At 47.1% G+C, this 70,162-nt stretch overlaps 3 protein-coding genes across 5 annotated transcripts; 1 reads left to right on the plus strand and 2 right to left on the minus strand.

The window, feature by feature from the left end:
- Nucleotides 1–5,843: 5,843 nt before the first annotated feature.
- Nucleotides 5,844–16,444, plus strand: Ilvbl (ilvB acetolactate synthase like). Of its 3 annotated transcripts, none has more exons than XM_059251880.1 (16): nt 5,844–5,947; nt 6,470–6,614; nt 8,015–8,216; nt 8,346–8,473; nt 8,557–8,695; nt 8,791–8,902; nt 10,855–10,954; nt 11,287–11,384; nt 11,493–11,629; nt 12,863–12,997; nt 14,979–15,093; nt 15,178–15,347; nt 15,422–15,492; nt 15,570–15,641; nt 15,801–15,906; nt 15,995–16,444. In XM_059251880.1, exons 2-16 carry the CDS (start codon nt 6,480–6,482, stop codon nt 16,171–16,173), a joined length of 1,899 nt encoding a protein of 632 aa, XP_059107863.1. In that variant the 5' UTR covers nt 5,844–5,947; nt 6,470–6,479; the 3' UTR covers nt 16,174–16,444. The 3 variants fall into 3 exon arrangements, with proteins under 3 accessions (XP_059107863.1, XP_059107864.1, XP_059107862.1); XM_059251881.1 differs by lacking the exon at nt 5,844–5,947 and adding an exon at nt 5,994–6,068; XM_059251879.1 differs by lacking the exon at nt 5,844–5,947 and having other exon boundaries at nt 6,371–6,614.
- On the minus strand, nt 16,444–23,504 carry Syde1 (synapse defective Rho GTPase homolog 1). The gene is made up of 8 exons (XM_059251878.1): nt 23,375–23,504; nt 21,495–21,836; nt 20,725–21,369; nt 20,333–20,547; nt 19,288–19,414; nt 18,920–19,080; nt 18,016–18,241; nt 16,444–17,817 (listed from the first exon to the last, which is right to left on the minus strand). Exons 1-8 carry the CDS (start codon nt 23,460–23,462, stop codon nt 17,414–17,416), a joined length of 2,208 nt encoding a protein of 735 aa, XP_059107861.1. The 5' UTR covers nt 23,463–23,504; the 3' UTR covers nt 16,444–17,413.
- Nucleotides 23,505–49,121: 25,617 nt separating this feature from the next.
- On the minus strand, nt 49,122–53,621 carry LOC131900641 (olfactory receptor 1I1). The gene is made up of 2 exons (XM_059251943.1): nt 52,712–53,621; nt 49,122–49,150 (listed from the first exon to the last, which is right to left on the minus strand). Exons 1-2 carry the CDS (start codon nt 53,619–53,621, stop codon nt 49,122–49,124), a joined length of 939 nt encoding a protein of 312 aa, XP_059107926.1.
- Between the last annotated feature and the right edge of the window lie 16,541 nt (nt 53,622–70,162).

Below are 70,162 nucleotides of genomic sequence, written 5' to 3' on the forward strand. Positions count from 1 at the left end.
CTGCTGCATTCTGGGTTCCCTGCCATGTCTGTAGCCAAGCTGGAGGTCTTAGCTTGATGTACCCATGCGTCTTGGCATCTGGGGCAGTCAGCTGACTCTTTGTCTTTCTAGGTGGCACTTTTTTTTTTTTTTTTTTTTTAAAGGTTTATTTATTTATTATGTATACAGTGTTCTGCCTGCATGTGTCCTTGCAGGCCAGAAGAGGGCACCAGATCTAATTGCAAGTGGTTGTGAGCCACCATGTGGTTGCTGGGAATTGAACTCAGGACCTCTGGAAGAGCAGTCAGTGCTCTTAACTACTGAGCCATCTCTCCAGCCCCAAGAGATTGTTTTCTTTTTTTTTTTTTTTTTTTTTTTTTTTTTGGTTTTTCGAGACAGAGTTTCTCTGTGTAGCTTTGCGCCTTTCCTGGAACTCACTTGGTAGCCCAGGCTGGCCTCGAACTCACAGAGATCCGCCTGGCTCTGCCTCCCGAGTGCTGGGATTAAAGGCGTGCGCCACCACCGCCCGGCCTAGGTGGCACTTTTAACAAGGCTGTTGATGGCCTGTCAGGGCATTGGCTAGCCCTTGGCCTTTTCCTCATTTAAAACAGGGACCCAACAGCTTTTGGGAGTCAGCAAGTGCTAGCACTTGGCAATTTTGTTTTCGGGTTTTTATCTCTTCCCTGGCACACATTAAATGCCACAGATGACTCTTTTCCTGTGGGGTCAGGAGCCTTGCTCTCCAGATGCTTAAGTTTTAGTCGGGGAGGTCTGGGGAACAAGAGACGGATTTTACTCCGTTGCAGGCTGATGACATAATTAAGGACCGAATCCTTACACCAGGGCCACCTGTTTAAGGATAGATAGCACTGTCCACAGTGGGCTGGGCCCTCTACATTAATCAGCAGTGGAGAACATACCCGCCCCATCCCCCAGGCATGCCCACAGTCCAATCAGATGACAGTAATTCTTCAACTGAGTTTTTCTCTTCCCAAGTACGTCTAGATTTATGATTGAAACTAACCAGCACATAAAGTTTATGAGAAACAAAAAGAAAGGAAAAACAAGATTATTTTTTAATGACTAAGATTGTGTGTGAAATTCCAACAAGTGACATTTGGCAAATGGTGTGGTGCATGAGCTTGTGGCCCCAGCTACTCTGGAGGCTGAAGTAGGAGGATCACTTGAACCCAGGAATTTGAGGCTAGCCCTGGCAACATAGTGAGACCTTGATATACCCACACAGACAGACAGGAACAGAGAGAGACTCAGAGAGATAGAAATAGAGAGCCAGCCGGTCAGACACACACACACACACACACACACACACACACACACACACACACACAGAACAGAGAGAGAGAGAGAGAGAGAGAGAGAGAGAGAGAGAGAGAGAAGACAGAGACAGAGAGAAACTAGTCTAGCATGTAAAATGCCCACTTGGGCAAAAAACTTTTGGTGTGTGTGTGTGTGTGTGTGTGTGTGTGTGGGTGTTATGCCTGTGTTAAGGCCAACCTGACTGGCTTGTAATCTTGCTCCAGTGAGGCCGAAATGAAATGAGTTCAGGTAAGTGTGAATTGAAGGCTTATGACGAGAAGGAGCAAAGTTAGCAGCCTTGTCTTAGATCAAAGAATTTTGCTGGAGAAACATCAGACATTGTTTGAAAAACCAGTTCTCTGGTTAACAGGCAATGTTTCTGTGCAAGACGGAGCGGGAAGGGTCAGGAGTTTCCATCCACATCTTTCTCTTGCCACATGCTGGCTGATCCTTGTTGCTGTTTGTGTGGGAGGGCAGGGCAGTTACTCATCTATTCATAGAACTCTATGAATGTTCCTTTGTATTGAGCTCTGTTTCTTAGATGGAGTCTCCCAGATGTTGACTGGAAGAGTAGCTTGTTTGAAATTCTTGTCCCAAATTTGGGGAGCCTTGCCTGGGTTGCCATAGGTTACCCGAGACACTTAGGTCCTCACTTTGTGTTCTTGGTCTCATTAGTGAAATAATTTCAGAAGGAAGCTCAAAGACAGTTTATTAGAATCTAAAAGAAAAGCAACAGGGCAGGCAAGCTGCCAGGAAGGAGGGAGCAGAGGAAGAGAGGCAGCCACACCTTTTGAATTAGGCTGGCATGTGTGGAAATGGAGGTCCACAAACAGCCATAGGCAGATAAGCAGCTGCATCACAGCAGATGAGGAACTCCAGAGGAAGAGTAGAGAAGCCCAAAGTGTCAGAGAGAGCGTGTTCAAGCTCTGGCCAGTGTCTGAAGGAAAGAAAAAGAGATTAAAAAGAAGGAAAAAGAAAGGCTCTCTTTTCCTGAGCAAGTTGGAAAATCAGGAAGGCTTAGCAGAGCCATATGGAACCTAAAACATCAAGATTAACGTTAGAGGAGCCAGTGAGATGGCTGCCTCAATGGTTAAGGTGTCTGCAGTTAAGCCTTGAAGACCCGAGTTCAGTCGCCAGGTCTTACATTCTGGGGAGTGAGGACCAACTTGTCCTCTGACTTCCACATGTGTACCTTGTACAAAATAAATACAGTGCAATAAAAAAAAAAAATCAAGCCGGGCAGTGGTGGCGCACGCCTTTAATCCCAGCACTCGGGAGGCAGAGCCAGGCGGATCTCTGTGAGTTCAAGGCCAGCCTGGTCTACAGAGTGAGTTCCAGGAAAGGCGCAAAGCTACACAGAGAAACCCTGTCTCGGGGAAAAAAAAAAAAAGTCAAATGCTTAACATACGAAAGAAGTCAGTTTGCAGAGGAAGACATGGTGGGCTCTTTATAATTCCAGCCTCAGAGGACCAAGACGGGATCCCCAGAGCAAGCTCACTAAGGAGACCAGCGTATTGACAAGATCTGGGTTTGACCGAGAGAACCTACCTCACTGAATGAATAAAGTAGAGGGACAAGGGAAGACGATTCTGGACCTCAACCTTGAACTTCTGTATGCATGTGCACCTCCACATGCACCACACACACATGGAAAAAGCAAAGAAGATAGGACAAAAAGAGAGATTGGAGGCCTTTATTTATCCAGGTTTATTTTAACAGAGTGTTCTTGAGAAAAGCCTATGAAATACAAACTGGCAAGGCGGGGACTGGAAAAGGCCATGTTTCTCAAGCCTTTGGGGCTCTTTCCTCAGCTCTCGGTCCCACTACTCTTGGGAGTGCTTTTCCTTTCTTAATAATCTGTCTCTGTTTTGCCCGAGGGCCTAAAAGCTTGGGATTAGATGTTCTCTGAGCTGAAATCCACAACTCAGCGCTCCTGAGCATGGGTTGCCTGACACTCTGGGCTTCCTGTCTGTTTCTCTGACCTCCATGGCTAACTTAAAAGACATGACTTTCTGTGCCTCTCCTGTTTTTTTTTTTTTTTTTCCTCCTCTCTCTCTCTCCAGCGCTTAATGAGATTGTTCTTGGGCTTCCTTCTGAGTCAATTTTTAACTCATTTTTATTAATGAGACTAAGAACCCCCAAAGAGAAACTAAGTCATAAGTCTACCTGACTGCACCTTGGTGAGGGTTAGATGAATTAAGAGATGTGCCTGGAAAGGCTGTATGCATAGTAAGTCAACACAATAACTACCAGTCCTAACTACCCTCCCTCTGTGTGTGTGTGTGTGTGTGTGTGTGTGTGTGTGTGTGTGTGTGTTACTGGGGATGGAACCCAGGGTCTCGTGCATGAGAAGCCAGGGCTTTGCCACTGAACTATACCACCAGCCCAAATGCTGTTTTTTTATTGGCTCCAGGAATGTAAGTGAACCTAGAAACCCCTCTCAGGAAGTATGCGGTTGGTCCTTTTAGTTAAGGGCTCTCACTAAACAAACAGGAGCTGCACTGCTCCTGGAAGGAGAGTGGAGTTAAGAGACAGAGGGAGAAGGACCAATGTGGAGACAGATGGAATAATCCCCGACAACTCTAACAGAGTGCCAGGAAAGAACCTGCTTTGTTTGATTCAAGAAGACATTGGAGGCGTGCTATCGTAGTTTAAATGTCATTGGCCCCTATAGGGAGTGGCACTATTAAGGGGGTGTAGCTTTGTTGGAGTAGGTATGGTCTTGTTGGAGGAAGCATGTCACTGTGGGAGCTGGCTTTGAGGTTTCTTTTGCTTAAGCTTTGCTCAGTCGACTTCCTATTGCCGGCAAGATGTAGGACTCTCAGCTACTACTCCAGCATCATGTCTGCCTGCACTCCATCATGCTCTTAGTAATGATGATAATGGACTGAACCTCTGAAACGGTAAGCAAGCCACCCCAATTAAATGTTTTCTTTATAAGAGTTTCCATGGCCGTGGTGTTTTTTCACAGCAATAAAATCCCTAACTAAGACACACACTCACAGTCAGTAAGCATAACTAATTCATAGGGCAATTTGGCTAAAAATAGTTTTGTATTTTATGTGTGTGTGTGTGTGTGTGTGGTGGGTGGATAAATTGTACCCATGGCTTTTGTGCTAGGCAAATGTATCTCTGAACTATACTCCCCACTCTAAAAACTAAGTTTAAAAAATGGTGGAAAATAAAAAAAAAAAAGAAGAAGAAGAAGAAGAAGAAATAGAAAGGAAAGGAAAGGAAATGACTGCTCCTAGGTTTGGTGGAGGAGAAAGTTTGTTGTAGGTATGTGGGAGAGCATAGGTAGAGGCAGGGACATTTGGGAGAGTCCAGAGTGGACATGATCAGACTGAGCTGGGCCATGAGGGAGAGGGAGCGGGGAAAAGAGAGGGGAACAATTCGGTCCAGCAGCCAGGAGGCCAAAGGTCCAAAAAGGGGTGGGTAGCCAAAATGTCTGGATTATATAAGGAAGAGCCTCGGGGGAAGGGCAGCCCAGCCTTACCCTGTAACAGGTAGGGACTGAGGGATGATGGCAGCCAGGTCCACTTTGATATGTTAAATCGGCACTTCAACCATTTGTCCCCGGTTTGGAACTTAACAGATAATATTCAAATACAGGAGCGATTCAGTAGAAGGTAAGATAACCTCTCCATAAGGGAGAATTCTCAGAGGGAAATCTCAGAAGTTGACACAGCTGTTTAGACAAACGCTACTCTCAGTTCTAATCAGTGAAGTTTTTCTTTGCAATAAACTGAGGTGAAAACAGAGACCATGGTTGCCGATAAGGTATGGCTGAACGCTAAGCTCTAAACAGGGCGTTTATAACATGGCTTGCAAAGGCCAAGGGACACTGAAACGTGTGGAAAGAGTATAAGAGCCAAAAGACAGGGAGAAGGACTACGGAATGCTATCTTGTGGACATGACACAGCCAATGCAATTATAATTTTTGCTTGGTCCCTATGCAATCCTGCTTGTCCTGGAATTCACTGTGTAGACCAGGCTGGTCGGTGCGTGCATGTTTGTATACATAAACACATATGCAGGAACTCACAGAGGTCTGACTGCCTCTGCCTTCGGATTGGTGGAATTAAAGGCATGCCCCAACACGCTCGGTTTACATTGTCTCTTGTTAAATCTCCATTGATAAGCCCAGGCTCCAGAAGATAAGCTTGAAACCCTTGGTCACACAGATGCCTTGATTAAACTCAGTAAGTCACAGAAGAAAAAGACGAAAATTGCAGAAAGGGACTTGTGGAGCAGATTGGAGTGTGTAAAAGGTGATGGGGTCCCCAGATGCTGGACATCTGGAAGGTGGTTGAACACAAAGCCCTAGAAATTCCTCTAAACACCATGCAAAGCCACAGTGGTCCAGGAAGGGGCGGGTCTACGGACGGGGGCGGGGCTTGCGTGGTCTAGGGAGCCGAGGCAGTGTCAGCCAATTGGAGGCAAGGGGAGAGAAGCCACCAATGATAAACAGCTCTTATGGGTGAGTCTTCCAGCCGGACTCCAGTTGGGCGCACGCGCGTCGCTCTGGACTACGGGGTGCTGCTGAGCCAAGTGGGCGAAAGGGGCATCACCGCGCGCTGCGCGCCCGAGTCACGTGACCCAGAGGTGTCTGAGTTCCTCTGGAGTCAGGGGCGTTTCCTGTAGGCAAAGGTCATAGGGCCTTGGGGGATGTGTGTGTGTGTGTGTGTGTGTGTGTGTGTGTGTGTGTGTGTCTGTGTAGTGGAGTTGGAAGAGCATCCTACTACAATGTAACCTCGGCCGAAGGCCAAAGGTCAAGAGTCCGGTTGGGGAGGCGTGTCCTGGGCTGCGCTATCCGGTGGGGGTGTGGCCTTACGACTCCATGAAGCAAGCGTGGGGCGGGCCCTCCGCTGAGTCTTGCGATGAGGAGGGCGGGTATCCCTATGGATTTACTAACAAATAAGTAAGTAGGGACCACAACTCCGTTTCGACGCCGCTGCGATCGCCTTGATCTGCGCAGGCCTACTTTTAGATTGGAGGTGATGACGTCAGGGGGCGGAATTAGCCTCGCTAGGGGCGTGGCCTCAGCCCAGTTTAGATGCGTCTGTGGGCGTGGTGCGGCAGGTCGGGGGCGTGGCTCAGGATCGGGCGGACTATCCTGCTTCCGGATTAGATTATAGTGCTCAGGTTCTGGCTCTGCGCTTTCCTGCTTAGGTTCCGCCTCATGGAGACTCCTGCGGCCGCCGCACCTGCTGGGGGTTTCTTCCCCTCGTTCCTGCTCCTGGCGTTTGGGACACTGGTGGCTGCTGTACTGGGCACCGCTCACAGACTGGGGCTCTTCTATCAGCTGATGCACAAGGTGCTTAGGGCAGGAGGAGGGCTAAGGGTTAGGAGGAGGGGGCTGAAGGCGCGCCTCACAGATCATCCACTGTGCATGTGGGGAAAGCGAGTCCCGGCTAGTCCAGAGTGGTTGGGAGATTCTTTGCAGAGCTTTTTCCCTTTGCCAAACTGCGTATGGGCCCTGGACTTTGTATCTAGTACGAGATAATGGGCAAAGTGTCGCTCTTTGGACAGCACGCACTCCGCCTACCTTCATACCCAGCGGTCTGAGTCATTTTAACAGAGAAGGCTTTTTAAACAGTGGAATTGGTGGGCTGAAGGTAGGCAGGGGGGGGGGACTGGACTGTGAAACTAGGCTACACAAAAGGGTTCAGAGCTCTTCCGAGGGAGGGGCTTTCTTAACATGTCTCTTACTTAACCACCTTCACCGAGGTAGGTGCTATTATTTCTGTCCTTGTGTCCACAAGGGGAAACTGATCCACACAAAAGTTTAGTATTTGCTTTAGATGACAGGTTTGAGAAAAGCTGGCCCTAAAAGTCACACTCTAAACCATTTGTTCCATTGTGAGAAATTCTCGCTCCCTCCCCCCCCCTCCCCCCAGTCATTTTTCTTCTAGTGGAGCAGTGTCACTGACCTTGAGGTGTTGGAAGCTGTGAGGCTCCTGAGGCTTGGATGCTCAGGGCAGTCTGTGCCAGGAGGCACTTCCGTGCTAGGCATGTGGCTGCTGGCAGCCTCTCAGCTGGACACGAGCCTCATGAGCAGAGTGAGAGGGAGGTAGTAGGCTGGAATTAGCACTCCAGGTGCCAGGCCCTGCAGGGGTACCAGAAAGCAGGCATGAGGCCAAGCCGGGGGCCTTCTGCCTCTTGCCAAACTCCCCTGGGTTCTGTAGACCTGCCCTCCGTTCTTCCCCCTGACTGGCCGAGTACCTCTGGAGCAGGCGGTGTAGTCTGCCGAGCCGCTTAAGAACATAGGCCCTCTCTTAGCCTGCTACTTGGTAGGCTGGAAAAGATGATCACAGGTTCAAGCTCCTGCCTAGCCTGCACCAGGGGTTCAAAGCCATTCTGGGAGGCCTAGTGAGACCTTGTCTCAAAATAAAAAGTAGAAAGAGTAATGATACAGCTCAGTGCTAGAGTGCTTCTCTAACATGGTCTGTGTCTTGGGTTCACTCCCCACTGCTGCTGCAAAAAGAATGTGGGTTCTGTCGGACTCTATTACTTGGGCAAGTCTTGGTGTTCTTAGCTGCAGGAAAAAGAGAATGATAAGATTTGCTAAGACAGTGTACCCTTCCCTGAATATTGCGTGGTATGTCTCTGATCAGCATCTAAGTACCTCTGTCCTCCGACTCTGCTCCTGCCTGTTCTTGTACCTGCTCCTGGGCTAGCCTATGACTGTCTTGTTCCTCATCTCCCCCGGCCCAGGTGGACAAGACGAGCATCCGGCATGGTGGGGAGAGTGTGGCAGCTGTGCTCAGGGCCCACGGGGTACGGTTTGTCTTCACACTGGTCGGTGGGCACATTTCCCCACTGCTGGTGGCCTGTGAGAAGCTGGGCATCCGCGTGGTAGACACACGCCACGAGGTCACTGCTGTTTTTGCTGCCGATGCTGTGGCCCGCCTGACTGGTAAGTGAGGTATTTGGGGAGGGCTGGGGGCTGGCAGGTCAGTGACATGGGACCTGTGGATGAGAGGCGGGGTGGGCATAGGACGATGGCTGGGAGGGTGGCGTGGTTGTCATCAGCTCTGTCTTCCAGGGACAGTGGGTGTGGCAGCAGTGACAGCTGGTCCTGGCCTTACCAACACGGTGACGGCAGTGAAGAATGCTCAGGTGGCGCAGTCCCCGGTCCTGCTTCTGGGTGGGGCTGCCAGCACCCTGCTGCAGGTGCCTAGTCCTTAAGGGTGGGCAGGGTCCCCAGGAAAGCCTCCTGAGCTTACCTGATAACCATCCCACCCCTTCTCTGCCAGAAACGGGGAGCACTCCAGGCCATTGACCAGATGTCTCTGTTCAGGCCGCTCTGCAAGTTTTGCGCTTCTGTGCGAACGGTACGAGACATTGTACCTACCCTGAGGGCTGCAATGGCTGCTGCCCAGTCAGGCACCCCAGGTAGGTGGAGGAGGGAGCTGGACGGTGATAAGGCCCTGCGGGTCAGGGGTGTCTGCAGCGGGCACCGTAGGCTCAGAGTCTCCCTGTCCCTGCAGGTCCGGTGTTTGTGGAGTTGCCTCTTGACGTACTATATCCCTACTTCATGGTTGAGAAGGAGATGATACCAGCCAAGTTGCCCAAGGGTCTCCTGGGTCGAGTGGTCTTCTGGTGAGTACCGCCATCCCCATTACACGCCTCTTCTGTCTTCGCCTCTTTCTCCCCACATGCAACCCCTCCTGCTCTGACTCATTCATTGCCCACACATGACCTCGGAGGAGTGCGCACTATAAGCAGTGCGTGCGTAAAGGTCCTGAGGCGGGAGGGAACTTAGTAGGTTTGGGAAAGCAAGGCATGGCCTCTGTGACCAGAGAGAGGAGAGGGGCAGGCAGAGAGGTCGGGAGGTTTTCCTGTCGTCCCTTTTCTCCTCCTCTGACACTTCCTCATTCCTCAGCTTCTCTGTCTTCTCCCTTGGCTTGCTCTTGTCCCTCCCCTCCCAGATATTTAGTGGGCCAGATCTCTGTGCCAGATAGCAGGATAAGGCCTTGGGTGTCATCAGGGGACAAGACATTCAGGTTCCTGTGCTGGTGTGTGAGAATTGCTCTGAGGACCAGATCAAGCAAAAGTGATGTTGTTCTGTGGCCTTGCTGTGTGATTCACTCTGGCCCAGAACTCTGTGTGGTCCAGGCTGTTCAGGAACTTGGAAATCCTCTCTCGGCTTCCCGAATGCTGGGATAACAGATAGGTGCCCCGTGCCTGTCGGAAGTCTTGTTCTTAAGACTCTCTGGTCCCCGAGTCGTCTGGTCCTCTTCTCTTCATGCCCTCTCTCTCCCAGTGTCACTTGGAAGCCTGCCTCTTTTTCTGCCTCCCCTTTATGTATTTTTATTTTTATTGGCTTTCATGAGAATGGAGGTAGCTTTGTAGCCCAGGCTGGCTCACGGCTGGTGTCGGTCCTCTTGCCTCGGTATCTCTGGCGCTGGATTGTCTTTCCTTTGTAAGTCATGTCCCCGTGGCTTCCCACATTCATGGCCTCACCCTAACTCCCTGCAGCCTTGACTCTAACAGACGACACAGGCTTTGGCTCTGCTTCCCGCTGACACTCATGTGTCTGTCTTAAGTGAGATGGAGTGTTCCTTGAGGGCAAGGCCTGGGCAAGATTTCTTTTTGTGTCACGGGGCCTTAGAAACTCCAGGCCTGGGGCCCAGTGAGTAGGGAGACAGAGCGGCTGGCACTACAAGAAGTGACAGGCTAACATGAATACCTCCCACGGACAGAGCGTTTTGCAAAATCCTTCCCTTCCGGTGGTGCTGGAGATGGAAACTATGGCTTCACATACACTAGGCAAGGGCTTTACCACTGAGCCACACTCCCAAACCACAACATGCCTTATAACCTAAGAGGATAGCGACGGAAACTTTCCCGTGTTACAGAGGAGGAAGCTCAAAAACGGCAAAGGAACTGGCCCAGAGTTCCACAGCTGGGATGCCGTAGAGGCAGAGTCTAACCTGTAGCTAGAGTTTTCCTGCCTGGCCCACAGTCAGGACAAATCTCTCTCACCTACCAGTCCCACAGCCACTCAGACCCGACCAAGTAAACACAGAGACTTATATTGCTTACAAACTGTATGGCCATGGCAGGCTTCTTGCTAACTGTTCTTACAGCTTAAATTAATCCATTTCTATAAATCTATACCTTGCCACGTGGCTCGTGGCTTACCGGCATCTTCACATGCTGTTTCTCATCGTGGTGGCTGGCAGTGTCTCTCTGACTCAGCCTTCCACTTCCCAGCTTTATTCTCCTCCTTGTCCCGCCTATACTTCCTGCCTAGCCACTGGCCAATCAGTGATTTATTTATTGACCAATCAGAGCAACACATTTGCCATACAGAACTTCCCACAGCACTAACCCACAGCTCCAGTTTCTACACTGGCATTCTCTGCTTGTGTTACATGTCTGGGAGCTGTGTCAAATGAGGGTGGCTACCTGAAGGGACAGATAAGCAGCTGGTGACTCGGCCATTGAGTGTCCCTGGGTCATGGTTTATCCTCCCTGATTCCTTCCCTGGCCTCAGCCTCCAGAATCCTGTATTAACCTTGGTGACTGGTTCCTCCCTGTCCTCACAGGTATTTACAGAACTGCCTGGCCAACCTGTTTGTTGGGGCTTGGGAGCCTCGTCCTGAGGGACCCCTGCCCTTGGACATTCCCCAGGCGTCTCCCCAGCAGGTGAATCAACTCTCTTTCCTGGCCTAGGACTCCCACCTGGCAAGGCCTTGAAGATCTCTCTGGGCCAGTGCTGGGGCCTTAATCTCGTGGGCTGGCAGGGACCCCAAGATGGCCGTTTAAATTTTTGAAAAGTGTATGTGTGTTTGTGTGTTGCGTGTGGACCGCTACTTGCATGTGGAGGTCAGGGTACAACTTTGTGGAGTTGATTCTCTCCTTCTGCCTCTACATGAGTTCTGGGGACTCAACTTAGGCTTTCCAGGCAAGTGTTATGACCTGCTAGCTGTCTTGCCTAGACTGTGGGATGGCCCTTTGATCTCTTCTTGTCACCCCAGGTCCAACGCTGTGTGGAGATCCTGAGCCGGGCCAAGAGACCCCTGCTTGTGCTGGGGAGCCAGGCCCTGCTGCCCCCGACCCCTGCCAACAAGCTTAGGTGAGGAGTTCCTACCCTGTCTTAGAGTCATGGTCTTGGTCCCTGGTGTTCCAGTGGCCTTGGTCATGCTGATCTCTACTTTACTTGGACCCCCCCCCCCCCCCACAGGGCTGCTGTGGAGTCCCTGGGTGTCCCCTGCTTCTTGGGGGGGATGTCTCGGGGGTTGCTGGGCCGCAACCACCCTCTCCACATCCGGCAGAACCGCAGTGCAGCCCTGAAGAAAGCAGATGTTGTTGTCCTGGCAGGTAGGCTCAGCCTCCTATTCTGCCCTGGGTCCCCGACCTTGCCCATCCTCATCTCTTGCATCCTTCCTTAGCGATCCCTCATACTTCTTCCTCTGCAGCCACCCCTTCCCTTCCAAAGGCCATAGAGCAAGCCTGAATACACAGGCCAGCAAACTCACCCCAGACTACAGCTTTGTGGTGTGACCTGGCTTCCCCCAGAGGAAGCATACGCACCCTGTGGACACTTGCTGTGTCTTACACACATTTTTACACAAACAATTTTGTATTCCATCAGTCACATGACAGGCACACCCCGTCAGCTCTTGTTCTGTACAGCTATGTACTGCTTAACCTACAGAGTGCATTCTGGGAAATGTGTCACTAAGTGGTTTTCTTGTGTGGATTTTGAGTGTGAGTGCACAAGCCAGTGGGTAGCTGGGAACCTGCTGAGTCATGTCATTCACAAGACCACAGTCGTGTGTATAAACTGTCACTGACTGGAACGTTGATAGGCTGTACAGGACTGTAATGGCACCCCATATTCAGTGGCTTATGACAAGTTCATGATTGCTTACGTCTCACCAGAAGGTTCGGTAGGAATTCTCTGTTTGGCTGGGCTCATACATGAGCCAAGGGGTGGTGAGGGGTGGGAGGTCTTTTCAGTGGCTAATCTAGGTATGTCTCAGGTTGGGTAACTGAGTCCCCTCTTGTGCCCCTCACACTACTCCTCAAGGTTCCTCCCAGGAGACCAGCCTGCTTGGGTCACGTGCTTCTTTTTTTCTTTTTCTCCCTTTGTGGTGTTGAGGCTAGAATCCAGGGCCTTGCACATGCTAAGTGAGTATTCTGCTACTGAGCCACATAAATGCCAGCCCTCATGACCTCTTGAACCCTTGTCTCAGTGTGGCACATTGTTGCTTTAGCCATGGTTTCTTGATCAAGAGGCCTGCCCAGAATCAAGAACGGCAAAGTCATGCTGCCTAGATGGCTTAGTGGGTAGAAGTGCTTGTTGCTGAGCCTGACAGACTGAGTTTGATCCCTGGAACCCACATAGCGGGAGGAGAAAACAGACCCTGCAAGTCGTCTTTTGTCATGGTGCATGCGACCCCGTCCTCCCAATAAATGTAGACAGCTGTAAGGTCCCTGCCAGCGGCACAGATGTAGGGACAGTAAAGAATAGGGACTGTTGTACACTCAGTGTGCCACAGTGGATCAGGAGTGAGGTCGTGCCCACTGACGCCCTGCCTGTCACCCCAGGAGCTGTGTGTGATTTCCGCCTGTCTTATGGTCGTGTCCTCAACCGCAAGAGCAAAGTCATCATTGTCAATCGGAACCGGGATGATATGTTGCTCAACTCGGACATCTTCTGGAAGCCCCAGGAGGCTGTGCAGGGTGAGCATACCCCAAGAGCCTCCACCATGTGCATGGTCTCTTTCCATCCTGTCTCTGTTGCAGCTAGCTTGAGCTGAGTGTCAGGTCCGGACCCTGCACCAGGGGACATGTGGGCAACCTGAGACATGTTTTGGCTTGCAGACTGATGGGTGCTTCTGAAAGAGCAGAGGGAGGGTGGGTGCAGAGGAGGGTGGGTGCAGAGGGAGGGTGGGTGCAGAGGAGGGTGGGTGCTTCTGAAGGAGCAGAGGGAATGTGGGTGCAGAGGAAGGGTGGATGCAGAGGGAGGGAGGGTGGGTGCAGAGGGAGGTTTGGGATTTTGCATGCGATCAACTCCTGAGTGTGGCCTGTTGCTTTCAGCTGGACCATGGCCCCTGAGCCTCTCTGTTAGTCTAACCCTCCTGATTTTTGCCCCCTTTCCATGCCATACTCTGCCCACTGTTCTAAGGACATAGACACTCTTGTAGCAACAGGATCCTTTGGATTTAGCCAGAGAATCTGTGCCACCCTGTGTGTTGGGGAAGGTCCCTCCCAGAAGTTGGTGGGCAGCAGGCGGAAGTGGGCAGGGAGGGGATGATAAAAGGAGCTGGACAATCTGGGGATGATGCTGTATGCCTGTGATTCCAGCTTTTGGTGGGAGGGAGGTGAGGGAACAGAGACCAGAAGATTACCTATTTGAGGCCTGTGTAACTTATTTAGCAAGATCTATCTCAAAATAGAAGAACCTGAGCGTCACCTGTGGTAGTGCACACTTGGGTTTTGTTTGTTTGGAAACAGGGTCTACTGTGTGGCTCTGGCTATCTTGGAACTCACTATGTACATCAGGCTGGTCTTGAACTCAGAGAGATGTGCCTGCCTCTGTCTGCCCAGTGCAAAGATTAAAAGAGCGTGCCGCCACACCCGGGGATGGTGGTACACACTTGTAATCCCAATATTGAAGCAGGAGAACCATTGAGAGTTTGAGCCAAATCGTTGTTGAACAGTGAGTTTAAGGCTAGCCTAGACTACAGTGTGAGATCCTGCCTACAAAAAAAAAAAAAAAAAAAATCCTGGGTGGGTGGTAAGTTTGGTGACACAGGTCTTTCAATCCTACCACTGAGGAGGCAGAAGCAGGTAGATTTCTGAGTTCAAGGCCAGCCTGTTCTGCATAGAGAGTTCCAGGCTGGCTAGTGCTGCATAGTTAGATCCTGTCTCAAAACACAAAGCAAAACAAAACAAACAAAAAAATAAAAAACTACCACCAAAATAGGGGTGACAAGCGGTTAAGAAGGTAAAGGCACTTACTGCCAACCTAATAACCTGAATTTGAGCCCCAGAACCCACACAGTGGAAGAACTTCCACACTCTCAATGTTGCTCACCCCACCCCCCAATATACATAATAAACAGTAAGTAAGTAAATGTAATACTTTTTTTTTTAAGTGCTGGAGTGTTTACCTGGGATGCTCGAGACCCTGGGTTTGGTGCCTGGTACGGCAAATTTAACAGGCTGGGAGAGAGCAGGGAAAATTAAATGACCATTATATGGGGACAGACTAGGTGAGAAGCCACACCTCTGAATGTGTATCTGCTCATTTTCTCAAGAGGGATGGTGAGAAAGCAAGCCATCACCATGAGTGCCCATGTGCTTGGGCCGGAAAGACTTCCTTGGTGGGTGACCTATTTTGGAGGCAGAATTGACAGGACTTGATACCTCTGGGTTCTGAGGGGCAGGAAGGTACTGAGGCCAGTTTAGGTTTGCAGCTTCCCCACACCTCATTCCCAGTCTTGCCTTCCATCTTGCAAAGACACCCTCACTAGTTCTCCAGGGCTCTTGGAAGGTCTTCCTCGGCCTTGTCCTAAGAGTGCCTCTGGCCCACTTTCCTGTTTTCCTCACAGATGCTGCTGCTGGCCTCTTGTTATATTTGGGCCTCTGGTGCTCAAAGGGCAGGGGGAAGCTGCCACCCTGCAGCTGGCCCTACAGCTGTGCTTTCTTCCTTTCCTAGGAGACGTGGGTTCCTTTATGCTCAAGCTGGCGGAAGGTCTTCAGGGCCAGATGTGGGCCTCAGATTGGGTTGAGGAGCTTCGGAAAGCCGACCAGCAGAAGGAGCAGACCTATCGGTCAGTCTGGGTGGAGTGGATATGTTAAGGAGGGGAGGGGGCCGTTGCCAGACAGCCCTGCTGACCTCCACTGCCCTGTTGCAGGGACAAGGCTGTGATGCCCGTATCTCAGCACCTGAACCCAGTGCAGGTGTTACAGCAGGTGGAGGAAACCCTGCCTGACAATGCGCTTCTCGTGGTTGATGGTGGCGACTTTGTGGCCACTGCCGCCTACTTGGTTCAGCCCCGAGGGCCCCTGCGGTGGCTCGATCCTGGTAAGGAAAGGCCCATACCTGGGGCAGCTTGCACGCCATGGACCCTTCACAGCAGTCTGCTCTTACCTTCCTAGGAGCCTTTGGGACTCTGGGAGTTGGTGCAGGTTTTGCCCTTGGGGCTAAGCTGTGTCAGCCGGATGCCGAGGTGAGGCATTGGATGTGGGAGACTAGCTGCTTTCTGGGCTGTGAACCACCCTAACTGCCCCGGGTCCCCCCTACCAGGTCTGGTGCCTGTTTGGGGATGGAGCCTTTGGCTACAGCCTCATCGAGTTTGACACGTTCGTCAGACACAAGGTGACCGGGATACCCTGCGGGGAGTTTATGCCCAGAGTTCTGGGATATGTCGGGGGGGGGGGGGGGGGGGTGTGCTTCCTCAGTGGGCCATAGGCCCTGTCTTGTGGCTGGACAGACCTTTGGACTGATGACTCTTGCCTGGTCTTTTTTTTTCTACAGATACCAGTGATGGCCTTGATAGGGAATGATGCAGGTTGGACCCAGATTTCTCGGGAACAGGTGCCCAGGTTGGGCAGTGATGTGGCCTGCAGCCTGGCTTACACTGGTGAGGGACCAGGGTATTTTAGGCCTACGTGGGCTTCTGTTATTCTCCTGGCGGGCCCTCTGTTACTGTCTGACTTCCTTCCTTTTAGATTATCACAAGGCAGCCATAGGCCTGGGGGCCCAGGGATTGATGCTCTCACGGGACAACGAGGATCAAGTGGTCAAGGTACTCCGTGAAGGACAGCAGCTTTGCCGGGAGGGCCACCCAGTCGTGGTCAACATCCTGATCGGGAGGACAGATTTCAGAGACGGCTCCATTTCTGTATAGGGCCTATGTATGGGTTAGTGTGCTTGCCTCTCTGTACCTGGACTATGCCCGGCCTATCTAGAGTTTTCATCCTTGCCTGCTCTGAGCTTTTCTCACAAGGTCCAAAAATTCTACAGTCCTCCAAGTGGGTAATGGAGGGATCAAAGCTCCAAGAGGCACCTTGATGGCCCTGAGTAGCAGCTTTTTCCACAGGCCCAGCCATACACCTCTCTCCCTTTTATAGACTGAATAAAGCACTTGGCTACGTGAGCTCAAGGACTCAGTCACATAACATGTGTATACTGGTTTATTTATTGTCCACAAAGATGGAAGTAGTGGAAAGAAGTGGGAGACTGGAAGGGGACCTAATTCTCCCACTTGATCACTGGGGGTTTGGGGTACCTAGGGATGGCAAATACTATCCCCACTCCAGACAGGCCAGTGCACACGAGTCCTCACACAGACACACACATGCATGGAGGCAATAAATATTTTCCGTACCAAAGTGCCCCCAGCCTGGTACCTCAGGTGGGGTCCCTCCGAAGGGGAGGGCTAAGTGCTCAGTTTTTCAGGGGTTTCAGGAAAGGGCTGCTGGGGAAAGGAAGGGTCAGACTGTGTCTCCATCTGCTGGTTGGAGGTTCACCTTGGGGGGTCTTGCCTAGAAGAGCTGGGGGAAATCAGCTGTTTTGCTATAGGTCCAAGCCGTCCCTTCACAGATGGAGGCCAAACCTGGGGCTGTGTCCCTTAAAAAGAACCTCCTGATTGTCCTTAGATACTTCAGGGGAGGGAGAGACAGAGTGTAGTGCTCAATGCTAATACTGGTTTGGTTGGAAGCAGCAAGAGGGTTGACTAGGGATGTCAACACCCCAGGGTGATGCTCACAGTAATTGGTATTCCCCTACAAAGGGGAGGCAAGAGAGGCCAGTCTAGCAAGCAGAACTGTCTCCGGCAGCAAGAGGAGCCCTGGTGCTCAGGAGAGGGCCATGGCATCAGTGCTTAAAATGCCAAGAGCCTGGTCATTGCAACTAGGGCCCAAACAATGGCACTAGAAGCTGGGAATGATTCTTAGCACAGGAGGCTGGTCCCTTGGCAACTCCCTAGCAACCAGGAGCTCAGCCTGAGCTACTCGGGTCAGGTCCTTTTAGGTCATCAAGGCACTGCTTTAGTAACTGGGAATCCAGTCACCAGTAACCAGAACCTGGTCCTTAGCAACCAGGAAGCAATTCCTTATCAACCAGAGTCCAGCACCTGCTTCAAGGGCTCAGAGGCACACATTGATCTGCTTGGAGAGTTCTCTCTCCAGATCCAGGATGAGAGCATCAAAGTCTTTGAGATTCAGGTGTGGGTTGAAGGGTGCATCAAACTCATCTTCGAAGTCAGTAGTGCCCCTCTGCTCTCCGGTCTCCTCCTCATCTTCCTCGCTGTCGCTGCCTGTCACGTGGTCATAGTCAGGCCCGGACAGGAAGTCCCGCCCACGCGGTAGTAAGTCTCTTCCACACACGCTCCAGTCGCCAGCATAGCGGTTGCTTGGGGGACTTTCAGGGCCCCCGCGACCTCGGGGCCGAGTCACCACTTCGGGGCCCACCAGTGGCAAGTGCAGCGGCGGCTGTCGTTTGGGCCGCAAATAAGGTGCGACGTCCGGGGCCTCTGGGGGCCGGCGGGTATCTGCGGGGTTCACAGGGAGGGTTATGAGATGGGATGCACGGAAGTGGCATCTAGGTCCCTGATTGGCCTTCTGAGAGACAAGCTTACAAGTTTAACCCCCCAGGGGAGAGGGGAGTGGCCTTCCATAGATTCCAGCCCATGATTGGCTAGTAGGGAAGCATCATGTCAGGGAGGCGGCTAGGGATGGGCGACGTTCACCTGGCCAAGACTGTAGCAGGTAATGCAGGACTTCGATGTGGCGCTTGAAGTCCACGGCACTGGTGACGCCTGGGCCTGAGCTACGGAGCCGCGGCCGAGCGGGTGTCTGCCTCGCTGGCAGCAGCACAGGTCCAAAGCACACTGCCAAGTTCTGCGGGGTCATGCGGTTGTGGGTGTGGAAGGAGGAAACGAGACGCAGGTGGTCCAGGAGAAGCGTCAGCGTGGCCTGTGGAGAGGGTTGCCAGGGTGGCACAAGGCGGGTAAACCTGAGCCTGTTGCACTTGCGGGACACTTAGGGGTGGCTTAGAGTGGAGAAACTTCGGTTCAAGTTCTCATAGCCATGGGGAGGTGTTAGTATTTAGGAATGTATTTTGCGAAGTTCAGATTAAGGCCAAGGGCAATTTACCTTTGGAATGGAGGGGCTTGAACTCCAACCCACTCCGTGTTAGGCAATATTAGCATGACTTTTATTTTATAGATGCACAGAAGCACCGTTTCAAGGACTTTTTCCAAGATCCCACAGCCAGGAATTTGCCTTGCGTCAGGTTGGCAGACCTGTTTGCTCAGTTTGCCACACAGCCCAGGCTGCCTTGGAACTAGCTATGTAGCTTAGGCTGGTCTCCAACTTGAAATCCTCTTGCCTTTGACTCTTGAGTGCCAGGAGTAGAGAGGCATGTAACACTATGCCTGCCTAGAGTGTGCGTTTTGGACAAATCTTGGCTGTTTGACCTTGGGCAAATCACTAAACTGAGCCTTGATTTCCTAATTCAGGAACTGACAGAGGAGTAACATGTACTTTGTTGAGATGTGATGATCCCATATGATCATTACATCTCAGCATGGTTAAAACACTTCACTGGCATCAACTGCTCTATGTCCCAATGTTCCCAGCCAGGCAACTCACTCTTTCCACGTCTGGCAGGCAGCTGAGGAGCCCTCTGGTGCCCTCAGGACCCAGGGAAGCCCTGCTTGGGTGTCCTTGGGCCATGGCCTCTAGCACCACCCGATAGAGGGGCTGGGTGATGAGTGGAGTAGGCAGTTCCCGAAGATAATCCTTGAGGATGCCTGTGGACAGAGGGTCCCCTCTGGTTAAGGCACCCTGACTTCTGAAGCCAGAGGGGTCACTGGGCTGACAGTAGTAGTGGGAAGAGAGCAGGTGTAAGAAATGACAGCAAGATGAGACAGGAGGGGGGTTTCATTGCGGCCTCCGGGCTGGCCTGGAGGTTAGGAGTTGGAGGGACTGAGCAGGCCGGGGAGAGGGGCTATGCTGACCTGTGATGACATTGATATCAGGGTACACGTCTTCAGAGAGGCACACAGCTGCACTGTCCTGCTCAAAGGCGTCGCGAAGCTCTTTCTTCACTGCTGCCGAGCCACACAGACGGTACAGCCCCACCACCTGCGGATACGGACAGAGAAAGGATGTCTGCCTGCAGCCACAGGCAAGGACTGCTGGGTTGGGGCTGGATGTCTGGACAGGGTGACAGTGGCTGTTTTGGCCTAGGAGGGTGGGGCCATCCACATGCATCTTCATTGGCTGCCTCCCCAGCTGCTACAACAACTGTCACAAGTGCCCCTGAGCCAGGACGACTAGTTCAGCACTCTGAGGCCAAGGCAGGAGGATCACCTGGGCTATAGCTACAGAGTGTGCTCAAGGCCAGCCTGGGCTACTTGGCAAAACCATGTCTCCAAAAGTAAAAAGGTGGCTGGGCATATAGCTCAACGGTAAAGTGCTTGCCGAGCATGATTGAGGTCCTAAGTTCAATCCCCCAGCACCAGGGGAAAAAAAAAAAGACCCAGACACACGCCTAGCTTTGTAAATCCCTGTTTGGACCACTTCCTCTGACCTCACAATTCTCATCTTCCAGGAAGCCTTCTTTGACTAATTCAAGCAAGTCAGGGCCTGCTTTAAGTTGTCCCAGACCCCCTTCCCTTTCAGTTTTTTTTTTTTTTTTTTTAAAGAAAGAGTCTCACTGTGTTGCTCAGCTGCTCAGCTGCCCTTGGATTCTCCACCTTGGCTTAGCATTTCTAGTGCTGGGGCGTGTGCCACACCATGCTAGGCTACCTCCTTTCTTAACTCCCCTCCCAGCTACAGTTGGACATTTGTGAACTGTCAATCATCCCTCTCACTCCTGGAGACTGAGCGCCATCAGGGCTGAGATCTTGTAATAAAATGGACAAATGATCCGTGGGTCCTGGTGCCATGAGGGAGGATTTCTTTTCCCTTAGGCGAGTGTTGGATCCCAGAACAGCTCAGGTTGGTGACGGGGTTCCAGGGAGTATGTCTAAGGTAGCAGGATTGGGTACAAGGGCTCACCCGCAGCCCTCGGCATTCGATCTGCCCCACACACTTTCGGATGATAAGAGGCACTTGGCCTGGGGACTGTTCACGTTCTACCAGTAGCTGCAGGGGGAGCCCGAAGACACGGGGCTCCACTGTGGCAGGGGTTTCTTGCTGTTCCGACAGTGTTAGCTTGGCATAAAGAAGTCCCTGGGGTTCCAGACGAACGGCCAGTTGTTGGGCCTGGCACCCTAAAGATGCAAGAAGGATTGAGCCAGTTCCGTCTCAAAGGTTCTTGTGTCCTGGCTCCTTTATCTAGGACACCCCTCACTGATGGAGCCCAACCCCCATGGGTGCTGTGGGAGAAAAGGACTCCCTGAGCTGGGTCTTGTGTCTTGCTTTTCCTTCCTGGAAGTCCCAAGTCTTACCTCGAAAGACGGTTGGCAGTAACACAGTGCCCTGGGCGCAGGGCCGGTGCCGCCTCACACCAGGGTCCCATGCAAGTACCAGGGCCCGCAGGAGCCGAGCAGCCTCCAGCTCCAAGTGGAAGGTGTGGTCCAGCCTCAGGAAGTCTGGTCCACCTCGAAGTGGTCCTGTGCGGGCCCGAGCTACCCCATCCACTTGAAGAAGACAGCAGAGATCTCGAGGAGTGGCCCCCGGAGTTGGCCGCAGACCCCCTAACCCATACAGGTGCAGGCTGAGACGCCCCCAGAGTGCAGCCGGAGGCGCCCGAGCTGACGGGCCCACCTCATATGGCCGGAAGGCAGTGGGTGATGGTGGTCCCCCAGGCCGCTCCGGCGAATCACCATCACTGAGGTACCCACCCCTTGGGCTCCTAGTGCCTCCGGCCACTGATGCCTGCCCAGGAGTCCCCACGCTGCTGTCCAGGTGGTAGCGGCTGATGACAGAGCCTGCTGGGGCGGTCCTCTCTCGTTCCCGGCCAGTGCGGGTACCTCTCAGGCTCAGGCGACGCCGCAGCTCTGGCAGCTTCTTCATCTTCATAGAGAGGCGCCTGGCAGGACCTGGGGACTTGGTACGGGAGGTTTTGGTAGTGGGGCTGGTAGGGACTGCGCCTGTAGAGAGAGCAAATCTCAGAGGCCAGGGCCTGGGTGGGGGATGCTTGTGGTCCCTAGGGGGCTGGGTATAAGGCTTGTACATGCTTGCAGGTGGGAATGTGAGTACAACACTTTGCACCTACCTTGGATGACTGAGCCTTCTGGATCAGAGGAGGCTGGCTTTGATCCCGAGGGCTCAGGTGCTGGTGGTCTGGGGTCTTCTTCAGGGATGGGATTGTACCAAATCTCACCAGCAGGCTCCCCACTGCTAGGAGTCCCAGGCCCCAAAGATATCTCCTCTGGTGGCTTGGCCCCACCTAGCACCCACCGGCGGCTGCTGGGCTCCAGGCTTTGCAGGTAGGCTCCCCGAGCTGGGTTCCGAGGCGCCTCGGGGCTGGGAGGACCCTCTGATCCAGCCTGGGACTCTTCAAGGATCTGAGGCGCTGGTTCTGGGGGGCTGGGCTCTGAGCGCTGGGCTGGGCGGCCTGGTGGAAAATGAAGGGAGTAAGACCCAACTCTCAAGTCTGGCCCACCGCAGCCGTCCAGCTAGTTGGCTTCGGCCCTCACTTCCACAGCTGACTGACAGCAATCCATTCCGGAGCCTAAGTCACTGCCCACCCTGGGACCTTCTGTTTTGTTTGGTCCTGGCAACTAGTCAGTACCTTCTCAGTCTCTAGTCTGGAGGTCCCCTGTCCCCAGCCCCTAGCATTCCAAGGGGGAAACTATAACCAGCCCCGAGTTAAGATCAGATATTCTTGGGACCTCAGGTCATTTTTGCCGTGTCTCTCTTCTCCAGACCTCCCATGAATCCTGGTGTGGAGTCTGATGCCTGTCATTCTCACTGAGTGGCCTTGAGCAAGTCATTTTCCCGAGGCTCCATGTCCTGTTTATGAGAAGATTGTGTGTCCCCGCGCCCCCCGCCCCCCAAGGCTTGATTAAGGGAGCTCAGTGTGAGCAGCAGTTTTATAAACAATAGGGTTTGCAGCCCAGCTCACTGCCCCAGTAGATGCTGCGGGATTGAAGGCAGGACAGGAAATATAGGAGTGCTGGTTTCTTTTTCATTCAGCCCCCTCTGCCACTTTCCAAATTCTGCCTCAAGGTCCTCCCGGACCTTGCTCCTCAGCCCAGGCCAGATTTCTATACTCAGTGCCCCATACACCCCCCACCCCACCCCCCACCCCCGTCTTGGCTCCTTTCTCTCCCTGACATCATGGTTGATTTCCTGTGTGTGTTTATATGTGGGTACCCGGGTCCTTTCTCTGGCCCTGGGAACCTTGGGACTCATTGGGAAAGGCCAGGGAGGAGGGGTCAGGCCCATGGTGTGGTGGCCTCCCTCTTTTCCCTGGTTCCTTCCCAGGCCCCCTACCCCATACACTCATTTCACTAAGGTCCTGTCTTGCCGTCTGTAGACCCCCAGATTTAAGCTCCTCCTATTTCCACCCTCTAGCACTCTGCTCTAGGTCTCTGTCATCAGTAGTACAGTCCAAAGTATTGTTTACAGGACAAATCACCCAACAGCCATGTGCCTCAGTTTCCCTATCTGGATAAAGAGGACAGTTTCTTGGAGCTGCCCACGGTAGGTGAGGCTGCGATGATGGCACGGAGGTGGGGAAAGCGGCATGAGTAGCTATAACCCCGCAGTACCTTTCTCGGATACAGGAGTGCGTCCCCCATCTCTCATCCTCCAGAGCTCCCGGTGCCCACCGCCTGCCCGGGCAGTGTCCGTGCGGCACTGCGGGTCCTTCGGCCACCCTCCAGGCGCCCCGTCGAGGCCCCATTTCCTGTCAGGGGCGAGGCCCCACTGCAGGGCCTCGCAAGGAACCCGCGGGGCTGGCATCCCAGGCCAGCCGCACATAACGGTCTGCGGCCCCCCGCCTTGCAAAGATCTGGCCCATGTTCCTCTGCAGCAGGGCTCGGTCCCGGCTTACCCTCCAGGTTCTGCTGCGTATTCTACCGGGGATCTGGGGATCCCAGGCCGGGCGGGGCTCCCATCTCCTCCCCCGTCGCGAGCCCCCGCACTCACCGCGCTCCTTCGCATCTGACTTTTTCCGGGGAAGTTTCTCCCGGCCCCGCAGGCGGGAGAAGGTCTTCCTGAGCAGCGGCTCGGCCATGCTGGGGCCGCGGCCCGGCCGAGTGCGCGCCCCGGGGCTGCGGCTGCCCGCCCCGCCCGGCCCGGCCTGCCCGCCCCCCGGCCCGCGCCAGCAGGAAGCGCATTCCGGGAATGCTTGGCCTTAACTTTTTTTTTTTTTTTCTTTTCCCTTCCCGCGGCCCGAGCAGGCGATGCTGGGAGATGTAGTCGCCTGGGGCCGGGAAGGGACAGGACGGGGTGCTGGCCCCTCTTCACCTACAAATGTCATAGCATAGACTGGGCCTTCTTAACCATCCCCCTGTATGATGGCATGCAGCAAATTCTGTCCGGTCTCCAAAAACGCATCCAAAGTACATATAATCCCACGTCTTTCGTCCCGTACATCGAGCCCCCACATCACTCACGACCTCACCCATGAATCTTCTTTGGTCACCCCAATGCCATACCTTGCCCCTCCCACCCGACCCAATTCTCTCACTGCTCAACTCTAATTACTACTGCTGTTTCACAAGCCATCCTCAAATTTAGTGGTGTCAGATAGCCGTGATGCTCATCACCATTGCCCCGGGTCAGGAATATGGACCTGGCAGAGCTGATGTTGTTCGCTTTCTAATGTCTACTTAGTCGAGAACACAGCAAGGGTAGGGATGTCTCAAAAATAAGAGGAAATGGTGTAGGATCATCTGGAGGCGCAGGCAATCAAACGCTGTTTTATTTTTTTAATTAATAACGAAATACCCGAGGCTGGACAACTTTATAAAGTAGATTGAGTTCATGGCTCTGATGTCCAGTGCATAGTGCTAGCATAGTCTTGGCTCTGATGACATCCTCAAAGCTGACGATGTCATAGCAGCGCATTTTGAGATATGAAGAGAGAGAAATTCTGGATTTGGGCTCATTCTTACAACAGCTTAATTTTCAAGAAGATTTTACTTTTTATGTATGCGTATACGTGTGCCTTTGTGTGTATATGTACATGTGTATGTCAGATGGGTCTGGGTGCCCACAGAGGCCCTGGGAATCTGATTCCTCTGGAGTTTGAGTTAAGAGCAATTGTGAACCACCTGACATGTGGGTGCTGGGAACACAACCTGGATCTTCTTGAAGAGCAACAAGCACTTTTAACAGCTTGAGCGATCTCTTTAGCCCCACAAATTAACTTTTGCAAGAACTAATTCAGTCCCAGGACTATCTTCTGAAGGCAAACTCCCTATGACGTAGGCTGTCTTAGCTACGTCCAGCCTATTAACAGTACCACAAGGAGGACCAGACTTCCAGCACATGGACTGTGGCACAAACCGTATCTAAAGCTCAGGTCTTACAGCTGGTGCCCGTCACCAGCTGGATCTCCACTGGGATAGTGGACTAAGTGCCCATTGTGGGCCTCTCCATGTGTCCTTGGCTTCCCCCAGTTAGGCAGCTTTGGGGTAACTGGATTTCTTAGTGTATTCAGGGCTCTAAAAGTTAACAGGGCAGAGTTTGCATGGCCCTTTCTGGAAAACTTGAGTGCATTTTACTGCCTCCTCTGGCACAGATTCAGGGACACACAGATGCCACCTTTCTCAATGGAAGGAAGATATGTCAAGCGGAGCTTGTCCAAATGGATGTAGGAGGAGAGACTGTGGTGATGTGGTATCGTGAAAAGATCTCTTACGTTCTAAGAGACTGGAACTTCTGCTGGACCTCACAGCCAGAGTTAATAATACACCTTGGTCACTGAAGACTGCTATCCTCCTGTGTACTCAGCCTGTTTGTTTAACTTACTCTAGGAGAACAATGTAACAATCAACTTTATTTGCCTTGGATGACCCATGTAATCAACTCTTACACCCTTAGATAATGCATAGCTGCAGTCTTAAATTATGTACTCTTCCATGCCCGACTCAGATAATGCATCTGAAGCCTTTGCTGAAAGCAGCAAATACAGAAGTTGAAAGCAACTTCCTCAAACCTACCAAAAGGGTTGAAAGCAACCATTTATGGATATTAGTTGATAAACAGTGATGCTTGTTATCTGGGTCAGTTAGGATCAGATGGAGCAAGCAACTTCATCCCTTGTAAAACTCCGGTAGAGATTTCTGTAAAGTATCCCATTCCTTCCCCCATGTGATGGAAACACACACACACACACACACACACACACACACACACACACAGCTCGTACAACACACAGGCACAGACAGAGCAGATGCACGTGCAGGTACAAATTCAGACTCCTGCAACATTTGGAGGACAGAAGAGAATGGATGCATGAGGTAGAGAAGTCACATCTGGACTCGCTCTTGGTTTGATGACTCTAAGGAGAAGTGCTTTTGTTTCTTTAATGAGACACTGATACATCCTTGGTAACTCGGAGTTAATCACTGATGTGTACCATCCTGGCAGGAGGTAGTGCTGGGGCCATCTTGAGAAATAAAACCTGCTTCACACCCATGTGCCATCTTCCATGCAGGGCCCACAGTGGACTTGGAGCTCAAATCAGATTAGGGCACATTCCTGCTGCAAGTCTTTTCACTGCTGCTTACCCCACCCACCCGGAATAAGGTCCAGATTGCCCCCATCACCTACATGAATTCTCTGGTTCCACTGAAGTGGTTGGTGGAGACCCTTTCCCATTTCCAAACCAGTTCTTGTCCCACCCACCTCAAAGAATCGAGTATAAGTGGGAGGGAATACTTCATTGTCTGTCTGGGATTAACAACCTTAAACGGGATAAACTCTAAGTACTCGGGATTAAAATGACACGGGATTGAGATCTTGGTAGCACCAACCAAGGGCAGCCATTTTCAGAAGTCTTGCAGACCGCTGACAGGAATTCTCAAAGCTGGAGCCACAGATCTCCAGTTGCAGATCTAGAAGTTCGGAGCCACGGGTCTCAGGAACGGTGGGTCTTGGAAGCAGCTGCAGGGAAGAATTCCCTTCTGGAGGCTATCTGAGTGAAAAGTCTTGAAGGCTGAGTCAGGAACAGTCTCTCCACCTCCGACAATGGCTGAGTCCTGGGGGTTGGCTTGAGGGCAGAAGCCTCAGGCATAGGAAGTTGCTGAGGAGTCTGTCAGGTGAGTATAACCTTCAGGCTTCTTCCTGTGAAGAGAGCTGCAACATCTGGGGCTGGGCTCCCAAGTCTCTCTCTTCTTCCTCCACGGTTTCTGCAGCTTTGCAGTTCCCAAATGCCCAGATTTATTGAGGTGCCAGCCTGCTGCCTTTGCAGGAGTCTACTTCCTTCAGCCAAGTATTTCCTTCTACCAGTTTGTTTGTTTGTTCTTGGTGTGTGTGTGGGGGGAGGGGGTGCTGCTAAGACAGATCCTCTGCCCTGAAGACTCAAGCCTGCCAGCTGTCAGAAATCTCTGTATCAGGGGGGCCCTACCTGTCCCTAACACTGTCTCTCTGGCCGTGGCCTTCACTTACTATGGCTTCAGTTTGGGTCTTCCTGTTGTGTCTCTATTTCTTCCAAACTGAAGTTTTCCTGGAGTCAAGCTAGATAAGACTCAGGAAGTAAACACACTTATCTTAAGAAGTTCTTGAAATTTACAAGATACACCAGGCCTCTCCCCCTGGGTTTTATAAGCAATAACAATTGCTAGGAAGGGGTTTCCTCAGTGAGGTTTTTGTTTTTGGTGTTGTGTGTTTTGTTGTTTTAAGTTGTTTCTTGAGACAGCCTTTCTCTTTGTACCCCTAGCTGTCCTGGAATTCATTCTGTAGACCAGGCTGGCCTTGACCTCATAGAGATCTGCCTGCCTGTGCCTCCTGAGTGCTGGGATTAAAGACATGTGCACCACTGCCTGGCAATGAGCTTCTCTCCAGGATGGAACAGATGTAGCTCACTGTCCCTCCTAGGGACATCCCTGAGCTATCCCAAGGTACAGATGTTGCCCACATAAGCGGCTGCCAACTTCATGATGAGTAGAGTGTGTGTGTGTGTTCACATCAACTTGAGTTGGAATCCTCCGTGTCTATGATCTGGCATGCAGTGTTGGGACAGTCACTTTAGCTTTGTGAGACCAGTGCCCGAATCGCCAAGATTGTGAGTCACTCAGTGAAATCCCACAAGGAGCAGGTTGTGTAGCAGTTTCCATGCACTGAAGTATTGCGTCCTGTAGAGAAGTACATTAAGACTCAGGAAGTAAACAGCTCACAAATCTCAGGAAATACCTGAAACTTACCAGGTGCACAGGCTTCTGCCTCCTCCAAGGTTAAGAGTAAGGATGGCCAGGAGAACAGGCTTTTCCAACCTGTTGAGCTGCCTGTAATTCATGCAGAGAGTTCCAGGGTTCTGGCTCTTTGAGTCATCACCCATGCTAGAGTGGACTTTCAATGATGCCTTGAAGTTCCATGTTCCTGTAAGTAACACTTAAACCACATGCCTGTAATTAACTCCAATAAACTTAATGGTTCATCACGTTAGATTCTAGTGGCATTATTACTCTGGTCTGTCATCAGTTTTTGATCCTGGATGAGTAGATGTTTATTGCTTATTCATGTCTTCCTAGAAATAGTGTCACACAACAGTGAGAAAGTTAAATTCATTTACTATAATGCTGGGCATGATCAATCTGTTTCTTTATAATCTATGTAAAACTGGATGAAACCCCTTCTTAAATCATTACTGAGGATTTGGAGAAACTCCAGTTTGCTTCTTATAGTCTCCTGTTCCTGAGATGTTAGCTCTACCATGTGCCCTCTGGTCCTGCTCTTAAGGATGGAGCACCTGACTGCCCCTTGACGTCAGCAGAAATCCACAGAAGGCACCTAGATCTGGAGCAGACTTCACGGAAGGTGAAGGGAGTTGGAGAAGGCAGCTACATCTCAAATTGCACCAGTTTAAGCATGACTATTATTTTAGTGCATTTTCTGCTGCTAAAACACAGTAACAGGGACTAATAAAGAAAATAAGTTTATTTTAGCTCATAGTATTTTGAGGCTGAAAGCTCAAGTTTGAGTGACCTTATCTGTTCAGGCTATGGTTAAGGCTCCCTTGGTTAGGTCACTGCCTGCAGGTGGTGTGTGTGTGTGTGTGTGTGTGTGTGTGTGTGTGTGTGTGTGACAGAGAGAGAGAGAGAGAGAGAGAGAGAGAGAGAGAGAGAGAGAGAGAGAGAGGTCAGCTAGGAAGCCAGAGACTGTGAAGAATCCAGCCTCCTTCTGTAATGACTCACTCTCTTGTGAACTAATTTACTCTAGGAGACCAACATTACTTCCAAGAGTGGTGTCCTTAATAACTTAATTCCGTTCCAATAGGCTATGCCTTTTAAAAGTCCCACTATATTCCAATCCAGCCACACTGGGGACCAAGCTTTATAGCAGGTGGAACAAATGATGGATACAATCAGTCCATATCCAAACCATACCAACTACAGATATCTTTGTTCCAATGCAGCCTATGTGGCATCCTAGGCTTGCTAAGTAGATGTAACAGTCTTATTAAATAAGAAACATAGAGCCAAATGTAGAGTTAAAAGCCCAAGAGGTCAGAGCAACAGGTAAGAGCTGATACTAAAACCGCCTTCTTACCACCCACTGCCGCTGCCGTCCTTCCACTGAGAAAGAGACCTACTTCCTGTGTATCTGTCTTTTTATTGACTTTCTGTTCTGCCTTCTCATTGGTTGTAAACCCAACCACATGACCTCCTCGTCACTGCCTGTCTATACAGACCTCCAGGTCTTCTATGGTTGGTATTGAGATTAAAGGCGTGTGTCTCCATGCTGGTGGTGTCCTTGAACACACAGAGATCTGCCTGTCATGTGATCAGGATTAAGGACGTGTGCTACCACTGCCAGACTTCTGCTATGGCTTGCTATTAGCTCTGACCCCCAGGCAACTTTATTTATTAACATACAAATAAAATCACATTTCAGTACAAATAAAATATCACCATATTGCTACCACACTGCTTTGCTGTCATAGTGCTTCATTCATTCATTCATTAACTAACACACACACACACACACACACACACACACCCACCCCACACACCATGTAGCCCAAGCTGGCCTTGAACTCAGAGATCAACCTGCCTGTTTCCCGAGTACTGGGATTAAGGAGTGAACCACCATGCCTAGCATTCTACGCTTACATTTTGATTGGGAGGCTAGTATACTAAGCGTAGGGGTACAGACTTAGGCCTCATAAGATAATGCACAGCATCTGCTCTGTCAAGTTGACATTGAAGATCTGTACAAACAAATGTATGTGTTAGCTTTCTGTCACTGTGGCAAACGAAAGGGATTCTAGCAAGCCCAAGTGTGGCAAACGTGTGACTCTGGCAGCCTTGCCCTTCTCCCCCATCCCCTCTGCCTTGCTAAAAACCATTAGACTGCACTCCTGAAGCTAGACACCACGGTCTGTTCCCTTATCTGGCCACTTCCTCCCCCTGAGTGTTAGCATTCAGACCTGCTTCTTCGAATCCTGGCCAACAAGCAGATAATACCCTGGCCCGCCCAGCATCCTGATGTCATCTTATGTCTTTCCCTTTAAGAAAGGACTCCTCCCGCTTCACGCACTCTCTCTTCCCCCTCTTACCACCAGGTAGCATGCACCTCTGCTCCCGTCTCTCTCTCTTTCCCTTTTCCCTTTTTCTTCCTCCCACCAAATAAAACTCCACTGACCGCTGTCTGCATGGTGTCTCTGTCTCTCACCCACTGTGGGGCACCTTGGCTCTACCTGCCAAGGCCTCGCTCTTGCCGTAATCACAACACTGAGGCTGACCACCAAGGTGTCCAGCTATCAAAGTATTGAAGTCCAGCAATCAAAAGCTCCCTTTGGCTCACCTAATTAACATGCTAATTAAACACCTCATCTTAACACGGGTTTCCCATTTTACCTTTATAAACCGCCATTTTCCTATGTGCCACATCTCTCTCCTCTCCAGAGGCAGTGCCCCAGCCCCCCTTTCTCTTGTTCCCCTTCTCCCTGTCCTCTGTCTCTTGTCTTCGTCTCTTATCCCTGCCCTCTTTCCCTCTGGGGCAAACCAATCTCCTTTGTGCTGAGAACTTGGTCTTGGGGTCCTGAGCAGATTCTGTTCTCTCGCACAAACATGGAGCTAAGTGGCTTGTGGAGAGGGCAGGATTGTTTTGACTCACAGTTTTGGGGGCTCACAGTCTGCGCTTTGCTGGGTCCTTTGCCTTTGGGCCTGGCACAGTGGGAAGCGAAGGTATAATGAAGCTGTTTGTTTCATGGCTGGGCTGTGAAAAGCAGCAGAAGGAAGAAGGACCTGGGGTCCTAGAGGGCGCACCTTCAAGGACGCACCCCCAGGGACACAATGGCCCTCGCTAGGCCTTTCCTCTGAAAAGGCTCCACCACCTCCCAAAAGCTCCATGGACTAGTATGTGACTTCTCTTGTCGGGTGTAAAAGAATGTCTGCTTATACCAGACAGGACGCTGACACTAGGTAAAAGAAACAATCTTCCCAGAATTCAGCTTGGAGGGCCGGTGAACTGATTGGGACTGACCGGGGCTTCTCACCTGTGTGTAGATTGCTCAGAGGTAAAGCCCCTCCCTGCATGTGTGACAGTTTTCGGAAAGCTGCAGTCCTGGAGCTCTTTGCACAGCCTGTAGGTTAGAGAGTCTCCTCCCTGGCAGTCCTTACAGTCTATGTGGCCTTGGGGAGGAAGTGGGCATTGTGAATCTTGTAAGTTTCAGGGATCTCTTGAGGCTTCCTGAGAGTACGGAGCTCGGTCCAGGATGCTTCACTTAGGAGGATATTGCTGCATAGCAATTAGGGAGCAACCCTCTAACACAGGGGCCGTTGGATAACACTGTATCCAAACCAAAGCGATACAAATCCACTGCAATGATGACAGTAAGGGCACAGTGACCCAATCAGGCTGATGTGACTGCAGCAGTAGACGCAGGTAAGAGGGAGTGGGATCTATGTTGAGATCTTAAATTCAGGAGAGTATTAACTCTGGGAGGTAGTGGGAGGTGGAAACAGTGGTCCCCTTTGTTCCTGCCTGCTCTACGGATGTCTCTAGTCTGGGCTGTTTTTCACCTTTGGCCCTCCTTGATTTCTGCTTCTCACTCATGTTTCTTATGTAGCTGTTTCCTCTGAATAGAAACATTTATAAGGCTAAGGAATTGCTTGGAACATACAAGGCCCAGGAAGTAAACTCAGAAACTTCAGAAAGTTACAAGCTTTAGGAAACCACCCTAGGTTATATAACAGAAACATTTGCTGTAGGTAGAGGAATTCTGATTGGCCTTGGCAGTTTCCTGCAGCCCTTGGAGGGGGCTCCAGGGATGCAAGTTTTAAGGGTTGTCACCAAGATAGAGGGGGCTTCTGAGTGATGCCTTTGAGTCACCCATGCTTCTGTAACCCTAATGAACTTATTAGGTCACTAAGCTAGACTTAGGTACAATTGTTTCTTTGGTCTGTTGTTGGCGCCTTATCTAGGGTGAATAGATGTTTATGTCTCTCTGAGAGAAGGCACACATCTACCTCATAATTGGCAAATGATGGCCTGCCAGATTGTGACAGCTAACGTTATATTCATGGCTAATACTAAAATTTAAATCATAAAAGTTAGATGCTTGAGAGAACTACAAGGCAAAGTTGGACCTCCAAAGGGTTGTTTTTGTAATTGGTCTTGTATAACTTTAACAAAACTTGTTTATGCGGGGGGGGGGGGGGGGGGGGTAGGGGGTGGGTGGGTGGGTGGGGAAGATTCACAACTTCAGTTACTGGAGTTCTAGTGCCCTCTTTTGTCTTCTACAGGTACTGCATGCATGTGGTGCATTTGCATGTAGGCAAAACATTCGTGCAAATAAAAGTAACAGAAAAAGTAGAGCCTAAATGCAAAGTGTCCATCAGGAAAGCATCATCGGGGCTGCTTGTTAGGAAGAAAACTCGGCCACCAACCCAGATCACAAGATGCTAACTTCAACATCCCTCGAGGGATTCATATGATCCTTAAAGTTTGAGCACTGCTGGGCCTGCAGAGGGGGTCCTGTAGAAAACTGGGAAACAGATACTTTGTGGTCGGGGTTAGTGGGTGGGTTAGGTGGTTGGTTGACTCATTTCCCCGCCTCACCCCCAAGACAGGACCAGCCGTGTAGCACAGGCTGACTTCAAACTCCAGACCCTCCTGCCTTGCCGAGAATCTGGGCACATCCTGTGGTCAAAATGTCCAGCACAGAGAGGCCAGATGAAAATGTAGCGGGTAACGTCCGGGCCAAAAATCTAGCAGAAAAATTCAGGCAAAAAATACGGAAACAAAAACCAAAGCAAAGTCTTGGCAAAAAGTTTGGCACAAAGCGGGGTGGAAAATCCTGGTTCAAATGCTGGGTGAAAAGGCTGCGTGAAAAATGTCAGAACAAAAATCCAGGGAAAAAAAATACAGGCCGCAAATACCGGCATAGAAGCTGGGAGCAAAGACTATGCAAGACAGGAGAGTCTGGAGTTGGAGGTCAGCTTGTGCTACATAGCTGGGTCCTGTCTAAAAACAAACAAACAAACAAACAAACAAACAAATCAGGTGGTGGTGGCACTCCTCTTTAATCCCAGCACTTGGGAGACAGGGGCAGTTGGGTCTCTGTGAGTTTAAGACCAGCCTGGTCTATAGAGTAAGTTCCCAGACAGATAGGGCTACACAGAGAAACCCTGTCTCAAAACAAACAAACAAACAAACAAACAAAACAAAACAAAACAAAAACAAAAAAACAATAAATAAGTAAATAAATAAACCAACTAACCCATCCACTACCACCCCTGCCCACAAAATACCTGTTTCCCAACTTTCTACAGGACCCTCGGCAGACCCAGTGGTGCCCAAATTTTAGGATTATTTGAATCCCCCAAGGGATGTTGAAGTTAGGATCTTGTGGTCTGGGTTGGAGGCCGGCTTTTCTTCTTGACAAGCAGCCCTGAAGATGCTTTACATTCAGGCTTTGCTACTTTTTTTTTCTTTTAGCATTGAGGGATTAAGTCCAGGGGTTTGTGCATGCTAGGGAGTGTTTGGGAAAGAATAATCTCAGCGTCAAACCAAGGAAAACACGAACAGAGTGAAAGTGATTGGGCAGGGTGATTTCCTCTTGCAAAAAGAGTTCTCTAGAACCCAGCCTGGGGTGGCAGACACAGTGGCCAAAACGGCTCCATCTTTTATCACTGGCATGGATGGTGACTGTCCCATTCTGCTGCTAAGAGCTGAACTCTTCAAGATGATGAGGTTGGCTGAGTGGTAAAAGGAGAAGGGGAAGGGTTAAGAAATATGGGCCCTTGTTGGGTATACTATCTTTAAAAGGAAAAAAAAAAAAAAGAACATTCTCACAGGGGAGTGCTTTATTTTTGAACTTCATCCAAATTCTGTACTTTTTTTTTGTAGAATTGGTAGACTGTTCTGTGAGGCATTTTCTGGGGAGAAACAGCATCAGCTCTCTCTCTCTCTCTCTCTCTCTCTCTCTCTCTCTCTCTCTCACACACACACACACACACACACCCACCAACTCACCAATAATAGAGAACAACAAACCAAAGTACGATTGCACCAGTGCCCAGCAAATGAATTTATTAACAGGAATATGGGTGAGAGTTTACCTCCATGAGCAAAGGCAGCTGCATCACTGAAAAGCCCACCCATTTAAGAAAGCCACAACCTCCGGGTGGTGGCGCCTCCTTTAATCCCAACACTCGGGAGTCAGAGGTAGGCTAATCTCTGTGAGTTCGAGGCTAGCCTGGTCTACAGAGCGAGATCCAGGACAGGCACCAAAACTACACAGAGAAAGCCAGTCTCGAAAAACCAAAACCAAAACCAAAACCAAAACCAAACCAAAAAAAAAAAAAAAAAAAAAAAAAAAAGCAAGCAAGCAAGCCACAACCCTGGGGCTTTTGCTTGACTTGCAGGCAGCTGGAGAAGGCTTCAGAGCCTTCCTGGAGCCGGTGCCTGTGGTCCTGGGCTCCTCCCCCAGCAGGTGTTTAAGCATCCACAACCTGGTGGAGCAGCCCTGGGGGATCTTCCTCCTCAGCTTCTCCCTTAGCAGTTGTTTAGGTGTCCATGACCAGGTGGAGCAGCCCAGGTCTATCTTGTAAACTTCAGCTTTTCAGATCTGTGAGGTTTGTTTACTTCCCGAGTCTCAGGAGACTCTTCTTGGAGGCAATGTTTCAGTTTCAAAGCTGTGAGGAGGAAGACTGCCGACCCAAATCATCACGTACAAATTAATTCAAGCCAGCTTTTCTGCTGTGTCCACGAGCTGCCTCCCCCTGAGGTGGGGTTGGAGAGGTCAGCATTGGACATGAAGATGAGGTTCACGGGTAGAGGGTTTCCAAATGGGGGATTTGGTGGGTAAAATAGTCAGGGTTACAGGAGCAGAACATAAGCATAACAAATTAGTCCTAATGACCTGAAACAAAGATGTGGTTGCATCATGGGCATAACGAGGTAGTCATAGCAACAGGTAGTTATAGGTGGTCATATAACCATTTGAAACAATGGTAGGGTTGCAGGATGATTATAAACGTCTTTCTGAAACAAAGACATGATTGCCACCATACCTAGTGTGGTTGTGCATGCCTTTAATCCTAGAGGCAGTGGATCTCAGTGAGTTTGAGGCCAACCCGGTCTACAAAGCAAGTTCTAGGATAGCCAGAGCTGTTATACAGAGAAACCCTGTCTTGAAATAAATTAATTAATTAAGGGCTAGAAAGATGGCTCAGTGGTTAAGAGCACTGACTGTTCTTCCAGAGGACCCGTGTTCAGTTCCCAGCACCCACATTACAGCTCAAAACTGTAACTCCCAACACCCTCACACAAATGTGCACATAAAATAAATATAAATAAATAAATAAATAAATAAATAAACAAACTATTTTTTAAAAAAAAGATATGATTGCCATTACTAGGAAAGGCAGCACAGAACCAATTGTAGTTACAGGTAGGATGCTCCCCAATCTTTGAGAAACAGAGGTTTAATAATAAACAGGAATGAACCTAGTTTGTCTTTACTGTAAGATGGTTTTTAAGCCTACGATGGAGGTGCGCTGGTTCTTCAGGTCATCTAGAGTTATTTCAGAATTTGTGTATAAGATCTTGGAGACAGCTCAGTTCTGGGCTGGCCAGCTGAAGGAAGGCATAAAGGATGTGTAAGCAAATGGTGTGGTGGTGTTTGGGTGGCACTCTATGGGCTTTAGAATTAGAATTTTATATAATAGGATCGGAAATATTCTTGTTTTGTTTTCTTTTTCCTCACGATTAAAACAAAACGTAAGAACCAGAACTCAGGGTGGTGAAACGCCCCTGTTACAAAGAGGTAGAAGCAGGAGGGTTTCAAATCTGAGACCAGCCTAGCCTATATAGTGAGGCACTGTCTCTAAAAACCAAAAACGAGGGGGTGGGGTGGGGGGTGGAGAGACGGCTCAGTGGTTAAGAGTGCTTGGTGCCCTTGCAGAAAACCCTGGTTCCATGCCCATCATCTGTTCACCACATGGTGACTCACAACTCCAGGTCTTGGGGTTCAAGTGCCCTTTCTTGGCTTCTACAGGTTCTGCATGAATGTGGTGCATTTATATGCAGGTAAAACATTTATAAAAATAAAAGTTAAAAAAAAAAAAGCCTATGCATGCCTTTAATCTCAGTACCCAAGAGGCAGAGGCAGGCAGATCTCTGTGAGTTCAAGTTCAGCCTGGCCTACATAGCAAATTACAGGCCAACCAGTGATGCGTAAGTGAGACCCTGTCTCAAAAAGAAAATAAATCAATAAAAAAACAAGTAAATATTGAAAATTGTCTTCATGAGAGAGGAATAAAAGTTAAAACAAGCAAACAAACAAACAAAATTATCTTCATGAAAAGTCAAATATAGCCAGGTGGTGGTGGTGTATACCTTTAATCCCAGCACTTTGGAGGCAGAGACAGGTGGGTCTCTGCCACGACCTGCACGGCCTGGGACCCAGAACTGGCGAGGGACGTCGAGGTTAAGCAGCATTCAGGACACACCATGGTTCGTCGTTCAAAGAGAGCCCCTTTATTGACTATCCATCAGCCTTATATACCCTGCTACTTCCTACTCTCCATGGTGTCAGGGTACGGTCCTCAGGTTCCCCTCTGTGTCCCCGCAGCTCAGCCAAACAGGAAGACCACTGTGGGCCCTGGCCCCCCACTGTGAGTGGCTGCTTGCCGACCTTGACCAGATGTCCTCCCTATTCAGATTCCCTGCTGGTTTCCTTCTCACCTAATGATCAACCGGAGGTTCTTTGTTCCTGTATCCTGCATTTGGTGTAAACAGCTCAGAGGCAACAATGTAGCGAACTTCTGTCCTCCAGGGATCCGCCATTGTGCTGTAAGCCTGTATTTAAGGTTTCTTCCCTCTTTCAATAAACAGCATTCAGCTGGCATTCGGCATTCAGCCGTGGCGAATGACTCGCTGTCTCTTGTCCCTTATTTTTTAATCCGCAGCCCCTTGCTCGGACATGGTGAACGGGTGAAGGTAATGCGTTACAAATGGAGGTCCCTACCGAGATTCTACCAAGATACTACCGAGATCCGAGAAAGAAGGAACGAGCTGACGGACACCCAAGAAGGCTGGCCAGCATTTTAAAGAAAAAAGAAAAGGTAATAGTGAATTGTCATGGGTGCAAATAGGGCACCACCACAGTTAAGATAGGGCAAGACAGCCAAAGATTTTAAATAAAAAAGGAAATCTTCCCAATAGAGAAGAGGGAAGGAAAGGAAATTTCCCGTTAGAAAAGAGAGAAAAAATTGTAATCAAGAAAAAAGGATTTTCCCAGTAAAAAGGGGAAAAATTTTGAAACTAGGCCTAAAGATTGGGGCCCTATAGAGGAAGGATGAACAAAAGAGAGAAGCCTCTTCCCAGTGGTAATGGAGGAAGAAAAGACTCTTTCCAATTGTAGAATTTTCAGGATAGCTGAAACTCTGAGCTCTTTCTGCGGTGCAGCATCTGAATTACTAAGAATCGGCAGGTAGGCCTCATTGCTGCTGGCTGAACAGCAAGCAAACCCAGAGGTTAGAAGTTTTGCTGTCTGTTTGCTTATTTTGGTTCAAATGTTTTTTATTTTTTCCTCGGAGTGGGAATAATTCAATATTTAGGCTCCCTTCGTGGGAAATGTTTTTCTGTTTTTCCCTTATGGTGGGAATAACTCATTAGGTAGTCCCTTCATGGGTGTAGGAAGTTTAAATGTGAGTTTGTGTGTGTGTGGGGCGTGAACCCAGCGGTGGCAGCAATGGACATGCACGAGATAGCCATGGAGTGCAGTTCAGGTGGGCACCAGCACTAGAGCCTGAGCACTGGGCGGAGCCAAAGCTAAGCCGCAGCCTCAGCTCGCTCCAAGTGAGCAGAGTCCGGGAGAGGGACTAGCGCCTAAAGTTTAAACGGGCCTAACTTCTGGTGAAAAATGCTTATGGTCAGAACATTGAATGCTAAGTCAATGATGTGTGAATAAAGAATGTTCTATTCTTTTGATTGTCTTAATAAATGTTTGGATGAATATTTGACTCTCATGGTAGATAAACTAAAGGAACAGAATTCATAATTTTGAACTATACATTAGGTATGCTCTTATCTGTTGATCATTACTAAAAATTTGGCTCTGCAATTTAAGTTGCTTTCTAGAAATTCTTGGTTTAATTCTATAGAAATATAACACCTGAAATGGATTGGGTTGTTAGCTTATTAAATAATGTTGCTAAGATAAACCCATAAATAATAATCTCTTACTGATAAAGAGGTTACAAAATTATTTTTCCAGTAAATAAAATACAGGTAAATTGTTTGGTCCGCATTGTTAATAATTGGATATTTGCATTAATGTGTTACTTGGAATCTATAAAAAAGGATCTTCTTTTTAAGATTTTATAAAAATACTCCAGAGTATTACCTAAAGTTACCTCTTCAAATGCTATAGAGATTGTATTTAATGCTTTTATAATTGGCATATGTAAAAAGGACCATAGAAATAGAAGCTGGTGATATAATTGCTCAATTATTATTGCTTTCATATTTTAAATGCAAAATGACATCTATATGTAGAACTAGAGGCTTTGAAAGTACAAAAAAAAAGAGGTGTTTTGACAAACAGTTATCAATAATAAGCAGCCTAAATTAAAAACAAAATTATATGGGATTGAGATTGGAAGATTATTGGATTCTGGTACTGGATATATCTATAATTTCACAAGAATCCTGAGATCCCAATTGGCCCCTTAAAATTTCCACCTCTAACCTACAAGGTATCGGCACAGCTCAGATGCCATTACAGAACAGGCTACTTTTAAATTGGAAGGATGAGGAAGGTCATGCAGGAACTTTTCAACCCTTTGTGCTACCTGACATTCCAGTGAACTTGTGGGGATGAGATGTGTTAGATGGTATGGGAGCAGTGCTTACTATACAGCCTGTACAATAGATGCTGAAGTGTCAGGGCTTCTGCCCGGGCAGAGGCTTAGGGAAAATGTTGCAAGGAGACCCACTCCCTGTGGCAGACAAAAACTGTGTCACTAGAGGTCCTGGGGATACTAGAGGATTAGGGTCTTTTCCATAGGGGTCACTACACAGCAGCCTTCGATTATACAACCAATAAAAATCACTTGGAAAAGTGATGACCCTGTGTGAGTGGAGCAGTGGCCCCTTACTAAAGAAAAATTGGAGGCTGTGAACACATTAGTTAAGGAACAGTTAGATGCTGGACATATCATTCCTTCCACTTCACCTTGGAACTCACCTATATTTGTTATTAAAAAGAAGTCAGGAAAATGGAGGCTATTACAGGATCTTAGAGCTGTAAATAAAACCATGCTTCTCGTGGGAGCAACACAGCCTGGCTTGCCTGCCCCTGTGGCAATTCCTAAACATTGGCATTTAATTGTGATTGACTTGAGGGATTGTTTCTTCACCATTCTTTTGCATCCCGAGGGCAGTCCTCGCTTTGCTTTTAGTGTTCCTTCAGAAAATCTTACAGAACCTTATCAGAGATATCAGTGGGTGGTATTGCCTCAAGGAATGGCCAATAGCCCTACTATATGTCAAATTTATGTGTCTTTGGCCATAGCTCCGGTTCGAAAAGCTTTTCCAGATGTTTATATAATTCACTACATGGATGATATATTAATGGCTGCTAAAGATAAAAAACTCGTTTTTGATGCCTTTTCTAAATTACAAGAGGTTCTTAGCCTGATTAATTACAGATAGCCCCAGAAAAGGTATAGGTATCTTTTCCCTATCATTATTTAGGTCATGAATTGCTGCGCACGGGCATACGTCCACAAAAGATTACTCTGTGTATGGATCAGCTACGCATGCTTAATGATTTCCAAACCTTTCTGGGAGATATTCAATGGCTTCGGTCCACTTTAAAAATTCCAACAGGTCAGCTTCGCCCTTTGTATGACGTCTTAAAGGGTGACCCTGACCCTTTATCTCCCCGTGAATTAACAGCTGAAGGGCGTACAGCCCTACAACATGTGCAAGAGGCCCTGGAGCAGGCTCACGTGCATTATATAGATCTTTCTTCTCCCTTATTGTATTTGATATTTTGTTTTACTCATTCACCTACTGGAGTGTTTTGGCAAACAGGTCCTATTCTATGGGTACATTCCCCAGCTTCTCCAGCAAAAACCATTACTCCTTATCCACAGGCTGTTGCTCAGATTATATTTAAGGGAATCAAGATTAGTGTTCAAACTCTTGGTAAGGAGCCAGATATTGTGGTGACCCCATACACCCAGTCTCAAAAAACATGGTTGTCAGCTAATGATAATGATTGGACCATATTGACATGCTTCATGCAGGGTCAGTTTGATACTCACTACCCCTCTAATGATGTGTGTCATTTTTTTTAATTGCATCCTGTTATATTTCTCAAGATAGTACAGATGACTCCTATTCCTCAGGCCTGTGTGTTATTTACTGATGGCACTTCATGTGGTTTTGCTGTGGTGGTTTCTGGTAACATAGTGAAGAGAATGAAAGTCCAGGGCACTTCTGCCCAAATGGCAGAGGTACAGGCGCTGTTGCTTGCTTTACAGATGTTTTCTGATGAGAGTGTAAATATTTATACTGATAGTCAATATGTGACACATGCCATTATGCCTTTGGAGACAACAGCCTACATACCATCCATTTCTCCCATTCATGAATATTTATTGCAAGTGCAAGGACTCATATGGTCCTGCTCACATAACCTTTATGTGGGCCATATTAGAGCTCACACTCAATTGCCTGGACCTCTAAGTGTAGGTAATCAGAGGGCTGATGCCATTACTCACTCGTATGGCTGTCACATTAGTTTGTTCTGCCTTTGATAAGGCTACTCAGTTGCATCAACGTTATCATCTTAATGCTGGATCTCTTCGTCATCATACAGGCATAACCCGGGAGCAAGCCATCCAGATAGTTAAATCATGTCCTATTTGTGTTGAATTTTTACCTGTTTCTCATTTGAGAGTTAATCCCTGAGGACTTTTACCTAATCATGTGTGGCAGATGGACATCACACATGTGCCTTCCTTTGGAAAATTACAATATGTCCATGTGTCTATTGATGCTCTGGGATGGTCTGTATGTCAAGTGTGTTGCTGATTGGTCAATAAATAAATCACTGATTGGCCAGTGGCCAGGCAGGAAGTATAGGCAGGACAAGGAGGAGAATAAAGCTGGGAAGTGGAAGGCTGAGTCGGAGAGACACTGCCAACCACCGTGATGAGAAACAGCATGTGAAGATGCCAGTAAGCCACGAGCCACGTGGCAAGGTATAGATTTATAGAAATGGATTAATTTAAGCTGTAAGAACAGTTAGCAAGAAGCCTGCCACGGCCATACAGTTTGTAACCAATATAAGTCTCTATGTTTACTTGGTCAGGTCTGAGCAGCTGTGGGACTGGCAGGTGAGAGAGATTTGTCCTGACTGTGGGCCAGGCAGGAAAACTCTAGCTACATATTGATACATATTCTTCTCTAATTTTTGCTTCTGCCCATTCAGGGGAAAAGGTTAAGGATGTAAAGAATCATTGTCTTCTTGCTTTTGCTTACATGGGAGTGCCAAAATGCATAAAGACTGATAATGGTCCTGCCTACAGCAGTACGGGATTTTCAAAATTCTGCCAAGACTTTTCTATTGTTAATAAGACTGGTATTCCTTATAACCCTCAAGGATAGGCTATAGTAGAACGCTGCCATCGTACCTTAAAAACATATATTTCTAAAGTAAAAAGGGGGGAGCTAGGGGCTCATCTCTCTTCTCCACATTCTATTCTTTCCCTTGTTTTATATATTTTAAGTTTTTTATCGGTGGATTCTGCTGGAGTATCTGCTGCAGATAAGCACTGGAGGGCTCCTGTTGCAAATCATCCTCTGGTGCGATGGAAGGATCTTTCTACTGGCACTTGGAGGTGACCCGATCTGGTGTTGGTGTGGGCCCGGGGATCTGTTTGTGTCTTTCCACAGGACAATGAAGTTCCTCTTTGGGTTCCTGAACGCTGTGTGCGCCCTGTGGCTGCTGCTGAATCCCAACATGGCAGAGATCTATTGGGCTTTCGTAAAAAACTTTCCCCTTCTGATGCCAAAGGGGATTGAGAGCCCAATACGGCCAGCCTTGGCAAACAGTATTGTAAGCCTAGGAACTGTAGCCATGTGGTTGGATTCTTCAGAAGGTAATGTATGGTAACCTTTTTTCAAAAATGTTGAGAATGTGTCACACCTTGGAGATTAAAGATAACTCTGAAGGTCACTGACCTCTATTTGTTAACAGTAGCATGCCAGCTAAGCCTTTTCACATTTTGCAATCCTCTTCAAGCTGGTGTAGTACCTACTCTTCAGGAATGGCTCTGTGCAAACATTTATTGGCCTCCTGAAATTCATCTAGCCTTTTTGAAGATACTTTAAAATTTGTGAGCCTGAATGTAGCCATTAATGAGACCATTAGTTCTGCTCCTTGTTTGCTGTTTTTTTGTTTTTGTTTTCTTTATGGTTCTTAGTTGTACTTTTGCAGACCTGCCAGCCTAAGTAGTGCTGGGATCAAGAAAAATGGGCCTTGGGGGTTCATGTTCCTGGAGCTGCGTCCATGCCAGTGGACCGTGGCAGTTAGACCCAGATGATGCTCACATGCTCCAGAAGAGACTCTGACATCGCTGTTGCCGTTGTTGCTGTTATAGAGGTGGTGGCCACTGCTGCTACTATTTCTGGGATGGCTATTTCATAATTGGGTACTACAGCTAGCACAATGGAGACCCTGGCAGTAAAAGTAGCTACCACAGTTATTTAATCTTTCATTTTACTGGGCATGATAAATTTAATTCTACATTTATACATTTAAATTGGCTTCGAAAGTTGTATAAATTATTAAAACTCAAGTTCTATTTGCTTATGGGATACCATCTTACAAGGACTCCAATTTGCAGTAAGGCTTGTTTAAGAAGGGAATGGCTCAATTGCCTTTAGCCTCCTGGCTATGGGTGGGTTAGGACTTCTGTTGGTCTTTTCTGTGTTGCACAGATTGCAAGCCCAGCGCCACTTTGAGATCTTTGGCATTAGTCACTCTACAGCTCACCTGGTTGAGTCTGTATGATAATGAGTATTCAGAAATGGGTAATGCTTGGGGGGCGGTCATCAACCTAAGACAGAGCACTTGTGTGGCCTGGGCATGTGTCTCTATGACGGGTAAGGTGACCTGCTGACGTCCCACGCAACCTAAGTCAGAAGCTCATTTTTTAGTAAAAAGGGGGGACCTGTGGGCCCTGGCCCCCCACTGTGAGTGGCTGCCGCCTTGCTTGCCGACCTTGACCAGATGTCCTCCCTATTCAGATTCCCTGCTGGTTTCCTTCTCACCTAATGATCAACCGGAGGTTCTTTGTTCCTGTATCCTGCATTTTGTGTAAACAGCTCAGAGGCAAGAATGTAGCGAACTTCTGCCCTCCAGGGATCCGCTATTGTGCTGTAAGCCTGTATTTAAGGTTTCTCCCCTCTTTCAACAAGTGGCATTCGGCATTCAGTTGTGGCGAATGACTCGCTGTCTCTTGTCCCTTATTTTTTAATCCGCAGCCCCTCGCTCGGACGTGGTGAATGGGTATCGGTAACGCGGGTGTTGCCGTTACAGACAGCAAGCAGAGAGCTGATTCTTGAAACAATGTTCCAGCAATAGCTATACCGTAAACATCCTGTGACTTACTGACCATAGGAAAAGAGGAAGGACAAAAGGGCACCTTAGGGCAACTTAGGGCAAGCAAACAGGCTATGCACAAAGCCTGTTCAGCGTCTGCTGCCAACTTGTCCTCTCCTTTTCTTTTTTAAAGCACACAGATAGCCCCTGTCTTAGGTCACCTGTAGCACCCTGTCTGACTTACCTGTCCTCAGGGAGGCCCTTCTATCCCCTGTCTTAGGTCATCAGCATGTAGACAGGAGTTGCCTGTCTTTGGGTACTATCTTTCCAACATATGTAACCACACCTGAGCAGATTCAGGGGGCTGCATAGCTAATATAGCTTGCCTGGTTGCCCATTGGCCTCGACTAAACTGGAGACGCCATTGGTACACCATGAAGAATCTGAGCCCAAGACCCAATATACACAGGATAAGTAGGGAAATGGACCCTGACCACCTAGTAACCCATCCAGCAATTTTTGACCAAACATTTTCATCAATAGGAGTGACTCTAGTTTCATTAATACGAACAATGGCATGAACTAATTGCAAAGTAAAATTTACAAAAGTTGCATTCCATGGCCCTCTTAAGTAATCATTCAATTCTTTAACCTTAGCAGATGCATTCACAACAATATGAGGGGTTACACATATTTCAGAAAACCCATAGGCACATAACATATGTTGTCTAATTGTCCATTTAAAGTCTGTTGGATGTCCAAAGCACCAGCCACTCTTTCCAACAGGACATTAATAGTAGTAGCCTGTTGCACTCCATGGGAAATAGCCAGTCCAGCTGCAGTGGCTGCAACAGCTGAAGTTGCAATGGCAGCAATTACAGCAGCAGTAATGCCAAGGTCCCGTCTGCTGCAATGGAGTTGCAAGGGAAATTCTGCTGCATTCTGTTCCAGTGGCATCATGACAAAGGCAGGAATTCTCACCACCACAGCATATGTGACATTAGGACTCCAGCAATTACTTAGGCTGCAATTTAACTCCTCCCCTCCCACACCCGAGCCATTCCAGAGAATAAAGAAAAAATTTAGTATTATTGAATTCTGCAGTAACGTTTCAAGCAAAGCATAGGGAATTACATAAATTCATGGTGACATTTATGCTTTGCACATCATGTTTAACATTACTAGCTGCAGTTCCAATAGTCCAATTAGAGGCAAAGACAACAGGAAACACAGAGTTTTCAACACTTACTGGCAACAAAACTGGAGGATTCTTAACCAGGCTCCATGAAGGCTCTGTGTAGACCCAAGGGCTAAGGACCATCAGCACCATCGGAATCATGAGGTTCTTCGTGTTGAGATTTCTGTGTCTGTTCCACAGGTCGAACACACCATTCTGGTATCCAGATTGGTTTCTCAGCACCTACAGGGTATACACAAACTGCTCCCCTCACCCTAGCCAATAGCGGTGCCGGGGATTGCCATGTGCCTGTGGAAAGACCCTTCTACCTGACCAGAACCTCAGAGGGAGAGGGGCCGGAAAAATGCCGTTGAGCAGCAATACGCCCATGAACATCCACAAGCAAAAAAATTAAAATAAATAAAGTAATGGAAAGGAGTAATTGTGGTCCCTGTACATCCCTGTACATCTCACCTTCTTTTGTTTTTTGCAAGTAAGTCTTTAAATGTTTATGCGCTTGTTCAATTATCGCTTGTCCTTGAGGGTTATAGGGAATGCCAGTTTTATGAATTATATTCCATTGTGAACAAAATTTCTGAAAACTTTGGCTGGCATAAGCTGGCCCATTATCTGTTTTAATACACTGTGCAACTCCCATATAAGATAAAGCAGCCAAAAGATGTTTAATTACATCTTGTGCACGCTCCCCCTTGTGAAGGGTGGCTACTATATAATGAGAATACGTGTCCACAGACACATGTACATATGATAAAGTTCCAAAACTTGAAATATGCGTGACATCCATTTGCCAGATATTGTTGGGACGTAGGCCACGAGGATTAACACCTAATGATGGTACATGAATAAAAGGAGCACAAGTGGCACAAGTAGATACAATTTTTAAGGCCTCAGTGCGAGTACAGCCAGTATGATGCTGTAAAGTTTGCACATTGAGATGGAATTTCTGATGTAATTGAAATGCCTCATCAAAGGTGGTGACTACACAAGTGAAATGAGTAGCTACATCTGCAGCGGCATTGCCTTCTGCAAGCGCCCCTGGAAGACCAGAGTGCCCTCGAATATGGCCCACAAACAAAGGATGTTTTCTAGCCCAAATTAACCTTTGAATGGTCTGTAACTGAGAATGTACTGCGGTCTGTTTTCCAATGTATGGAGTGGTTTCAATACTATGCATCATTTTGGCCACATATCAACTATCAGTATAGACATTTATAGGTTCTAAAGAGTAAACTTGCAAAGCCAGTTGTAAAGCTGTAATCTCAGCTTGTTGTGCAGACATGGAGGGCACTGCCACCCGCGTTACCTCATCCCCACTGATGGCCACAGCAAAATCTCTTTTAGATGCATTAGTAAAAATTAAATGAGCACCCTTAATAGGTTCCTGTTTTACAATATGGGGGAAAATAAAACTACACACTTTAAAGCTTTCTATAAGTTTATGTTTTGGATAATGATTATCTATATAGCCTGCGAAAGTACACAAGAAACGGCACCAAGCTTCATGTTCTCTTTGCAAATAAGTTAACATTTCTTGTGTATAAGCGAGTACAATGCACTCAGGAGACTTTCCAAACAAGGATTCCCCCATATATTTAGCTTTCCATAGGAGTTGAATTACTAATTCATAATATGCATTCAAAGTTTTAGATGGGGATGCAGATAAATGCACCCAAAATATGGGCCCTGTTTGCCAAAATACTCCCGTAGGTGAAAATTCAGAGGGAAGAATTAGCAATAATAAGGGTTTGGTATAATCTATTTGTTGCACTTGGAGTTCTTGTAGTGCTTGTTCTACCTTTCCTAAAGCGGCCTTGGCTTCCGCTGATAGGGTCCTTAAGGAAGTCGGAGAAGAATATCCTTTTAAAACATCATAGAGAGGCTTAAGTTCTTCGGTGGGTATTTAGAATGAGGGGCGGAGCCATTGAATTTCCCCTAAAAACCTCTGCCAATGATACAATGTCTCAATTCTGCAATATGAAATTGTAATTTCTGTGGAAATATCCCTACAGAATTTATAGTATATCCCAAATATTGATAAGGAGCCATATTTTGTACCTTTTCTGGGGTGATCACTAATCCTGCAGCTGCAAGTGCTTGTTGCAAATCTGCATAAACTTGTAATACACAGTCATGGTGGATGCTGCCAATAATATATCATCCATATAATGTATAATATATACATAGGGAAACTTTGCTCTAATGGGTTGTATGGCTTCTGCAACATACATTTGACACATAGTAGGATTATTAGGCATTCCTTGAGGTAAAACAACCCAATGATACCGCTTATATGGTTCTTTATAATTAATAGAAGGAACAGAAAATGCAAAACGCTGGCAATCTTGCTGAGCCAAAGGAATAGTAAAAAAGCAATCTTTCAAATCTAGCACTATCATGTGCCAATCTTTGGGAATAGCAACTGGGCTGGAAAGGCCTGGCTGAAGAGCTCCCATTAACTGCATAGTGGCATTTACTGCACATAAATCTTGTAAAAGTCTCCATTTTCAGACCTTTTCTTGTTAACAAAAATGGGAGTATTCCAGGGGGACGTGGAAGGGACAATATGCCCTGCCAACAATTGTTCCTGCACTAACTCATGGGTGGCCCTCAATTTTTCTGGTGGTAAGGGCCACTGATCTACCCACACAGGCTCATCAGATAACCAAGTAATAGGTGTGGGAGAAGGCCGCACACCAGTGACCCATACTAAAAATGCCCTAAGCCTCTCCGATCTCCAGGTAGTCTGGTGGCCTCATCGGCGGCAGTAAGAGCAGCAACACAACCCTGCTCTGCCTTTCCCAGCCCTTTTCCTGGTGTCCATCCCATATCGATCATTATGTTATTAGCGAACGGATTTTCTCCCTTTAGAGCTTGAGTAGTGAGAACCACTCCCATGGTTTCTAACACATCTCTTCCCCACAGGTTAGTAGGCAAACCTAATACAACATAAGGTTGAAAATGTCCTTCATGCCCCTCCTAATCACTCCACTTCAATATGCAGGCACTTTTCTGTGGTCTGTTCTGTCCTATGCCCTATAACACTGCTATAGAATCCTCCAGAGGCCATCGTGCAGGCCAATACTCTTTGGATATAACGGATACATCTGCCCCAGCATCAAGAATCCCCACAAAAGATTTACCTTGAATTTTTAATTCTAATTTAGGCCTAGAGTCTAAGTGGGCTACCCAGAACCCTTGAGGAGTACCAGTGGACCCGAAACCTCCCTTTCTGCGGGCTACACATAAACTTCTATTTTTTGTAGAAACAATAGGAAGCAGAAGTAGCTGAGCTATACACTCCCCTTGCGGGATCACTAAGACCCCCTGTGTTGCCTCTGCCATGATTTTTATCTCTCCCTCATAGTCATTATCTATCACTCTAGGCAAAATCCTTATGCCCTTCATATACGCACTACTTCTATCCAAAAGCAGTCCCACAGATCCTTTTGGTAAGGGGCCATAAACTCCAGTGGGTAGCGCTTGAGGTCCCATTTGAGGGGTTAAGATTGCTCTGGCGGCGGAACTGAGGTCCAGTCCTGCACTTCCTGGTGTTCCTCGACTGAGTTGGTCAATTGAAAGAGGTTGTTTTGTGGAATGAAACGGAGGCGAGCACTGCCTGGGATTACTGTTTGGGTCTGTATAGCTCCGTACACTCTGGCTTTCGGGGCCCATAGTGGGCCCCGTCCCCGGTTTCCCGAAGGTAGTGGGTTACCCTGTGCATCAAACTTAGATCTACATTCACTACTCCAGTGCCTTTTTACATTTGGGACATATTCCAGGTGACTGGTTTGGATTGTTTTGTGGGCAATCGTGTTTCAAATGGCCTTCCTGCCCGCACTGGAAACATCCTTTAGGTCGAGCACCTCGGCCATTCATGACGTGCAAGTCATGTCTTATGGCAGCGGCTAAAACTTGTCCAGTAATATGATTACCACCTATGTCTTTGCAGACACGAAGCATGTCATTCAAACTCTTGCCTTTGCTCCCTCTTAATGCTTCTTTGCAATACTTATTTGCATTCTCATATGCCAACTGTTTAACTGCCAGCATAGCCTGATCAGAATCTCCAAAGATCTTTCCTGCCAATTGCAGAAGCTGTGACACAAAATCTGCATAGGGTTCCGAAGGACCTTGCAAGGCCTTTGAAATCTGTTCTCCCGCAGCAAGGTTTGGCCAAGATTTCCAGGCTCGGACCGCTGCATTAGCTATTTGAGCATAAGTGCCAGGCTCATACAATATTTGCTGTTGAATATCAGCATATTACCCTGCGCCTGCCAGCATGTCATAACTCCTCTGGGGTTGACCGGCCCGCGCATCAATGTGCACCAGCTCTAAGCGTCTTTCGTGATTCTCACTTTTCCACAAGACATAATCTCCTCCAGACAGGGCAGCACGGCATAGTTGCTGCCAATCGCTAGGTGTTAAATAACTAGCTGAAAAGGACTCAAAAAGTGTCACGGTGAATGGAGCCTGCGGACCATAACTTCTCACTGCTTCTTTTAATTGTTTCATTTCTTTAAATGTCAAAGGTACATGATTCCTGACGGTGTGTGTCCGGCAGCATTAACAGTTTCGGAAATGGGATAAGCCTGCACAGTATCCTGCCAGATAACTCCCCTCCGTTTCCCTTCCTCCTTATCACCCTGATTGTCCCTATTCAACCAGTATGGATTATGAGGAGGCGGACGACAGCAGATCGGAGCCGAAGGCTCTTTATGTTTTACTTTCGTTTTCTGCAGCCACTGTTGTAATTCTTCGATCTCTTTCTCTAACTGCTCCTCCTCATCCAACAACTCATACATAGACTCAAGGTCACTCTCATCATCCCGAACTGCAAGTTTCTTGTGGGGTTTCATAGCCTTCTCTTCCTCTTTTTCCCCTTTTAAAGATTCATTAGTTTCAGCTTCCTGGGAAGTGGCAAAAGCCTGCTCACATTCTGCTAATTGTTCCTTCACTTTCACCTTGTCAGTTAATAGCGCATCCTTCACCAGCCTCCAAAGAGAAAAGGCTGCAATAGGAAACTCCTTTGGTCTCATATCCTGCAATGCCTTCTGTAGATCACATTTCACCTGTTCCTAATCAGGGATATTCAACCCTCCTCCTGTCCGAAACTACGGGCTAGCTTCAGCTATAGCGTCCACAGATGTCAGTGCGGACTTAATACCTGTTCTTTGTTTCCGCAACAGCTCTCTCAACTCAGCGGCCAACTGAGCCTTAGCTGTGGAATTCCCCATGGTACGTACCCTATTTTACTCTGTTACATCCAATCCTCCCCCTTCCTTTGTGAAGGCGAGCCTTGTACACTTACCCCTTCTTTCCAAGTCTTGATGGAACCTCCACCTGCCGCTACCCGCATGGCCTGGGACCCAGAACTGGCGAGGGATGTCGAGGTAAAGCAGCATTCAGGACACACCGTGGTTCGTCATTCAAAGAGAACCCCTTTATTGACTATCCATCAGCCTTATATACCCTGCTACTTCCTACTCTCCATGGGGTCAGGGTACGGTCCTCAGGTTCCCATCTGCGTCCCAGCAGCTCAGCCAGACAGGAAGACCACAAGCAGAGAGCTGATTCTTGAAACAATGTTCCAGCAATAGCTATATCGTAAACATCCTGTGACTTACTGACCACAGGAAAAGAGGAAGGACAAAAGGGCACCTTAGGGCAACTTAGGGCAAGCAAACAGGCTATGCACAAGGCCTGTTCAGCGTCTGCTGCCAACAGGTCTCTGTGAGTTCGAGGCCAGCGTGATCTACAAAGCTACACAGAGAAACCCTGTCTCAAAACAAAACAAAACAAAACAAAACAAAACAAAACAAACAAAAAGAAGTCAAATATAAAGCCAAAACTAAAATAAAATAAAAAACTGAAACAAACAAAACAAAAGAACACCAGGGGGACTAAGGAGACAGCTTGGCCAGTAAAGTTCTGGTGGCTTCAGAAGGACCCAGTTTTGGATCCACAGTAGCCATGTGAAAGCTGAGCATGATGATGAGTCTGTAACCCTCCCACCGGGGCAGCAGGAAGGGGAGAGGGGAGAGAGACTCATGGAGCTCCCTGGCCAGCCAGTGTGGCCAACTGATAAGCTCCAGCTCAAGGGAGAGGCCCTGTCACAAGCAATAAAGAGAGAGGAAGAGAGGATGACATTCAGTTTGGACCTCTCGCTTTCATATGCTTGGGTACGCTCATGGACACAGACACACACACACACACACACACACACACACACACACACACACACGTATACAATACAAAACCAGAGTGGGGTGTGACGGTCCATGCCTGTAGCCCCAGCACCCAGGAAGCAGAGGAAGGAGGATCAGGAATTGGAAGCCACTTTGTGTCAAGAATATGCACATGTGGCTGATACGTGAAATTAAGTTAATTATAAAATAAAAATATTAAATAAAAAAAGAATATGCACAAGGGCTTGGAGAGATGCCTCAAAGTTTACGAGTGCTTGCTGCGTTCAGCTCCCAGCACCCACCTCATTGGGTGACTCAGGTATCTGTTACTCTAGCTCCAGGGGATCCAGCACCCTCTTCTGGACTGCAGGCACCTACACATACATCCCTGTCATCATACACATAATTAAAAAATAAGTCTTTGTTGTTGTTGTTTGAGACAGGGTCTCACTAGGTAGCCCTGTCCTGGAAAGAGATCTGCCTGCTTCTGCCTCCTGAGTGCTGGGATTAAAGGTCTGCACCATCACTGTTTGGCAAAAAAAAAAAAAAAAAAAAAAAAAAAAAAAAAAAAGTAAATCTTAAAAAAAAAAAAAGAAAACAAAACAAAACAAAACAAAAGACATACAAACAAACTAGACACAGAGAAACGTAAAAGCCACCCCCAGTTTGCCGGCTGCACCAAACCAGACTGTAGACTGGATTTGCCGTTGGGGCTGCAGCCTGCAGACACTGCTCTGTGACACATCTAGAGCAATCCCGTGTCCTTGTCAAGACCAGGGGTCCAGGCTTTTGGTCTCAGTTACCATAGTAGCAGCTTCACCTTTCAAGTCCCAGTTTCCCCAGCAGCAAGGGGCCACATTACTTATCTTGTAGGGATGCTGTTTAAAATGTGATAACTTGCCTGGCCTGGTGGTGCACACCTTTAATCTTAGCGCCTGGTAGTCAGAGGCAGGTAGAGTTTTATGAGTTCAAGGCCGGCCTAGTCTGCGTAGTGAGTGCAAGTCTAGTCAGGGCTACACAGAGAGACCCTGTCTCAAAAAACCATAAACATAATGGCTGGCAGATAAAATGCGTTTAGTACTTAGCTTTCAGCATCATGGTTTTTTTGTTGCTTTTTTTTTTAATGCTGATAGCCAGTAAGCCCATTGGTGAAATTATTTATTTATTTACTCTTCTCTCACACAATACGTCCTAACCACAATTTCCCCTCCCCTCATTCTTCCCACTTCCCACCCCCACCTCCCCTCTCCCCCAGATCCACTCCTCCATTTCCCTTCAGAAAAGAGCGGGCCTCCCAGGGATATCAACCAAATATGGCTTAACAAGATGCAATAAGACTAGTTACAAACCCTCATGTCAGGTCCGGGGGAGGCAACCCAGTAGGAGGAAAAGGCTTCCAAGAGCAGGTTAAAGAAATTTTAACCCTTCATGTGTTTTTCTTGAACATATTTAGACATAACCTTTGCAACTCTGCCCAAATGAACCGCAAAGGTTGTCTAGCGCTGCCACGTGAAAAATCATAAACTTCCCATAAACTTCCCCATCCAGGTGTTGCACGCCTGTCACTCCAACACCTGGGAGGCCGAGACACCGAACTTGGGGCCTCTGTAAGAGCACCACACCGAGTGCTTTCAATCACCGAGCCGTCTCTACAGACCCCATTGGTTTCTTTATGACACGCTGGCCACACTGTACTGTAAGGTTTTATTAAGTGGCTCTGTTCTGTGCTAGACTTTGCACAACTTGAGACCAGGATTGGGGGTTGTCCCTGTGTCCCAAGCACCCACCAGTGGTCCCGACACACCGTGGGGACCCGGTCACTGTTCCGCCCTATGGCTGCGATAAGACTGCTTTGCTGCCAAGCTTCCTCAGAGCTGTCTTCATATTCTTGTTCCTTAGGCTGTAGATAAAGGGGTTCAGTGTGGGGATGACCACCCCACACATCAAAGCAGCTGTCTTGTCTTTCTGGGAGGAGGTGGGGGATGCTGGCTGTAAGTACACGGCGAAGATGGTCCCATAGAACAGTGACACCACAGTGAGGTGTGAGCCGCAAGTAGAGAAGGCTTTCCACTTGCCCTGAGCCGAAGGGATCCGGAAGACTGCCCTGAAAATGCAGATGTAGGAGACTAGGATGCAGGACAGTGGGCTGAGGCCCATGATGATGCCGAAAGCGAAGATCACTAACTCATTGGTGTGTGTGTCTGAGCAGGAGAGTTTCAGGAGGGGCATGAGATCACAGAAGAAGTGAGGGATTTCTGACCCCGCACAGAACGTCAGTTGGGCCATGAGGCAGGTGTGTACCAGGGATTGGAGATTCGTGATCACCCATGGCCCACCCACCAATAGCCCACAGATATGGGGGCTCATGAGCACTGAGTAACGTAGTGGGTAGGCAATGGCCACCAGCCGGTCAATGGCCATCACTGCCAGGAGGAAGCTGTCCATAGTCCCAAAGAGGTGGAAGGCATACATTTGAGCAAGGCAGCCTGTGAAAGGGATGGCTGTGCTCTGGGTGTGGATGTTCACTAGCATCTTGGGGACGGTGGTGGAGGAGAAAAAGATGTCAACCAGGGACAGGTTGCAGAGGAAGAAATACATGGGTGTGTGCAGGTGAGAGTCTGAGACGATTGCCAGGATGATGAGCAGGTTCCCAAGGACAGTGACCAGATACATGGACAGGAAGAGTCCAAAGAGGATGGGCTGCAGGTCTGGATTCTCTGAGAGTCCCATGAGATGGAATTCCAAGACTGTTTGGTTTCTTGGTTCCATGGAGAGCTTGTGTCTACTGGAACAGAAGGGGATGGAAGCAACATAGAGCTGGAGTCAGAGATGGGGTGCTAGTCCTGTGGAAACCTTAGAGATTCCTCCTTCGGGGAAATTTCTTTAAGCTATCTATCTCTCCAGTGGGTTTTATATTCTCCAAGCTGTCTAAGTCTGAGGAAATTAGTGTCTCAAATCCCTAGCTTAGGTACATGATCAACTTGGATGTTGTCCAAAGTGGATAACCTGTGCCTATGAATCAGTTCTGGAAAGTTCCACAAATACACAGATGGTAAAAGCTCAAATGACCAGCCTGTGGGAGGTGGTAGAAGGTGTTTTCCAGGGCTGAAGAGATGGCTTAGTTGAGAGGACTCGCTGTTCTTGTAGAGGACCTGAGTTTGATTCCCAGCACTCACATTGAGTGGCCATCTGACCACTGAACAGGTATCCACCATGTTCTCTCACTGTGAACCTTCCCTTCTTTTGATTATCTTAGGGGGACAGTGGCTGAAAGCTGAGGGACATACATCAAATCTCAACTCAAAACATCTACAGTAAAGGAACCTGGCATCTCCTTTTCTTTCTTTCCCCAGGCTGCTCACTCTCTCTTCTTCCTCCCCCTTTACCTTTCTACCAACAAGAAATAATTTGAAGAGTGGAGAGACGTCTATTAAAAGTACTTGCTACTCAGGTGGGCATGGTAGCACACGCCTTTAATCCCAGCACTTGGGAGGCAGAGGCAGGTGGAACTCTGAGTTCAAGGCCAGCCTGGTCTACACAGCCAGTTCCAGAAAAGCCAGAGCTACACAGAGAAACCATCTTGAAAAACAAAACAACACTAGTGAAAAGTACTGTTCTGGTTTGAATAGGAATGCCCTCCACCCCCAAGGCTCATGTGTTTGAATGCTTGGTCATTAGGGAGTGGTGCTGCTACAGGGATCATGAGGTGTGGCCTTTTTGGAGTGGGTGTGGCCTTGTTGGAGTGGTGTGGCCCTGTTGGAGTAGGTGTGGCCCTGTTGGAGTAGGTGTGGCCCTGTTGGAGGAAATGTATCACTTGGGATGGACTTTGGGATTTCAAATGTTCAATCCAGGCCCAGTGTCTCTCTCTTCCTCTTGACTGCTGATCCAAATGTAGAACTCTAAGCTCCTTCTCCAGCGCTATGTCTGCCTGCACACTGCCATGCTTCCTGCCACGCTGACTGTCTTAGTTAGGATTTCTATTGCTGTGAAGAAACACCATCACCAGGGCAACTCCTATAAAGAAAACCTTTAATTGGGTGGCTTACAGTTCAGAGGTTCAGTCCATTAACATCATGGTGGGACATGGTGGCATGCAGGTAGACATGATGCTGGAGAAGGAGATGAGAATTCTACAATTTGATCTGCAGGCAACAGGAAATGAACTGAGACCCTGGTAGTATTTTGAGCATGGAAGACCTCAAAGCCTGCCCCCACAGTGATAGAATTCCTCCAACAAAGCCACACCTCCTAATAATGCCATTCCCAACAAACCTAGGGGGGGCATTACATTCAGATTACACACCGATAATGGACTAAACCTCAGAACTGTAAGCCAGACCCAATTAAATGCTTTCCTTTATAAGAGTTGCTGTGGTCATGGTGTCTCTTCATAGCAGTAGAACACCGACTAAGACACGTTTTAGCTACTCTTGCTGAGAACATAAGTTTAGTTTCTAGCCACCAACACTGGGAAGCTTACAACTGTCTGTAATTCTAGTTCCAGAGGTCCCAACACCCTCACACAGATATACACACAGGCCAAACACCAGTGCACATAAAATAAAAATAAATAAATGAATTAAAAGGCCAGGTAAATGAGTAAGATTTTATGATATAGGGCTAGAGGTGTGGTTCAGTAGTACAGGGTGCATGAAGCCCTGGGTTTTATCTTCAGCATCATAAATTAAAAATGTATATAAAAACTGTGTGTATGCAGGTACACAGTGGAATACTATTCAACTGCAAAAGAAGGAATCTTGTCACTCACCACAATATAGATGAACCCAGAAAAGGTTATGCTAAATGAAAGAAAAGAAATGCTTTGAAACCTGGGGCTTAGGCATGGTCGCTTGGCTCGGCCTGAGAGGAGGGGACTGGACCTGCCTGGACTGAGTCTACCAGGTTGATCTCAGTCCTCGGGGGAGGCTTTGCCCTGGAGGAGGTGGGAATGGGGGGTGGGCTGGGGGGAAGGGGAGAGGGGCAGGAGCAGGAAGAACAAGGGAATCCATGGCTGATATGTAGAACCGAATTGTATTGTTTGTTTGTTTTTTTGTTTTGTTTTTTTCGAGACAGGGTTTCTCTGTGTAGCTTTGCGCCTTCCCTGGAACTCACTTGGTAGCCCAGGCTGGCCTCGAACTCACAGAGATCCGCCTGGCTCTGCCTCCCGAGTGCTGGGATTAAAGGCGTGCGCCACCACCGCCCGGCTCCGAATTGTATTGTAAAATACAAAAAAAATGATATCAATTTAACATGAAGAACAAAATAAACTTTTAAATGAAATAAAAAAAAGAAAAGAAAAGAAAAGAAATGCCCTGGGTTCGGTCCTCAGCTCCGGAAAAAAAAAAGCCACATAATCTCAGTTACATATGACATTGAAAGAAGTTGAGTTAATAGAAGCAGCAGTTGAATGGTAGTTAACAGAGTTTGGCAAAGGCGTGGCTTGGAGTTGGTCAAAAGATTTAAATTCTCAGTTAGAGAGGCATAAGTGGAAGAGATCTGTTATATAACGTGGTATAGTTAATGGCAAAAATCACATTCTTGAAAGTTGCTGGGCCTGGAAAGATGGCTAAGAGCATTTGCTACTCTTGCGGAGGACCAGAGTTCAGTTTCCAGCAACCATGTGAGGTGGCTTACAACTGCCTGTAAGTCCAACTCCAGGGGAGCTGATGTTCTTTTCTGGCCTCTGCTGGCACCTGTACTCACATGTCCACACACACACTTACAAATAAAAGTAAATTTTAAAAGGGAAATCGCTTAGAAAGCACTGGCACTGTGCATTTGTCCCCTTGCTTAATTTGGTTACTCTAAAATATACGTAGACTTTAAAGTATCATGTACATAATTTTTGTCAATTAAAAATGGTTTTAAGGATTGTGTTCAGGGCCGGAGGCATAGCTCAGTGGTGGAGCCCTTGCCTAGCCTGTATCTGATCCTGAGTTTGATACTCATCACTGTGAAAAAAGAATTTCCACAGTAACAACTGCAACCATCAAAATCAGGTTTTGGATTACTTAAAATGACACAATTCAGTTGATGATAGCAGAACCAGACAGGCGAGAATAGGAGACAGTTTAGCTTGAGCTCTCCACCTGCTTTCGGGTTATGTACCCCACCAACAATGCACCCAACAGCCAAATTCCTTCCCCTGCACATTTTATGCATACCCCTCTCCAGACTGCACCCAGCAACCTCAGAATCTCCTCCAGTCCCACCCACACAAGAGCACATGCCCTCCCGTCTTTGAACAATGCTGTAAGTTTCCCTGCCGCGGCTCACAGTCACGATTAGACAATTTCATTCAAGTATATTCCCAGCTTTTTTGGATTTGAAGAATAGAGGGCCAGTCCAGACTGAACTGGTTTTGGGTACATGCGCAGTAAGGCAAAACTATATCCTCTAGCAACGCTTCAAGAGACTTCTATTTCCCATGTTATGCCCATGCATAATTGGGCACATATGTGATTAAAATGATGCAGTATGGGAAGGGACATGTGTAATAGAGAAATGACGATATAACCTGATCTATGAGAACTGCCCAAACTACTCCTCTTAGTAAGCAGACTCCTCTTGAAACCCATAAAAGGGAGCCCCAAACAGTAACCGGGGCTCTTAGTACTCTTGCTAATATGGCTCGCTGTCAGTCTTTGCTCTGAATAGTTTTCTTGATTTTTCTACAAAAAAAATCAGGTGTGAGCCCTTGTTTTCAATTCTTGGGATAAGAGACCAAGAACTTGGAAACATCTGGCCTGGACCCAGACCACCACCTTCGCTTAGTTGGCAGAGTGCTTGAAGAACCTGGGAACATCTGGCCTGGACCGAGACCACTGCCTTAGCTTGGTCCTATATTTGATCCTGAGCCCTGCAGAAACTGGTCATGCTGGTGCACACCTGTAATCACCGAACTGAGGAGGCAGATGCAGGAGGATGAGGAGCTCAAAGCCATGCTTGACCACACGCGAGTTCCAGGCCAGCCTCGGTTACAGACCGTCTCAAAACAAGACAAACGAACGAACAACAAGCAATTTCTTGAGGCCACATACGCCCACAAAGTCTGACTGTTACGTGCCTCCATCTCTCACTGGACCTATTTGCCCTTCGTTCCCACTGATAAACATTTGCATAGAACGTGTCAGGGGCCAGGTTCCTTGTACTTCTCCTCTAGTAAGAGATGAAGCTGGTAGTGGTGCTGTATGTACATCGGTAATTCCAGAAGGCCTCAGGTTGGTGCAGGGGGAATCCCTGGGCTACAAAAAGAGACCCTGCCTCAAAACAAGACCCCCATTAATATCATTTCAATATCATCTCTTTCCAGAGAGGTTAGGGCTTTTGCTCTACTCTCAGCTACTCAGTTAGGTGTACACCTTTATTCTCATTTATGCCTTTTAGTAGTCTCAAAATTAGCTTTTCGTTGCATTTAATTACAAATTTTACTTTTATTTATTTTTGAAAAATTATTGCCGTATTTATTTAGTGTGTGTGTGTGTGGGGGGGGGGGCATACTTACCAGGGCCAGCATGGAGGTCAGACTGCTTGGGGAAGTCAATTCTTTCCTCTCACCAGAGGATCACATTCCACTTGTGAGGCGTGTCAGCAATCACCTTCATCCACTGAGCACCTGGCTGGCCCACGGATTTTATTTTTTAATCTTTGGTTGACCTTCCTCTTTGCTAACTTCACACACACACACACACACACACACACACACACACACACACACACACATTGCCTTCTGTATGTTCTCACCACATCTTTAAAAACCCAAACCTCACCCTTTCTTTAAAGTTTGTATATAGCCCTCATGTAAACTCTGAGGTTGTTGAGGTTGAGAGGGCTCCTGGGATCACTCAGCTTATAAACACCCAGTGTCTCATGTGTGTGTGTGTGTGTGTGTGTGTGTGTGTGTGTGTGTCTATGTTTATGTCTAGGGGTTGAACCTAGAGTCTTGCACAAGCTGGGCAAGCGCTCTACTGTTGAGTTCCACTACCAGGTCATCTTTTACTTTTTCTTTTGAGACACGATCTCATGAGCTTGTCCAGGCTGGTCATGAACTCAGGCTGGTGTGAAATGCAAAATTCTCCTAATTCAACCTCCCAAGTAGTTGGGATTGCAGGCCTGAGTCTAAATTTAGGTCTATTTTCACCATGTGGAGCTCCACAGATTCTCTCTGTGGGGATCTTTTCACAAATTCAATGCAAAGGAAAAGGAATTCAATTGTAAATATATCTCCTTGCCTTCCAAAGAACATTATTCTCCAGAAAGATTGTTGAAGTGGGACTAGAATGTAAATGATAGAACACAGGATGGGTGGAGATGTGATTAAATTGGGGAACCTAGAAAGAGGCTGTATGGGCAGGGATGGCTCAGTGGGTAAAGGTGCTTGCTGCCAAGTCTGACGACCTGAGTTCAACCCCAGAAACCCACATTGTTGAGGAAGAGAACTGACTACCTCAGGTTGTCCTCTACCTACCTACCTACCTACACACGCACACACACACACACACACACACACACACACACACACACACACACACGCACACAAATAAATATGTCAATGAAAGGAACCATTGTAACTGCAAAAAAGAGGCTCCAAGGGAGCAGAGGAGGTAACATCCAAGAGGGTGGAAGAGGGAGGGGAACTGGGGTAGGAGGGTACTGTGGGGGAGAGGGAGGGAAACTGGGGTAGGAGGGTACTGTGGGGGAGAGGGAGGGAACTGGGGTAGGAGGGTACTGTGGGGGAGAGGGAGGGAAATGAGGGAGAGGGGAAGATAGCTAACCCAAGGAAACACGTATGAAAATCCCTCATGGCAACCTATTCCTCTGTAAGTTAATTTAAGAAATTAGAATTAAAAAAAAAGAATGAAAGAAAGAGAGAGTTTGGTTAGGGGCATGGTTCTGTGGTAGAGCACACACCCGCAGCCCCTGTAGAAGCTGAAGGTCATCCTGGGCTACACAGCCTCAAAAAGGAGAAAGAAAGGAAAACTAGTGTCCTCCCAACCCAAACGAACAGAATAAGGAGGAGGAGGAGGAGGAGGAGGAGGAGGAGGAGGAGGAGGAGGAGGAGGAGGAGGAAGAAAAGAAAGAGATATGATGGTGACCCCCCCCCCCAAGGTGGTGTGAGAGTGGTGGAGAGGTCGAGGCAGCTGCCATGAAGAGCAGCAGGCTCCTTGAGGTGGAAGAGAGTTCAGGAAGGTCATCAGCATACTTTCCCTGCTCACCAAGCCCAAGACAGGTCCAGCCTGTCTTGTTACTTTGCAAGACAGGGTTGGGGTTTGAGTTTGAGGTTTTTGCAGTGCAAAGTCAGATTCTTCTGGGCTGCTGGGTGAAACCATGATTCTCCATCACAAACACATTTGCAGCTGTCTTCAGTGGGTGGATTGTGTTGCCTTATGGTAGTAGTTTTTGGACCATCACCATTGGGGGCTTTTAAAAGCACACAAAGAGCTGGCCTGAGGACACATTCGGAGAACTACCTACCCCATTTGGGACCCTGTTCTGTGACTCTCCCATTTGCACACAAGTGTCCTCCAACTGCAGACCCTAAATGTTGTTCCACATACGTCCTAACATAGAGTTTGACTCCCACCGTTTCATCTGTCTAGTCTACAGTTAGCCACCCCCTCCATTCTCCATTCAGGGAGGAGCTAAAGTCCTTCTTTAGCCTCTTCCATCTTAGTGTTCTCTCTCCCTCCCTTCCTCCCTCCCTCCCTCCCTTGCTCACCAGAATGGCATCACCAAAGAAGGGTTCTCAGCAACCTTCCTTTTCCATCATCCACCAGAACAAACAGAGGTCAGTGCTCAGTCCCCAGGAAGGGCACAGGAACTTGTTTACTGTGACAGCTGAGATGAATCTGCTATCCTTGGGAAGAACTTAGATGTCCCCCCAGCCGGGGCAGATGAGTAGAAAGCCAAGGGCCCTGGCAGATATTTATAGTTGGGGGCTCTTGGGAACTCCATCCCCAAGCTCCTTGTTAAGAAAGAGAATGCTAATTATTTTGTTCTTGTTCTTGTCCCACATGACCTGTTCTCTGAGGGAAGCAGGTGATTTGGGATCATGGGATATGTGTTGTTCAAATCTTAGATGATCTTTTAATAAAAAATGCAGAGCCAGATATCAGAATGAAAGCTGACAGATCAGAGAAACAGAACAGCCAGCCACTAGTTCTTACCTCTATGAAATCCTCAGCCTAAAGAGAGTGAGTTCCTGTTTCCTCATTCCTTATATACTTTTCTCTGCCCTGCCATGTTATTTCCTGGGATTAAAGGTGTGTGTCCTTCCCAAGCAAAGGTATGAGATCTCAAGTGCTGGGATTAAAGGTGTGTGCCACCACTGCCTGGCCTCTGTGACTAATCTAGTGGCTGGCTCTGTCCTCTGATCCTCAGGCAAGTTTATTAGGGTATACAATGTATCACCACATTTCCTCCTTTTTTTGTCTAAAATAATAAAAGAAGATTAAAACTAATATAAGAAAAACTATATACAATAAGTACAATAAGTATGTACAATATATACAGTAAGAATTACATTAACAGTTAACAGTGTCAAGTTCATAAACATTTGACAGATTCAGAGAAAATACTCCATTATTTATCCTATTTTGGTGAGTCCAAAATGTTGTACCTAATTCACTTTCTATCCTAACTTGTATTACCAACCAAAAACTATCTTTTGATGTCTTTCAAACTTATACACTTTACACATCTTTAGTGAGTTTCTTTTCTGAATTTGTTAACAAGGAAAACTATAACTATCTAATCTTCAACTCCCTCAGAGACCCAAGAAGGAATTAATCTTATCTAAGTAAGCAGGAAGTGCTAACAAGTAACTTCCAAAAAATGTGAGAAATGACAGAAACAGCTATCTACCTGGACAGTCACCCAAGATTTGTTTGCAATGTTGGAGCATCCATCTTTGGCCTATAGGTCTAGCATATCTGATAGACTCATTTGTGAAGCAGGATTTTTTTTTTTCTTTTTCTTTTTCTTTTTCTTTTCTTTTCTTTTTTTTTTTTTGAGACAGGGTTTCTCTGTGTAGTTTTGGTGCCTTTCCTGGATCTTGCTCTGTAGAACAGGCTGGCCTCGAACTCACATAGATCTTCCTGGCTCTGACTCCTGAGTGCTGGGATTAAAGGTGTTTGTGTCACTGCCACCTGGCAAAGCAGGATTTTCTAAAGGGCCTTCCTACCTTGTCTTGGCAAGGTATGGCAGTCCTTTCTTTTGTGTCCTGCTTGTCCATCTTGGACAGCATACTGTCAGCAGTCAAGGCAATGGCATTTTCTTGCCCAGTGGCTAACTTGCCACAAAGAAAACAAGTTCCATAAGGAATTTCTTCAATGCCCACCATCTTTTCTGAAGTAGTGCTGCCAGGATTAGACATGTCTCATTGTCATAAAAAAGGAATCTTTGTTATTAAAACATCTTAAATGGCATATTCTGTAGATCTCTTAAGGGTTTGAAGATGATCTGTTTATCTAGAATATATTTCTGTTTAACCTTGAGAACATACCTAATATCACTACAAGTTCAATTGTCATGGGTGACTAAATACTTACTTGCATTTCTTTATATACTAATTAGTTGGTAATAATAATTTTCAAGGACTAGCAATTTGTATTACATTCTTTTTTTTTTTCATTTTAATTTTTATTGAAAATATACTTTTTTTTTTTTTTAAATTTTTATTTTGCAATACATGTATTACATTCTTAAATGAGCTGTATAGGTGCAATCCTTTTTTTTTTTTTTGTTTTTTTTTTTTTTTGGTTTTTCGAGACAGGGTTTCTCTGTGTAGCTTTGCGCCTTTCCTGGGACTCACTTGGTAGCCCAGGCTGGCCTCGAACTCACAGAGATCCACCTGGCTCTGCCTCCCGAGTGCTGGGATTAAAGGCGTGTGCCACCACCGCCCGGCTTAGGTGCAATCCTTAAACAAGATTAGGAATATATGTCCAGTATTTTCAACAAAATCAATCTCAAATTTGTATAAATATACCCTGACATTAATCCAAATACCTATGACCACCTGATTTTGACAAGCCAAAATTATACAATGGAAAAAAGAAAGCATCATCAATAAATGGTGCTGGCATAACTGGATGTCAGCATGTAGGGGAATGCAAATAGATCCATACTTGTCACCATGCATAAAACTCAAGTCCAAGTGGATTAAAGACCTCAACAAAAATCCAGTTACACTGAACCTGATAGAATTGGTAGTGGGGGGTAGACTTGAATGCATTGGCATGGGAGACCACTTCCTAAATATAACATCAGTAGCACAGACACTGAGAGCAATAATTAATAAATGGGACCTCCTGAAGATGAGAAGCTTCTATGAGACAAAGGACATGGTTAATAAGACAAAATTGCAGCCTACAGAATGGGAAAAGATCCTTACCAACCCCGCATCTGACAGAGGGCTGATCTCTAAAATATATAAAGAATTCAAGAAACTAGACATCAGAATACCAAATAATACAATTTAAAAATGGGGTACAGATCTAAACAGAGAATTCTCAACAGAAGAATCTCAAATGGCTGAAAGAATTTAAGGAATTGTTCAACATGCTTAGCCATTAGGGAAGTGCAAATCAAAACAACTCTGAGATACCATCTTACACCTGTCAGAATGGCTAAGATCAAAGACATTGATGACAGTTTATGTTGGAGAGGATGTGAAGTAGGGGGAACACTCCTCCACTGATGATGGGAGTGTAAACTTGTACAGCCACTTTGGAAACCAGTATGGCAGTGTCTCAGAAAATTGGGAATAAATCTACCTCAAGACCCAACAACACTACTCTTGGGCATATACTCAAAGGATTTTCCATCATACCACAAGGACACTTGCCTGTTCATAGCAGCATTATTCATAATAGTCAGAACCTGGAAACAACCCAAATGCCCCTCAACCTAAGGATGGATTAAGAAAATGAGGTATATTTTCACAATGGAGTATTATTCAGCACTAAAAACAAACAAACAAACAAAACAAAACAAAACAATGGCATCATGAAATTTGCAGGCAAATGAATGAAACTGGAAAAAAATCATCCCTAGTGAGGTAACCCAGACCCAGGAAGACAAACATGGTATGTTCTCACTCCGAAGTAGATATTAGATGTAAAGCGAAGGATAACTAGGGTAAAATCCACAGCTCTAGAGAAGCGACGTAACAAGAAGCACCCTAGGAGGGATATGCATGGATCACCCTGGGAAGAGGAAATAGATAAGATCTCCTGGGTAAACTGGGAGACAGTAAGAGGGGAGGAGATGGAGGATGTGAGCATGAGGAAACAGTGGTGGTTGAGTCGAGGAAGGGACAGAAAGGGAGAACAGTGAAAGAGATATCTTGATAGAGGGAGCCCTCATGGGGTTAAGGAGAAACCTGGTGCTAGGGAAATTCCCAGGAATCCACAGGGATGACTGGCTAAGACTCCTAGCAATAGTGGAGAGGGGCTTCCCCTGTAATCAGATTGGTGAATACTCTAATTGTTACCATAGAGCCTTCATCTAGTAACTGATGGAAGCAGATGCAGAGATCCACAACCAAGCACCAGGCTGAGCTCCGGGAGTCCAGTCGAAGAGAGGAAGGAGGGATTATATATGAGCAAGAGAGGTCAAGATCATGAAGGGCAAACCCACAGAGACAGCTGACCTGAGCTAGTAGGAGCTCACGGACTCTGGACTGACAGCTGGGGAACCTGCATGAGACCAGACTAGACCCTCTGTATACGGGAGACAGTTCTGTAGCTGGGTCTGTTTGAGGGGCTCCTGGCAGTGTGATTGAGATCTGTCCCTGGTGCATGAACTGACTTTTTGGAGCTCATTCCCTATGGTCAGACACCTTGCTCACTCTTGAGGCAGGTGGGAGGGCCTTGGTCCTGCCTCAACTGAATGTACCAGACCTTGCTGTCCCAGACCTTGCTGTACCCCCATGGGAGAACTTACCCTTTTGGAGGAGGGGATGAGGGGTAGGTTGTAGGGCATTAGGTGAGGGTAGTGGGGGAAGTGGGAGGAGGAATGAAAGGGGATCTGAGGTTGGTATGTAAAATGAATAATTTTTTTTTAAAGAATAAAACGATTACAGTTAAGTATTAGTTTAGGTTGTAAAAGTTGATTATGTGGGAAGTCCAAGTAATGGTGATTGTTACACTGTTCTCCTAAAAGTGGGCCAAACAATCCATTTGAGTACACAGCAGAATAGGAGCCTTACGTCTTAAGTGACCTCAAGGTGTATTATGAACTCTGGCTGTGATGCCCTGTAAAAGTTCCAGTCTCTAGAATCAGAGAGATTTCCATATTGTATCACACAGCCTATGACCTCCTCAGTCAAGAGCTCTTAACCAGGTTTACAGAACCAGGCATGAGTTCCCTACTGTGTGGTAGAAATCAAACCACAAAGCAGTTGATTGTTCCTATCACTCTGAGAAGAAAATCTTGCCAGGCAGATTGCAACTTGCAGGGTCCAGAGACGGGTAGAATCATCGCCAACTTTCCTCCTCTATTAGCTTGCATAGATTCTTCTGGCACTGGGAACACTAGCCAGCTTGGATAGAACATGACTTCTCAATGTCCTGTATCCCAAGTGTATGATGTGTTCAGATTAGTCCTACTGTCTAATTCTCATGTGCAGCAGCCTGTAATGTTTGGCTGGGACCCCCCTTTACAGCTTACAGGGAACTTTCTCACACTGGTCTTGGGACCTGTGTCTAATCAACTTAGTCTTCTGGAAGGAGTGTTACCCATCTATGCAGGGTTCCTGCATTCAGTTGTTTTATTTAGGGTTCCAAGGATGTAGTTCCATTCATTAGGCTTGGTGGCAAGCCACAGAACATGTGTGGAGGTCCAGAGGACCATTTTCTGGAGTTGGTTCTTTCCTTCCACCACGTGGGTTCCCAGTATCAAACTCATGTGTTTGGCAACAAGCACCTTTACATGCTGAACTATTTAACTTTAACCAGGCTCCCAATGTGGTTTTTTTTTTTTTTTTTTTTTTTTGGTATGAGCGCTTTGTATGTATGCCTGCATGCCAGAAGAGGGCACTAGATCTCATTATAGATGGTTGTGAGCCACCATGTGGTTGCTGGGAGTTGAACTCAGGACCTCTGGAAGAGCAGCCAGTGCTCTTAACCTCTGAGCTATCTCTCCAGCCCTGAATACTGTATTTTTTGTTTTCTTTTTACATGATCACATTTTATTGACCCTGATGTATATAATAACATGTAGCATAAATACAATGTATTTATTATAAAAATGAAAGAAAAATCCATTTTATAACACGCCAACTTGCTGTCACGTGACTATAGATGACACATACTGTGGACTAGGTTAGAAATCTATTTATACAAAGATACTACATGCTTCAGAGACTCATGTTAAATAAACATGTTTTAGATGATATAATTTGAGATTTGAAATTTCTCAGAAACCATTTCTTAAATAATTCTAAATCCTAAAACGTTAGAAGGCATATTCAAAAAGGATATAACTATGTTTATATCTGATTTCTTTAGTTCCTTTTTTGAAAGAACAAAGCTTTTTTTGTAATTAGGGTAATAGCAGTGGATTATTCACCACCAAGCTTACCTGTACGGATTGGAACAAGTGTCTTCAGTATGGATTTTAACGGTCGGGATGGTCTGGCTCCACTGTGGCATATTTTAAAAAGTGATATTTTAATATTCATATAAAAACATTTACCAAATTTTTTGAATTATTTGTTGTTTGATTTCCTAACATACATTGAATTCAAGATTTACACATAACTTTCAATTTGTCTTTCAAGCGGTTGATTACTTGTTAACACTCTCCTTACATCTTTGTCTCATGTGGAAGGGAAGAACTTAGTCCACAAAAATTAACCCAGCAAAACCATACAGAGAGGCACAGCCACAGCCACAGATACACACACACACACACACACACACACACACACACACACACAAAGGAAGACACTAGTTCCTCCCCAGCTCTTTCTTATGGTTTTATATTCACGTGCTCAGTGTAATTAGTGATTTCATTTGTCATGTCATTCTGTGCACTTAGAGCACCACAGCACCTTCTCTGTCACGATACTTTGTGGGATTTTTCACTGACTGTGATGTTATCTCCCAAGAGGTTGGTTTGTGGACCATGGAATAGATTCCTTCTTTTGCTAGTTAATCTTACAAGCTGCCATGGCCTTGGGTATGTTCAAGTTGTTCCTTAGTAGCCCATTCATGAGTGAATCCTGAAACCACAATCTGCCTGTTTCTATGCCAAACAAGCATTTCTATGAACTCACCAAGATAATAACATGAGTAAACAACAATAAAACTGGATAATTTCAGGTTTTTTATTGTGGAACTGTTTAGAATTCCCAGTAGAATGTAACATGTGGTTTTTGCAAGGTGTGTCTTTAAACAGTTGTAGCTACTGGAACATTATGAATCTGCACTTTGGACATTAGCTGTGATGATTTTGGGATCTTTTAACTTGGAGTAAACAAGCTATTTAATAATGTACAGCAAATATTTTATTGATACACAGCTCCACTAAAGAAGATAATGTAACTGTCCTCTAGTATGGAAGGAATCAATCAAAATGAACAGAGAACTGGCTTGAAATACAACCTTTAAATGTCTGCTAAACCCAAGTGTCTGAGACAGCAGATCATCAACAGGAATGGGCTTTCAGCTCTATGTTCATGTCCAACCGATAGGGAAGACAAAACCCCCTTTTAGAGATAGATAAATAACAGTCATCTGTGGTGTGGCTCTCTACGTTCAGATCGTCTCTTGAGATTCAGAGACTTTATTACTGTGGAAAACAGATCACGTGAGTGGACAAGTGATGGATGGAGCACTCTGGTGGAGGGAAGGCCTGGGCTCTTCCACCATCCGGGAAAGGGTGCTACACCTGGGAAAAAGTGCCTCTGCACGTGGAGGAAAGTAATCTGTGGGCTCCTTGTAATACTTTCTGAAAACTCAGAATGATCCCCAATTCTGTAAGCTCTCAGAAAAGATAGAGGCCTCAAACTAGACCTCCTAATGAAGGTCTAGTTCAAAAGCTGATTTCAGAATGGTTTTGAAAAGGTAAGGAATGTCAAATGGACATCAGTGTGTGTGGTTAACACAAGGAGACTCACTTTCCAAAACACAGAGTTGGTACTTGGGAAATGGTGGTTGAGTATAAACCTCATGTCCTCATGTCCAAAAGAACAACTTTTTAGTCTAAAGTACAGTGATAATACTGTGGGTACTGTAAAACAAAGCAAAAATTCAGTATATAAAATAGTATCTATCTGAGAGTACAGCCAAGAAATAACTTGTTATTTTTTAATTTCCCTAGGATTAATAATGTATTGTTAAACCTTACCTGTAGAAAGGCATTGGGTCAGTACTGTAATATACTTTTAAAAATAAAAACAAAATGCATTTTATTACTCTAGAAAGATATAACATATAAAAACGATTAGACTCATTTTAGCATCAATTTCTTTGAGACCAATCTAGAGATTATTCTAGAGAAAATATTCATTTTTAGGCAATTACTTCAAGTAGAATTCTTCCATTTTCTGTGTATTTCAAATCAAGGAAGACATAAATTTATCAAGCATAATACCTAAAATAAACACCTATACACAACTGTGATGATCTTAATGAGCTCTCTCAGACTGATGGGGAGCAGCATTCTTACCAGTATAAGTATCATCAATTGACTGTGTCACAAAATAGTTTCTTGTGGTTCTTGTTTGACTTTGGGCTAAAGGTACTAGAAAAAATGTCTAGACTGGGTGTTATGGCACACAACTTTAATCCCAGCACTTGAGAAGCAAAGGCAGGTGGATCCCTATGATTTCCAGGGCAGCCAGAATATAACAATGAGACTGTGTCTCAAAAACAAAACAACAAACAAAAAAGAGAGCCCAAAAGGAAAAAGTATCTGTAGTTAGAGTTTTCCTGCCTGGCCCACAGTCAGGACAAATCTCTCTCACCCGCCAGTCCCACAGCCGCTCAGACCCAACCAAGTAAACACGGAGACTTATATTGCTTACAAAGTGTATGGTCGTACCAGGCTTCTTGCTAACTGTTCTTATAGCTTAAATTAATCCATTTCTATAAATCTATACTCACGGACTACTCCATAATCCTAAAATTTTCTTTGTGTCCCCATAAGATACAGCGCCCCCTTCCAGCAGGAAGTAATAAGGGACTGGCAGGTGAGAGAGATTTGTCCTGACTATGAGCCAGGCAGGAAAACTCTAGCTACAAGTATCTATGAGCCTACACACACTTTTCCTTTGGGAAAACAAAGTATCTTGTTTAGCTGTTTAGTTGGAATTGTTCGTGTTAGGGTGCAAATTCCTACCACTGGGACTAGATGTTGGCTACTGTCCCTTTGTATCATAATGAAACCTTGCAGAAAGAAACAGAAGAGGGACAAAGATCTTCAAGGAACAGCTGGAGGGAGGACAATGTGCTTACTCTCCTCGTCGCCTCTGAGGGAAGAAGATCCTCAGAGCCAGCTGTGTTCCCAGCCTTACGTGCAGCTTGAAGGATGCTCATGAAAGCATCCATCATTTCTCCTGAAAAGAATGATTGGAAAGATCCCTCCCGGTAGTAAGGCATCCTGAGCTCTACCTCAGGTGTGAGGGCAGCAGAAAAGCAGCTGTGGGGCTGGAGCAGCAGATTCCATGGGTCATCTTCTGACATGGAATCATTGTGCATGTTCACATACATGAACTATGAACTCACTCACGCCTTCACTGTACACCTGTACTTTGCTTTTATTTTTTTAATAAAACATTCTTTTTTTTGGTCTTGTTTAAATTCAGAGAAACTTAGTGTCTCTTCTTAGCATTCCCCATGACTTAGGAAGGGCATTTGTTCCACCAACTAGTGGGCTGCGATTGTGGCTCAGTAGTAAAGCCTTTGCTTATCAGGCAGGAGCCCTCAGTCAGTCCTCACCACCACTAATATCGACTCTCTTCATCTTACCTCTTGAGAGAAGAAGGTCATTTGGATTCAGTACCTAGTGTGATTGTCAATGGCAAGTTAGGTATGAAACACACCATGACAACAGTTGCTGAAAGCACAAACTCTGCAGGGTGTCCCTTCCATTGCCACAGAGTCTCTCCAGACTCCATGGAAGAGCAGCTAATTCTCTGAAATATAGAACAATGTCATTTTCTCAACTCTTTTTTTGTGTCCATTGTTCCCCCCCCCCCCCGTAAGTGATATATCATCTTACTCTGATCGGTTTAAAAAAAATAAAGGGAAAAAGTACTAAGGTAGAGTTAATAGTTAGGGTGCTTGCCTAGAATGCTCACAAAG

The sequence above is a fragment of the Peromyscus eremicus genome, unplaced genomic scaffold (genome assembly GCF_949786415.1).
Source record: "Peromyscus eremicus unplaced genomic scaffold, PerEre_H2_v1 PerEre#2#chr22_unloc_1, whole genome shotgun sequence".
In the NCBI taxonomy this organism is placed as follows: Eukaryota; Metazoa; Chordata; class Mammalia; order Rodentia; family Cricetidae; genus Peromyscus; species Peromyscus eremicus.

Excerpts from the sequence above, each read along its gene's own strand:
- Ilvbl (XM_059251880.1), top strand. The coding sequence starts at position 6,480 with ATGGAGACTCCTGCGGCCGCCGCACCTGCTGGGGGTTTCTTCCCCTCG. Across the intron at positions 11,385-11,492 it reads ACCCCTGCCAACAAGCTTAG|GGCTGCTGTGGAGTCCCTGG; the intron begins GTGAGGAGTTCC and ends CCCCCCCCACAG. Across the intron at positions 15,094-15,177 it reads CAGAAGGAGCAGACCTATCG|GGACAAGGCTGTGATGCCCG; the intron begins GTCAGTCTGGGT and ends GCCCTGTTGCAG.
- Syde1 (XM_059251878.1), bottom strand. The coding sequence starts at position 23,462 with ATGGCCGAGCCGCTGCTCAGGAAGACCTTCTCCCGCCTGCGGGGCCGG. Across the intron at positions 18,242-18,919 it reads GCCTGCCAGACGTGGAAAGA|GCCACGCTGACGCTTCTCCT; the intron begins GTGAGTTGCCTG and ends CCCTCTCCACAG. Across the intron at positions 17,818-18,015 it reads CCTGCTACAGTCTTGGCCAG|ATACCCGCCGGCCCCCAGAG; the intron begins GTGAACGTCGCC and ends TGAACCCCGCAG.
- LOC131900641 (XM_059251943.1), bottom strand. The coding sequence starts at position 53,621 with ATGGAACCAAGAAACCAAACAGTCTTGGAATTCCATCTCATGGGACTC. Across the intron at positions 49,151-52,711 it reads GACAGCTCTGAGGAAGCTTG|TTATGGTCCGCAGGCTCCAT; the intron begins GCAGCAAAGCAG and ends AGCAGTGAGAAG.